This window comes from Musca vetustissima, unplaced genomic scaffold (assembly GCF_032173495.1).
Source record: "Musca vetustissima isolate MV318-11 ecotype Yass unplaced genomic scaffold, APGP_CSIRO_Mvet_v1 utg9388, whole genome shotgun sequence".
Taxonomy (NCBI): domain Eukaryota; kingdom Metazoa; phylum Arthropoda; class Insecta; order Diptera; family Muscidae; genus Musca; species Musca vetustissima.
Window position 1 is genome coordinate 6,875 of NW_026873495.1, and position 72,089 is coordinate 78,963.

A 72,089-nucleotide genomic window follows, 5' to 3' on the forward strand; every position below is an offset into this window, starting at 1 on the left:
TTCTGCGTACTTGTGTCACACATTGCGTCACATATCGCATACACCAGGATTTGAATACGAACGAATATGTCAAATTGAGACAGACAATCTGTCTCAATTCATTAGTGGCGAGTAAACAATTACTTGCATTTGTTGTTGTTTCTTGTTTTTGTAAACTAAAGAGCATATCAAAGTCATTGCATTCCTTTAGATATCTCCACATTTGGTTTATGGCCGACCTGCAGCTTGCATGGCTATCGCATTCAGCCACCTTTTGTTTTTAGTGGCCAGCTGTAATTGATAGTGGAGCTGCTGCTACTGCACTAGATAACCAACAAAAAGTGGAGTGTTATTTTTATTTCTAATTTTATTTAATAATTATATGTTGTGAAAATGAGTATGTCGTTTTTTGACTTTTTTGGATTGCCAGCTCATTTATTTTTAATTTTTGAGTAATGACTTTGTTGAATTCGGTAGGAGTTAACCAACGAAGTGGATAATGGGTTTCAATTGCCTGCAAAAGTGTGTAGCAGAAGATGTAGACTTGACTTACCCTTTCATTAAAAATTACTATTTTAAGAAGTTGCTTTAATGCAATTACAATTATTTCTAATTATAACTTGCATGTGCTTGTCAGATATTTAAAAATCTGAAATTAGTCGAGCAAAGGCCTTGGAATAATTATTTAGTAATGGGGAAAATTATATAAGAGAAGGGAGTTTTTATAAAACCTGGGGAGCGGAAGGGAGTCTCCATAGTTGAAGGGAGCCTCTATGTGAGAGCTGAAGGAACCCTCTTTAGGCGAGCTAAATGTCGTCCTTATAGACGATCTGACGAGCTGAAGGGCTGAACGGCGTCTCTACATATGAACTGAAGGGCGCTTCTATAGACTATCTGAAGGGCGTCTCTACAGACGATTTGAAGTCTCGAAGCAGGAAGTATCAATAGATCAGCCTGAAGTCAGAAAGTCTCTATAGACGAACTGATGGTAGAATATTAAAATATATTCTATAAATGGCTCTATAAGTGTGGATTTTCAGACTCGATTTTTTCAGTCTTTGAATTCAACTCCTGTAGGAGGTCTTGAATACTTTTATTTATAAAATAAAAATGGTTTCTGAGGGCCGTCAAGAGATGATGTCATTTATGACTAAAAATAATATATATATATGCGAGCTGAAGGCAGTCTCTATAAACGAGCTGAAGATAGAGAAACTTTATGAACGAATTGAAGGGAATTTTTATAGATCAGTAAAAGAACTATCTATTGTCGAACCGTATGGAATGTCGATAGACGAGCGGAAAGGAATCTCGAGCTGAAGGCAGTATCTATTGAAGAGCTGAATGGAATATCTATAAACGAGTTAAAGGGAATATTTATAGACGAGCTGAAGGGAGTATTTATATACGTACTAAAGGCAGCCTGTATATACGACCTGAAGAAAGTTTTCATACGCCAGCTAAAGGGAATCTCGAAATTCCGGGAGCCTCCATAGATAAGTTGAAGGGAGTCACTATAAATCCCAGCCTAATGACAGGGCGTCCCTATAGACCAGCCTGAAGATCGGGAGTTCTACAGACAGCTGAATGGAGTATCTACGGACTATCGAAAGGGAGCTCACCTGAAGGCATAGAGAATTTATAGACGAGCGGAAGCAGGAATTCTTGATAGAAGAGCTGATGAATGAAGTTTAAAAAAACGATTTTTAGATTTTCCTAGCGTCGATTTCTGATTCAGGGCCCTCAGGATGTTGAAGACCTTTATTTATCAAACATATTTTTTGATTAATTTTACTAGCATGAACAATTCTGATGAAGAAATTTGGATTAAATTGGAAATTGAGTTATAAAAATAATTTTAAGATGGCTTTAGAAGACGAATTGAATTTGTTCTATATATAGGTGAGTCTCAGCAGGTATTCCATGTAGACTCTTAGATGGTATTCAATCAATAGAAGACTTTCAATATGCCTCACAAGGGTTATATATAAAATATCCTAGAAAGACTTTTGGGCTTCAATAGATGTTGCACCTATATTCGTCCTATGCATAGAAGACCATCAGGGGATTTTTTCAAAGAAAAACTTCAGAATTTATTATTCAATGCATTCTGCCCTAACCCATGGTATAATTATTACAAGGTAGGGCACAGCTACCAACTGATTACAATTTTTTCTCAAGGTGGCTTGTTCAATCAAATCAAAATACATATTTTGTGTATGTGTGTGTATTGTTTTGAATACAATGTCAAATAAATTCAAAATAAATTGAAATATATTCAAGTTTAGTTGAAATAAAAATAAAGTTTTTAGCGCGTTCGTCTGGAAGTAATAACTTTGTTATGGATGAAATAAACATTTGATGGTATTCCCTACAGGATTTTGTTAAGAAATCATAACCTTTCATTCATTTTTCGTGTTTTTAGTTTTGTGTTGAAAAAATGTCAAATAAACACAAACACTTGTTGCGTATATTTATTTTATTTTTGGCAGAAGAGGCCACACCTGCATAGTTGCTTTTTTGTTATTCACCTCAAGCTGCCCTACCTTGTATTATTGTACCATGCCCTAACCCAACAACAAATATTTATAATTTCAAAATTCTCTCCCTTTTTTGTCATTTCAGATTCTTATTGTGGAAATTATACAATCTCGCCATCAAGAGAAAATCTCAAATGGTAATAACACTGGCCGACGTTATGTGTTTATGGGCTATGAAATACCCGAATGGTTGGTGCAATGCTATAAGAAAATTGGCATTTTCGGATTTGGTGCTGGTGTTTGTCAAATGACCACAGATATTGCCAAATACTCGATTGGACGTTTGAGGCCACATTTCTTTGCGGTAAGTAATTTTGATTAAAATTCTAAATAATTCTGGGATATTTTTGGAGAATGTGCTTCAAAAATAGCAAAAAAAATAGTAAAGTTTTTTTGATGTTTTTTTTAATTTTTTCCCTACAACAAAGTTTCTAAAAACTTAGAACAGCCACTTATTTTGTGGCTGTTTGAACAAACACATGTCTGGCAGATTTCGTTGTTGGTTTTCAGAATAATGGCTATATTTTGTGGTGTTGAAGTTTATGGGTCTGTCAAAAACGAAAAGAACAGAAGAATTTAATTTCATCTTTATGGTAAGAGGGAGAGAATTCCGAAAAAAGAACGAACATCTAAGCTAATATTTCGATGGACGACAAGCAATTGTCACTCGAAGTTTATGGGCATGTATGCCACTTATTCTAATGGCTTGGAAATTTCGAATGTTACACATTGGCTAAAAAATCCAAAACTAAAAGCAATACATTGTGTAATAATAAAAATTCATAGCAACGAATTTTATTATCCAAAATTTCCAAAGTCATTTAGCAATGGAGTTTTTTTTTTGTTCTTTTACATCTCTGCGATACAATGTGCCACACTTGTTTGGTGCTGCAAGTAATTTAATTTCAGTTTTGTTGTTGTTTTTGTTTCATCTTTGTTTATTCTGAAGTTGAGTACCATACCGCACACTCAGCCAATATAAGGGGGAGGAATTCCCATTGTGTCTATTTATCCAGACGCCAGCTGTTTTTTATATATTTTATTTTTGTTTTCATTTCAATTTTTTGGTTATTCCAATTATTTTTTCCCCGACAAGCACTTCTCCGTCATTAAATTGAGGAGAAGGGTTCAAAACATTTGTTGTGTCAAGAACGTGAGTACTGAATGAATGGTATTCCCCCTCTTTTTAAATGAAAATCAGCCATTCGATTTTGTTTTTATTATTTTATGAGTTCCTTTACCCCTAATTAGAACTGGATTTTGGTTTTTTGCTTCGGCGACAATGACAAAAAAATCCAAATAAGACTTTTGCATATGTTTTGAGTTTTCAAGATGCTTCATTTGTCGGCACCAACATTTAATGGGTTATTAAAATTACAAAGTATTAAAAATATGAAGAAGTGGTATGTGAATATTTTCAAGGTCAGGAATAATACACCGCGCAACAAAAATTTTAAGAATGGAGAGATTTATTTTTTGTAATGAATACAGACGAACAAAAAGGCGTCTTTACAGATGATCTAAAGGGAGGACGAGCTGAAGGGAGTCTCTATAGACGAGAGACGAGGGAGTCTCTATAGACGAGAGACGAGGGAGTCTCTATAGACGAGCTGAAGGGAGTCTCTATAGACGAGCTGAAGGGAGTCTCTATAGACGAGCTGAAGGGAGTCTCTATAGACGAGTTGAAGGGAGTCTCTATAGACGAGTTGAAGGGAGTCTCTATAGACGAGCTGAAGGGGTCTCTATAGACGAGCTGAAGGGAATCTCTATAGACGAGCTGAAGGGAGTCTCTATAGACGAGCTGAGGGGAGTCTCTATAGACGAGCTGAAGGGAGTCTCTATAGACGAGCTGAAGGGAGTCTCTATAGACGAGCTGAAGGGAGTCTCTATAGACGAGCTGAAGGGAGTCTCTATAGACGAGCTGAAGGGAGTCTCTATAGACGAGCTGAAGGGAGTCTCTATAGACGAGCTGAAGGGAGTCTCTATAGACGAGCTGAAGGGAGTCTCTATAGACGAGCTGAAGGGAGTCTCTATGGACGAGCTGAAGGGAGTCTCTATGGACGAGCTGAAGGGAGTCTCTATAGACGAGCTGAAGGGAGTCTCTATAGACGAGCTGAAAGGCGTTTTTATAGATGAGCTGAAGGGCATCTTTACAGGCTATTTGATGGGCTTCGTTATAGACGAGCTCTGAAGAGCGTATTTATAGATTAGCATCTTTATAGACGTAGTGAAGGCGGGGTTTCTCTATAGAGGAGCTGAGGGTGCCTTTATAGACTGAAGAACGTATTTTTAACTCGACCTGTCTTTAGGCTAGTTGTCTGTATACATTGAGCTGAAGTCATGGAGGTTTTAAAACTTTGTTTTATTATTAGCAGCTGAAGACAGTGAAGAAAATCTCTAGAAGATATTTCCTCTATATAGAAGATCATTATGTAACTGTCTATTGTATAGATGACTATTAAATTTGTCCTTTTGTATGGAGACCCTTCTTCTTCTTCATTTGGGGATAAAATCACATATTAAAAATGATGTAAAACGACAACAACAAAAAGTGTTGGATAAAGAACCACCCATGTAGCTCGCACACACACATGAGATTGTAATTCCAACTAATCCTCCCAAAAGAAACAAAGCGAATCGAATTTCATGGTAACACAAAATGAAAATCAAAACAACGAAAGTATTTATGGACCTAATCACCGAATGCATCCAAAATACAATTCAACTAGACATCCATTTGAAAGGAATTCCATTCCCCCACCCTAGCAATGGCTATAGGCCACCGGCTCAAATTGCAACACTCGCACACACATTGAGATCGGTGCGAACAAACCGAAATAAATCTTAATAATGATTTTGTTAAAATCACAACCAATTTACGGCCACTACCAAACAAACAAAAAAAACGAAACCGAAAAAAATCACACCAATTTCTGAGGAATTGTGGCAATAGAAATGGATTTCGGCAAAGCGGCTTACCAAAAGATTAAAACTGACCGACCGCACAATTGCAACCGAACAGTGTGAAAATGTTAACGAAATTCTGCAACATAGTTTCGACTTGTAGCCATGTTCGGACACACGTAAAGACCAAAAGGATCAGATCACAGAGACACAGAGGAAATGTGGCCATTTACATGTGTGTTACACATGTCTTTAACATTATTTAAATGTGTGTTGTTGTTCTTGTTTTACGTCGTTTAATTTCGTAACTTCGTTTCGAATTTAAACATTTTTGCATAAATGTTAACAATGTTATGTACGATGATCGGTGATGAGAGAAGGTGGTATGGTAATTGTTGGTAGTTAATTAAAATATGCCTGCAGAGAGGTAAGTGGATCCTATAGAGCAGCTTTAGGGACGTATGGACATTCTATGCTGGAAAAATATATATTATATTTAGATGCTACATTGGGTATGGGGTTTATTGGCAGACAAAAGCTTGATAGTTGAAGAACTTCTTTATGGGTGAGCAGAAATAAGACTTTATACAGAACCTGAAGAAAGTTTTTACAGGCGACCTGAAGGGAGTTTTCATGAACCATTGGGAGATCTTCTTCATAAGTGAACTGTAGATGGCATTATAGACGATCTCAAAAAATCCTTTATAGGGGAGCTGAAGTGTGCCTATATATAAGTTTTTAGGGCTGATTGCAGAAAATGTGTGTAGGCGACCTGAATAGGCTCATTATAGACAATCGGAAACCGGCCTTTATGAGCCAACTGAAAGAAGTCATTATAGACGAACCAAAGGGAATCTCTATAGATGAGCTGGAGTGAGTCTTTATAGACGAACTGAAGGCAGTCATTATAGGCGATTTGAAGGGGTCTTAGTTTTAGAGATTTTTTACATTTCGAGTCATTAGGACGATCTGGAGGGTCGAGGTCGAGCTCTTGGGCGTCTTCATGACGGGGATTTCTAAAGAGCTGAAGGACACTGCAGAAAAAAATATTTTCCATTATATACTAACTCATTATATACAAATAAAGATAGTATTTATGGGCGAGCTGGAGGGGGCCTTTGCAAGCGAGCTGGAGGGCGTCTTTATAAGCGAACTGAAGGGAGACTTTATAAACGATCCAATGGAAGACTTTAGAACGAGTTAAAGGGAGCCTTTATCGATGAGTGGAAGAACAGCTCTCATATTTATAGAGCTAAGACGGCAAGTGTTTATTGATGAGCCAAAGACAAGGCAGTCATAAAGACGACCTGAAGTTCAGGTAAAAATTTTAGTAGAACTTAACCCTAGAGAGTATTATTAGAGCTAAAGCCCATAGAGTATTCATAGTAGACCTGAAGGTCTGTACTTATTTTCATGTGATTTGAATGTCACGCAGTTTTTACATTAGACCTGAATGCCAGGAAGTGTTTATTGAGGAATTATTACCAAGGGAAGTTTTGATCTCGACTTAAAGGCCTAGGAAATTTTATAGACAATGTACAGAAAGTATTTTTAGGTCGGTTGAATGCCAGTGAGACTTAAGAATCAAACTTGGAGGCTTTATTGGTGAACTGAAGGCCCGAATGCCTTTTTAGTCGACCTGAAGTGCAGGAATGTTTTTTATTCGATGTGGTTAGTCGACCTGAAGTCCAGGAATGTTTTTTATTCGAAGTAAACTATGTTGTCCTCAAGTTCAGAGAATATTTATAGGCGAACCAAAAGCCGAGGTATTTTATAGAGATTTTTGTAGACAAACTGAAATCTAGAGAGTATATCATATGGGTTGTCTGCAATGCTTTATATCGGATGGATTTTATAGACTAGTTTAGTAAATAAGGTCTGAGGCCAAGAAGCCTTTATAGTCAGGATATTTTCATAGAGAAGTTTAACGAGTTGTTATACCCTCAGACAATTTGGATTTCGGACAATTTGTAGTCGATTTACAAAAGTGTTGCCCTTTGTCTGTCTAGACTCTCGAAGGGAATAACCGATTTAATCCAAATATTGCACATCGTAATATTCCTTGCAAATTTAGTATAAGTTCTAGAATGGGGTATATCAGTCGACTCCTTCTGGTACCTCACCCACAAAACGATCAAAATTGTACTAAAAAACTAATTTTAGAATATCATGCGAAAGGACTATCCGATTTGAACCAAACATTGTACAACATATTATCTTTACCAAGCCTAGATCAAGTTCGAAGGTGAGACCCATTTTTCCTCTCTTTATGTTACATTCCACATTAATGGTCAACATTTTCAATATTTAAAAATCTAATATCAGGCAAATGGAATGCCCGATGAACCAAACTTTTCACAACCTATTATCTTACCATAGATCATCTTCGATTAATATTTAGCGATAGAAATGTCCAATTTTGACCATACTTTTTACAACCTATTACCAAACCTATCCGTCGGCCCCCTCCCACAAAGGGGCAAATTTAATTTGGGGCGAATTGAATAACATTAAATTCGAAACCTCTGCTAAGCGAATAATAAAACCCATGTGTAATTCCGAAGATCTTCGCAAACCATAGACTGAAAGTATACATCTGTCGGCCACACTGACTAACACTTCCTTACATGTTCATGGGAACAGGAAGATCTTCACCGATTGGCTTTATCCTAGTTCATACGATAGCTATACTCTCACAGAGAAAGGTGTAAAAGTTTTGAATCGATTGGGTTAGTAGTTTTTGAGTATTTTGCCCGTCATTCCCAAAACCACTGTTTGGACAAAACACGTTTAAAGTTTGAGAAGCCCTTCAGCCATCGCTTGATGTTGACACAAGTTGTATAGGGACATTCTTGAATTTATGTAGGTTCGAATTAGATAAAGACAAAAAATTAAATTTTTTGAAACCGAGAATGGGGGCCCCTTAAGAAGACATAACGGACAGGAAGTCTTTCTAGGCGATTTGATGTTCAGTGAGCTTTGTCTGAATGTAAGGAAATCTTTATGATGACTTTATGAGGAGGTTTAAGAGTCAATTTGAATTATGTTCTCAAGATCTGAAGCCAGGGAGTTATTATAGTTGACTCGAAGGTCAGGGCAGGTTTATAGACAAGGCTGGAGTTCTAAATTTTAACCAGTGAGCGGAGCAGTATAGTCGGACGGGCTGACCATACGATACCTTACACAACAACGACGGAGTTCTAACTTTCTAAGGAAGTTTATTCCGAGCCTGGGAAACATTTCGTGACATTTGCACCCTCTTGTCCGATTAGAGGTCAATAGCACATCTTCCATACACTGACGTATTTTCCGAATATTACTAATATTCAGTACAACCCTTCTTATTACTTGTCCAGATTGACTTCAGCGGGGGTTGTATGGTGATGATCGGCTTATAACTGTGGCCTATAAATCGATTCGAAAAATTGCACAAAATTAAGTTTTCGGTCCACTTCATCCCAAAAATATTATCTGATCATCACCAAAATTATAAGCGCTGTCCTTGACCATAACTGGAACCCCATTGAAAATTTCAAATCGATAAGCGTTATACTTCCGAACTCTAGTGTGGTAATGGGTTACTAAATAATATCTGAATACGTAAGCACCTGTAAATATTTAAGTGTAACTCCCACATACGACAATATAATTGGTTTCAATTTAAAGGTCAGCCACTCCTCTTAGACATACTATCAACTTCTCGGGTCTATGTCCCTTAGGAGTAAATATATACGCCATAAATCCAACTTTTGTAATTTTTCGGACAAAAGTCTGGGTCCATTTGATCCGCTATATATTGACCGATCTTTATTAAAACAGGCATGCCATAATTGCGGGCTCTGGAGCGGCCAGAAAAAACCGAAAAAAATTAGTATTTGGTCCATTTCATCCCCTAAATATTAACCGATCTTTACCAGAAACAATAGGCGTCTTCATTAGCCAGAACCCATCCTACATGCAAAATTTCGTGAACTGTGGCCTGTATCGTGTTCACAAATTATAATGGACAGACGGACGGACGGACGGACACACATATCTAGATCAACTCAGCTAGTCGAGATATGACGATCGGTATACTTAAAGGTTTGTCTAGGACCAATATTCCGCGGCGTTACAAACTCTTGGGGCTGCACAAAGCTATAATACCCTGACAACATAGTTGTGTAGGGTATAATAAATTCTCCCAAGACTAAAAAATGTTTTGGTGTTTCAAACTAAAGTCCAGATATTAATTTTAGCCCAGTTGCCAACTTAAGACTTGGTCATAGACGACTTGAAAGCTAGGGAGTCTTAAAAGGCAAGTAAAAAATAAGCGAGCGATATTTGATGGTCTAACGGTTCCAAGCGATTGCAAAATTTATTTATATTTCCCAAACATCTATAGTCCATCGACATAGTCAATGAAGTTCCAGAAGGTGTATTTATCCAATACAAAGAGTGATTATTTTTAGTGGACCAGAGCTAATCCCTCGTGGCATTAAGTGTCTCTACATTTTCTTACAATATAAATTTCTCGAATTCCAACTTGACTCCTCTTATAGACTAATTAAAATAAGCTAGAGAGTCCTTATAGTTGATCCTAAGGTCAGGGAAGGTTTACAGATGAACTGTAGTCATTGCATGCGAACTAAAATCTGGGGGAATTAAATTAATCCTCAGTAGGCTACCACCGAGAAATAATGTTTTGGCGTTCCGAACTAAAGTCCAGATATTCATTTTAGCCCAGCTTGTCAACTTAAGGCCAGGCTATAAACGTCATGAAGGCTATGGAGTCTTAAGCGGCAAGCAAGGAATGATCGGGCGATATTTGATGGTCTAAAGGTGAAGAAGTCGTTAAAGTGACGCTGCATCCCAAAATTAATTTATATTTTCCAAGCTTCTATACTTTATCAATATTGTAGACGCAGTCCCCGACAAATAAACGGGAATGAGTTTTAGTGGACCAGACCTACACCTTATGAGGATAAGCCTCTGTATTTATTTTGACAAATTTCCTGAATTCCCGCTTGATACCTCTTAAAGTCTAATGAAAATATGTACATTTTAATTATCAGTTAAAGGAAACAGTAGCATTGCACAATTCCACTAAAGATCAAAAGAAGGAACAGCAACGAAACAAACCCCCATTTGGTTTAATGGAAAGAAAATGATCTCTGTTTTATAGAGGGGGAGGAGTGAAACCATGAATACAGGTATTTGCCTTTGTCCATTCAAAGTGTCCGCTCGTCCGTCCAACAATTCGGTGTGTGTGCAGAAATCACACCTGCTGATTGTTCAACATTTACCCAAATGAAATGTGAAACCTCTAACTGCGAATAGCAAACACCACCTCCGAAAAAAAAAACAAAAAACCCCAAAAGATTTATTTCAAACATTTTCGTTGCGATTATTTTACATAATTTAGCATTAAATTACTGGACATTGCGGCATAGCTGCAGCAGCAGAGTTGGAATTTATTGTCACATTTATTTCTTTTCTCAATTTAGGATTTTTTATAATTCAATTTGAATAAATCAAATACAAAAGGACAAGAAACGAAAAAAAAAAAACGCAAAACAAAACCGACAACATTTGTTCAAAATGTCATCGAGATTGAGAGTCGTTCTGATGCGGACAGGTCTCGTTGGCCCATTCAAGTGAAATATTTACAATAATCACGCAAATATTTTAATTTATAATTTAATACATTTAATCGCAGATATTTTTATTTAAATGGACTCACTCACTGCATTACGCTAATCGCCACATTCGTCTGGACAATTATTTGCACACAATTTACTGTCAATCACTTGGCCCAAATAACCCGACAACTGAACATGCCTGAACATTTAAAATAAAATTCAATAAATCTATCAGATTACAGCATATTTTGTGTGTAATGCACGAAAATCATTTAAAAATTGGTGAATATATTATGCAAAATGCAAAAAAAAAAAAAAAATGAAAATATTTAACATTTACCATGGCAAGTGGGTTTGGATTTAATTTCAAACATAAAGCAAGAGGTGTGGAAATATTGAAAACACATAGCGGAATAAGTTGAGATTTTAGTATGGTTCGTTAAGGTATTCGATAGAAATGTATTAATTGATAATGCATTAAAGGCTTCAGCAAGTTTACAAACCATTCCTGATATGGACTTGTCTAAAAACACACTATGAACATCCATTCGGCCATACATCACAAGTCCTCTAATGGTTAATGAAGAGTCAATAACTTCTTCACGCTCAATAAGTAGACTCTCGTCTGAAAACAGCCGTTTCCTTAGGGAGTCTATAAAAATATAAAGTCCACCGTTGTTTAGCCCATCCATAAAAATTCTTTGTCTTCAGCTCGTTCATAAAAGCTCCCTGCCCTATTCTCGTTTATTCAGACGCCCTTCTTTAGCACGTCTATAGAGATTCCTCGTCTCAGCTAGTCCATAAAGATCCCCTTAAGCTTGTCTGTAGAGACGCCTTTCAGTTCCTTTGTAGAGTCGACCTTCAGCACGCCTGTAGGCACGCCCTTCTACTCATCTGTAGAGACGCCTTTCAGCTCGTATGTAAAGGCGTCCTTCAGATCTTTTGTTGATACGAACTTCAGCTCCTTTGTAGAGACGCCCCTCAGCTTGTATGTAGAAACGCCCTTTGCTTGTCAATGAAGACCCACTTCCGCTCGTCAAAAAGGGCTCACTTCAGCTCGTCCACAAAGACTCCAAGCCTTCAGTTAGTCTATAAAGACTCCCTTCAATTCATCTATAAATACTTCCTTCAGTTCGTCTATAAAGACTGTCTTCAGTTCGTCTATAGAGGCTCATTTCAGTTTTTATATAAAGACTCCCTTTAGCTGGTCTATAGAAACTCCCCTCAGCTTGTATATAGATACTCCCTTCAGCTCAGTTCTATAGAGACGCCCTTCTGCAAGTCTGTAGGGACGCCCTTCAACTCGTTTGTAAAGACGTGATTCTGCTCCTTTGTAGATACGAACTTCAGCTCCTTTTTAGAGACGCCCTTCAGCTTGTATGTCCTCTGCTTGTCAAAAAAGACCTACTTCCGCTCGTCCAAAAAGGGCTCACTTGCTCGTTCATAAAGACTCCAAGCCTTCAGTTCGTCTATTAATACTGCTCGTCTATAAAAACGAGCTTCAGCTCGCCTGTAAAGACGCCCTACAGCTCGTCTGTAGAGACGCCCTTCAGCTCGTCTGTAGAGACGCCCTTCAGTTCCTCTGTAGAGACACTCTACAGCTCGTCTGTTGAAACGCCCTTCAGCTTAACTTCGTAAGACCCCTGCTCATTTATAAAGGTTCCTTCCCCCTCGACTATAAAGACTAATTTCTTCCTTTTGTCAATAAAGACCACCTTCTTCGGCTGGTTTATAAAGGTGGGCTCAAGTTCTGTTTTCCTCTTTGTTAGAGCTACAAAATACTCCCTGCCTTCATATCTTCTATAGAAACTCGCTCCAGGTCTCGACTATAGAGACTCCTTGTCTAAAAAACTCCCTTTAGCTCTTATAGAGACTCTTTTTCAGTTCGTCTGAAAATACTCACTGCCTTCATCTCCTCTGTACGAGCAGAGGTCGTCTATAAAGCTTATAGAAAACTTACGTCTTCAGAACTTGTCTGTATAAATTTTCGTCCATTCATCGCTAAGTGCTGTCCTAAGTTATTTACTTCGTCTTCCTTCTAATCATATGCCTTAGAAAATTCTTATTTGATTTTTTCTTACTAAATATTTCCCTTGTATTTTGTTCCCCTCTTGCAGGTCTGCCAACCAATAATGCCCGATGGAACAACATGTGCCGATCCCATAAATCAGGGTAGATATATAACAGACTTCCGTTGTGCCGGAGTTGGTTCCACCGAACGCATGTTAAAAGAAGTTTCACTTTCCTTTCCCAGTGGACATTCGAGTTTTACATTCTATGGCATGGTTTATTTGGCGGTAAGTTCAGCAACATGCAATCTTAATTCTGATTCAAAATATTGAAATATTTGCAAATTTTGTATTTTCAGATCTATTTACAATGTCGCATGACATGGCGTGGCTCGAAATTGATTCGCCACTTCTTACAATTTGTGGGTATTATGTTGGCCTGGTACACGGCTTTGAGTCGTGTTTCCGATTACAAACATCACTGGTCTGATGTTTTGGGTGGTTCATTGGTTGGAGCTATTACAGCCATTGTGGTGGTAAGTTGTGATTTTATTTTCAATTTTTTTGTTTATTTTCTTAGCTTTAAATGAATTTTAAGTTTAAATGCATGCCGATTTTTTCTTAGTAACCTTCTTGCACCATTCGTTTTTATATTTATGACCTCTTTCTGATCTAAGTTAACCTGGTCTTTTATAGCCATGACTTGTGTTGACTTTAGTTTGAGGTTCGATGTTTTGTTTTTAAGTCCACTGTACTAAAAATATGCTTCTTAGTTACAACATTTTCGTTTGCCAATTCTGTTTTTGATCTCATCATATTATTCATCCCTTAATTTTTTAGACTTTCTTGGTGCCGGAAAATTGGTTTAATTGGAACACCGTTTGGCCCACTGTTCACCCTAAAAAGAAATGAGGGAATAAATATTTATATATTCTTTTCCCAAAAAAGACACTTAATTAAATAAAGTTTTTTTAAAAATCATTGCAAATTTTAAGTGTTTATTTTAGGGCATAAGACAAGAAATTTCAGTTAAAAATTTTGGGGTTTCTTCTATTTTACCCGAATTCCGCCGAAAAATTGACATATATAAATATAATCACTTTTTTGTATAAATATACACCTTGAGGATTATAGCAAGACCCTTCCGACAAATCTTGGGGTTCTATAAGTAGGAATAAATCTTAAAATAAAACTATATTATGAAATATACATTTTGAATTACGTCTAAATCGCGTAATTTTCAAATTTGATGCGCATGCGGTTTCCAGAAAGTATCTTCCAATCCATATATATTTTGCGAAATTTCATTTGACGGCTAAGATGTACCACACGTTGCATTGAAGTACCCAAAAACTAGTAAAACGCGAATAAACAAAAACTCCATATGCCATTAAAGCGCATCCGATTTTTGTGTGCAAAAATACATCGATTTATACCGATTTCAATACGGGCCATTTAGAGCCAAGGAGATTAATTGGGTACATCTCTCTTTCGGCTGAAGTTTCTTAAGTTCTGTTTTCGAAAAAGATCAAAATCCGTATCAGGTCATTTATTGAAGCGGAAATGATCTACAGAAAATGCAATTAAATCCGAGATATTTTGAACAACATTTTTTGTCAAATTTCGTGTTTTTGGAAGGCCAGTTCCCGCCGTTCTAGTAGATGGATTTTCACGAAGATGATTTTATATCATATCATAAAAAAAACCTTACTGATCGCGGGTACCCATATCATTCAGTTGACAGATCTAAAAATGTTGCCAGAAAAATAGGTTTTTTAGAAATTTGATCGCACAAAATTTCCAACTTCGGATGAGTATTACTCTGAACCTGTGCATACTACATACACAAAATATATATCAAATTACTCAGATTCGCGACTACAATAATCTTATTATCGATTTTTAGAAATTCCTGTTTGCGTATTAAAGCTAGAGGTAAAATTTAAAAAAAACACTCGAAATCGAGCTTCAAAATGTCAGCATCATTTAAAGGTAGATGCAGTTAAAATTTCGAAAAATTATACTTAAGGGGCGTAGACCCCATTTTATTGCCTTCTAGTTTTAATTTGACACAAAGACAGTGAAAAGAGTGTCGTAATCACAAATCGATAGAGAACATAAAAATACTGGTTCGCCTCAATCTGTTTTTACACATTTTTTTACATTAACTTAATTAAATAAATAAAATTTGGAGGTCAATATCATGAACAGTTTGCAACGACAGATCAACGAACTATTCACTTTTTATACCCTACACAACTATGTTGTCAGGGTATTATAGCTTTGTGCAGCCCCAAAAGTTTGTAACGCCGCGAAATATTGGTCCTGGACCCACCTTTAAGTATACCGATCGTCATATCTCGACTAGCTAATTTGATCTAGACATGTGTGTCCGTCCGTCCGTCTGTCCATTATAATTTGTAAACACGATACAGGCCACAGTTATGGACCAATCTTCTTGAAATTTTGCATGTAGGACAGTCTTATTATAAAACTGGCCAACGATATAGACCCATATATTGTTTTTGGTAAAGATCAGTCCCTGTTAATATTTATGGGATGAAATGGACCAAATACTAAATTTTTGTCGATTTTTCTGGTCGCTCCAGAGGCCGCAATTATGGTCCGAATATCGCGAAATTTTACATGGAGAAGGAGATTGAGCCAAATAATAAGCATGCCTGTTCTCATAAAGATCGGTTAATATTTAGCGGTTCATATATACTTTTGTCTGAAAAAAATGGGGCACCAAAGCTTATATATTTATTTGCACGAAATTTGGCATTAGTACTGAATTAGATCAAGTATATCCAAGAGGAGTGGTTGACCTTGAAATAGATACCAATATATATTGTCGTATGGTACCAAAGTCACGGATGTTGGATTTACACTTACAATTTGGCTTACGTACTGATATATGAATTGGGTCCAGAATGATAACCCACTACCACAGATAGAGGGCAAAAATATAGCGATCGCTTTGCACACAATTTTCCATGAGAAGTTACTATAACCTTTCCTATGTCAATTTTGGTCAAGGACATAACGCCTATATATTTTTGGTGATGATCAGATAATAAGCTAGGCCGATGGCAAAACGTACTAAAATTAATTTTTTGTGTTTTTCCTAGAAATCGGTTCAGATTTAGATATAGCATAACTTCCATATATAATTTCGAACTATTCATGTTGAACACAATAATCAATGGGTGACGGATTGATATTACATTTTAAATAGCGTGCGAAAAGTTTGCTTAAAATCTATTTACAAAGTATGTAATAGATTGCAGAATGGCATGTGTATGGATTGAAGTTAGTCGGTTCGTTCAATTTCATGTCAATGTTCCTTCGAAAATACGACATCTTTTAAAAATGCATATGTAGAATATCCCCAAAGTGGTGAAGGGTATCACATAGTCGGGCCAGTCCGACTGTGCTGCTTTCCTTACTGGTTTTCATATACTTAAGTAATTCCCGAGTTATAAAGGGTGAACCTCCGCTTCATCTATGTTAAAAAATTGGCAATATTGCCATATATATTAGTTTATTTTTATGAAGTTGTATGTAACACGTAGCTTCTTTTGAGGATATACTAATAATCTCTTTCTGAATCGATTTATGCATATGGGCATTTCCGCCAAATGCTAAACTAAAGTCTGGTATATTTGAAGTCGCGTGAGTGACGATTTTTTATGGCTTTTATCTCGAAATAGATGAGAATCGTTTCAGTTTTACATATCGCTCTCATATATACTTTCGTTCGATTTTATTCAAATGGTACACTATGTGGGATTTGTTCGATAATTTTGTCCAGTGTTTAGTGGGCTAGCTAAAGGCAAAGCGTCTTAATGGATGGGCTGAAGACATGTGGTATTTATGGACAAGCTGAAAGCAGAGAGTCCTTATGTACGAGCTGAGAAATGAAGGGAGCTCTATAGGGAGTCGCAGAGGAGGTCTTTATATACTTATGTCCAATTGAAATCAAATTTTATATATATTTTTATACTAGAATAAAAGGTGTTGACTTCTGTTCAAATTCAGGTATAATTGCCATATATTTGTTTTCCACTAGATTTCAAAGACCACACCCGTATCCGAATTGCACAACATTTTGTGTATACTTCCGAATTATGTCTATTATGAGTTAGTCCAGATTGCTTTTCAAGTGACCATCACGAGCACGCTCACATGACCATTTCTTTTATAGTCTTTGAGGTATTGAATTGACTTTGGGCTGTTTGGCGTATTCATGAGACCCCAATGGGAGAAAGCACGAGACGTTAAGTCACGAGATACCGTACAAAAACGAATGTTTGTGTATCTCACCTTGTTAAACGCAAAAGTTGTCCAGATGAATAGTCTTCTAAAAACAAGTAAACAAGTGACAGTCGGTATTGCCGACAGATACATACCCTTAGCCTTTGAATAGCGGATGTTTTCAAATTTACACACAGGTTTCATTATTAGCTTTATATAAGCAATATATTATTATCAAAGAAGTTTTCGATTTGATATTGATTAAAACGGTTATTCAATTCGATTCAAATTAAATTCACAAGTTTATGAAATATTCACCCTTTATGGGGAAGGTACCAGAAGGAGAGGGCCGAGGAATTCCACCATCGGACTTGATCCAGGCTTGGTAAAGATAATAGGTTGTGCAAATTTTTTTTTTTTTTCAAATCGGACATTCCATTCTCCTGGATTTGTAAATATTAAAAATGTTGACCAAATTTTGACCTTTGAGGGTGGTACCAGAAGGAATGGACCAATGGGTCCCATTTTTCATACTTGATCTCTGTTTGGTAAAAATAATAGGTTTTTCAAAGTTTGGTTCAAATCGGATATTCCCTTTACATGCCCCTTATGTGGGGAGGTACCCGAAGGAGTGCACCAATATTTCCCATCATCGAATTTGGATTATGTGTGGAAGAAATATTCCGATATGCAAAGTTTGGATAAAATCGGTTACTGCTTTTGAGAGTTATCGATTTCAAATTGTCTGAAATGGATTTTGTGAATATTTAAGTGTATCTCCAACATCCGAGTACATACGACAATATAATTGGTATCAATTTAAAGGTCAACCACTCCTCCTGTCTAGCACCAATATTTCGCGGCGTTACAAACTTTTGGGGCTGCAAAAAGCTATAATACCCTGACAACATAGTTGTGTAGGGTATAAAAACGGTTTATAGTAGAGAGGTCTGGACATCGACACATAAAATTACAGCAGCAATATCGTCAGAGTATTCTTGGGCGACAAGTTTTATTCTTCACATCACCCCACTGTGGTGGAAATCACTGCACCAGATCTATTTTCGGTATTTTAAGGACTTTTGTGTCCTTTGTCAACCAAATTGGTTATACTTTGATACTTTTATACTAAAAGGCTTTCAAATCCCGCTGCCAAAAATTATTAATATTGGTTTTAGTTTTTAGGGTAGCCCCCCATTTAAGGGGACCCCCCCCCATTCTCGGGGTCAACATTTTTGTTGATATAATTCGAATCTACACTGATTAAAGAATGTCTCTTCAAAATTTCAAGTGAAAATCTCAAGAACTCTTGAAGATATAGCCGATTTATTGTGTCAGCATCAAGTGACGGCTAAAGGGCTTCTCAAACTTTAAACGCGTTTTTCTCCAAACATTTTTTTGCGAATGGCGGGCACGATATAGCTCTAGTATGAACTAGGATAAAGCCAATCGGTGAAGATCTTCCTTATTTTTTAACTTGGTTTTTGGTCAAAAATCGGCGATTTTCCAAAAATATTTTTTTCAAAGGTCCGCCATTTTGTTAATTTTAAAGCGAAGTCAATAATCCTAGTTCGTACGAGAGCCAGACATGTATTCTTTCTAACACCGTTGGAATTTTCGGATTCCGATGTTCCAGTGAGGAGTTATCATGCCCGCCATCAAAAATAAGGACTTTTCTTTAATTACAAAAAACAACAAAAAAAAAACAATAACCATTTATGTTGAATTTTTTTGTAAATTATTTTTCTTCTCTTTTAAATCTTCATGTATATATCTGCAAAGTTACAAACCTTAACAGGAGGATTTTGGAACATTTTAAATGCGCTTATCAGCCAGAGTTGCAGGTATTGGCAGCCAAAAATAGGGTTTTTAAGCGACTCATATTAAATAGTCAAAAGAGCTGGAGCTAACATTTTATAATATTTTTAGCTATATTCCCAAAAAAAAAACTATTAATTTTTAGCGATGTATTACAATATGAATACAAACTATATGACCAAGTATTGTATTTGTAACAAAGGTCGTTCCCGTGCCTTCAATAAATAATGTATTTCGTATAATCATATTAACAATTTATATTCTAATTATACTAATTACAATGTTCCATCATAACAGAACTCAGGGGGAAGTTCAGCATAAATGGGCCAGAGTTTATTTGTTTGTTACGATAATCGGAAAAATGACATAACCTTTGGTATCTAGTAGATTTTTTATTTCAAAATCTTAAACATGTCAGCGTTCCATACAAAAATATACTATCGATTCAAAATGTAACATCTGTACTTAATTGCGAATTAGGTCTCTTTTTGTTCATTGGCTTTGCGGCTGTTCGTGGAACTGATAATAATTTATACCCTTTCCGTTTTGGAGTTATATGAAGGGTTTTGGCATGACATTTTTAAATAACTACATGGAATGCACCATATTCATTCATTCCTAGTAACGGAGATAATTTTTGGGTAATAAACTCTTTAGCCTAATATAGGTATCTTTGTACCTTTTCCTATAAAATCTCATCGAAAATCCAAAATCATCAATATAGACAGTGGCGTCCAACATGACCTTATCAAATATTAACAAATTATGTCACATTTTCATTTTTCCTTATGCTCCACATGCACATATTTCCCATTTTTTACTCTCATTCACTTTCGATCACCGACGGCGCCGCACAATTTCCATTGACTTGTAAATCAAATTAATTGAATTGGAAAAAAGTGATTGTCATCGTCCATTGGCAACAATGTTGCCAAGGAAATTCACTTCAATTCAATCAAATTGCATTACACAGATTTCTCCACTACTTTGCAAAGAAATAAAAAGAAAACAATCCGTAAAAGATATAGATAAACAAACAAAAGAAACAAACACCAAAACAGCAGCTTGAATATCAAATCTAATAGCCAGCGATCAACGATAAATAGATAAATATCGGCAAATCTCTGGTAGCACATGGAGTCCGAGGAAAAAAAATTAAAATCAAATGGGTTTTTTTTCTTTACGTTTGCAAATGAATATGAATGATTGCTTATTGTCGCCACCATCGACAGGCAATCGACAACGATTGGGTGAATACAACATAACTGAGTAAATTTTATAGCACAGTTTGAAAGGAGAAAATATTTAGAAGCTTTGCAATTGGTAGAAGATCTAAAACCGACATTCTATGTCTACAAAACGTTTAATATGTATTCTGCATAATAGAAAAACTTATTCTACAGTCTTACGACGGGACTATTTATAAAATAAGACTTTCTATTGGTGTATCCTGAATAGAATACCCAGGAAAAATAATTCGTATATTATATGAATAGTATTCAGAAAGTGTTGACAATGTCGGATTTCTGCATATTATGAATCCAGTTCATAAAACATAAAATGCTGGGTTCTTGTAATATAGAGTGAACAATCAACTTTGCAGTGTGTTTGGTGGTGGTGACCAGTTTTCTATGAAGCAGAGATTCATTTCTTTGTCATTTTCGTTAAGTCTAGCCTCGTTTACTTTTATTCTTCTTAAATGTTAAACATTCGTATTGTTGTTTGTAACAAAACTTATTTGATTTGGCATTTATAGCATTTCCAGATTAAATGAAAACTTTTACAAATTAAATGAAACCTTTTGCTGCATCTGCACCAATTTCAACAAAACGCAATAACGTCATTCAAGTTCCAATTTGATACGTTGTGCATAATTTCGTGTTTATCGGACAAAAATTAAGAGTTTGTTGCACCATTTATGAAAAATCGAACGAATACATATAAATATAAGGGAGCTCTATCGAAATCTGAACCGATTTTCCCGAAACAAACCACACATCATTCTATGCCAAATTTCGTACAAGTCGATGGATATATATATATATATATATAATCGATTTTCGCGAAACTAAACACACATTGTTGTAGAGATAATTCAGTTCGCTATGCCAAATTTCGTGTAAATCGAAGGATATAAAGGGACTTTGTTGCACTATTTACCTAAAATCGGAAAATATATATGAAAATATATATGGATCAATTCAGTACGTTATGCCAAATTTCGTGTAAATCGAAGGATATAAAGGGGCTTTGATGTACTATTTACCTTAAATCGGATGAAAATATATATGGGATCTATATCTAAATCTGATCCGATTTCCACGAAATGTAACAAACATCGTACTAGACTAAATTCAGTACGCTATGCCAAATTTCGTGCAAATCGAAGGATATGAAGGGACTTTGGTGCACTATTTACCTAAAATCGAAGGAAAATATATATGGGAACTATATATCTAAATCTGATATATTGGTACGTTGGTGCACCATTTACCATAAATCGGACGAAAATATAATACCTGCAGCTCCTTCACAGGAAAAAGACACCTTCAGGTCTACCACAGGAAGAGGAATGACTGCAGCTCTCGTACAGGAAGAAGAATACCTTCAGGTCTTCCTTTAGGGAGAAGAATACCAGCAACTCTCCCACAGGAAGAAAAAGACCAGCAGCTCTTCCATACGGAGAGGAATATCTGCAGCTCTTCCACAGGAAGAAGAATTCCTCCAGATCTTTCTAGGGATGCAGAATATCTGCAGCTCTATCAAAGGACGAAGAATACCAACAGGAAGAGGGATTCCTGCAGCTCATTCAAAGGAAGAATAAAACCTGCAACTCTTCCATAGAAAGGGGAATATCTGTGGCTCTTTCACAGGAAGAAGAATACCTGCAGCTCTTTCACAGCAAGAGGAATTCCTGCAGCTCTTCCACAAGAAGAAGACTCCTGCAGCTCTTCCGCAGAAAGAGGAATGCCTGCAGCTCTCGTGTAGGAAGAATAATAACTACAGCTCTTTCATGGGAAGAAGAATACAAAGGAACCCATTTTCAGGAAACTTAACACACATCATTTTAGACCTAATTCATTACGCTGTCCCAAATTTTGTGCAAATCTAGGAATATTTTGGGACTTTGGTGCACCATTTACATTAAATCGGACGAAAATATATTTGGGAGCTATATCCAAATTGGACCCGATTTTTTCCCAATTTCAATAGGGTTCGTCTCTGGGCCAAATAGATGAGCTGTGCCAAATTTCATCCAATTCGGATAATAAATGCGACCTGTACTTTGCTCACAGCTCATTTATTTAGCCTAATGGAGGAAATCGGTTAAGATTAAGATATAGATCCCATATATTAGGTTGGGGAAAAAGAAATCAATTTTGTATACATATAAACTATAGGACTTTATTTAACATGCTTCGGAACGTCCGATTTGCACCGTTTTGTTGTATGATTTGTTGCCATTTTAGAGATAACTGGCTGGTCGCACAGGGATATCGTATGTGATCCATTTCTCATCTCCATTCCCCATCCGTTTAAGAAATGTGTCTATCTCTTTCCGTTTGGCCAAGACTTCGCAGATGGAAATTCGATCCAACCTATTTTTGCTGTTAATTGGTGTGGCACCCAAACATCGAGCTTATTTTTGAATCCAGCTTTTTATGGTCGATTTTTAGCTACTGGACGATGTTACGACTGCTAACATGCCGGTCAACTTCGATCAAAAATAATGGAGAGAAAATTTTTTAACTGACCTTCGGTAAAAAATAATTTTCTTGTTTAGAAAAGTGACGTTCTTCAGTTATTATGTTGTACATTTGGAAATACCACAAGATATTATTCCACAAGGCTTGGCAACCCTAGGGCTAATATTATCAAACTAGGTTATATTATTATCCAAGACAAGACTCCTTGTACTTCTTCCCTTTTCAATGGCAATGCCTTTTACTACAGTTTTCTAATTAGAATGTGTATTACTTGATATGACTTATTTTCTAAAGCATACTTCTAGGCGCTAAGAATAATGTTCGTATTTCTTACAAATACTGCTAGAAATTTATGTTAAACTATATAAATGTTGAAAATTTTGTTTTAATTAATGTTTTAATTTCAGACCAATTTCATTTCGGATTTATTCGCAAACAAGGCGACAACAAAAAGCTATATCTTGCCAACCTGTACACGTGATGTGACACCACAAACCACACTGAGTTCGAATGGAAATTAATGGGAAAAATGTAATTTGAAACACGCACCTGTTAAACGACGCTTATAAGAAACAAAAGTCAACTGTAGAGGGAGTAAAATAGAATTTTTAATGGACACCTTGTCCTATCGCAACATTCTACAACCATAAACGAAAAGGACGTTGGAAAATCATAGTATTTATTATTGAAAATAGATTGTCATAAATTAATTAAGTTATAAAAATAATATTTTTTTTAACACAAATGATTCTATATATATAAAAATGTATTTTTTTGTTTGTTTGTAATTTAAGTCACAAGACAACACTCGCAAACTGCACTTCTTAACAAGGCAAATATTTAAATTTGAAAACAAAAATCTATAACTGAATTTCTATTCCACTTTTTTTTAAATAAGACAATTATTCAAAGAATTTATTTACAATTAACAAAAAAATTAAGCAATATTTAATATAAATAAAATAAAGCCAAGCTTTCAATATTGACAAAAACAAAACACAAATGTAAATATCCTTAGCAGGTCTATAATTATAGTTAGTATTTTCTTTTTGGTTTTATCTACAATTTTTTTTTCTAGTAATAAGACAATAAAAACATACGATAAATTAATTAATGGTATATTAATATTGTAATAACATCAAAATAATTCTAAATAGCTGTTCCAGCACCCTAATAAATAATTAGCACCTCAAGTGTCTTCCTTTTTTATTGTTGTTTGAGACAACAGGAAACAGGAATTTTTGAATCACATTTAAATTAATATTCACAGCCACACACACACACTGATATAAATAGTATTGTTAAAAGGTCAACGGTTGGAAATGAATTTGTTAAAACTAAATAATATATTTATGTAAACATTTTTGGAAAATATGAAATCAGTAATCACAAATATGAAATATGATAAAATATGAAATCAGTAATCACAACAGAAATTCCTAAATAAATATTAAAAAAATAAAGATATAATAAAAAAACACTTGAAACTAATTGTTGTTTTAGTTAGATTCGGATTACGTAAATATCGCATAAAAATTAATCATAAATTAACTGAAAATTTATGTTTTCCTATAAAAAAATCTTCAGAACAGAAATATCGCTTAAAAATGAATCGATAATAAATTGAAAATTTATGTTTTTCTGTAGAAAAAATCCTCTATAGAAAAAACCTTAAGAACATATTTTTTTCTTTAGAAAAATACCCCAGAACTGGAGATTGATCTTTTTCCTATAGAAAAAAATCCTTATAACTGATAATTGATGTTTTTATATAGAAACAAAAAACTCCTCAAAACTTACGATTGATTTTGTTCAGTAGTAAAAATCTGCAGAACTGAGGAATGGTTTTGTTCTATAATAAAAATGAGAAAAGAAATCCTCACAACTGAGGATTGATATTTTTCAACAGAAAAAAAATCCTTAGTCCTGACTATTGATTTGTTTCTATAGAAACAAATTTTCAGAAGAATGGATTATTTTTTTTTCTATAGAAAAAAATCCTCTTAAGAACTAATTTTTTATATAGAAAAAAATCCTCAGAACATAGAATTCATTTTTTTCTTCAGTCTTAAGTCTTGAAGATTCATATTTTTCTTGAAAAAATTCCTCACAGATTACGGTTGGTTTTTCTATAGAAAAAATCCTAAGAACTGAGGATTGATTTTTGCTATTGAAAATAATTTTTCGGAACTGAGGATTGATTTTTTTCCATAAAAATTACCCAGATCTGAGGATTGATGTTTTTCTTCTTTTTAGAGAAAAAATCCTCAGTTCTGAGGATAAACCTCCTTAGTTCCGAAGATTTTATGTATAGACAAAGAATTCCCTAGATCTGAGGTTTGATTTTGCTCTATAAAAAATACTAAGATATGATAATTGTTATTTTTTCTATAGAACAAATTCCTCAGAACTAAGTATAGATTTTTTCCTATAGAAAAAATACTAAGATCTCAGGATTGATTTTTTTCTATAGAAAAAATTACTCAGAACTAAGAACTGACTTTTTCCATAGGAAAATTATTCAAATCTGAACATTGAGTTTTTTACTATAGAAAACAATTACTCAGATCTGAGGATTGATTCTTTATATAGAAAAAAATCAGTTCTGAGGATTATTTTTTTTAGAAAACACTTCCTTTGTTCTGAAGATATGTTGTATAGACAAAGAATTCCTTAGATCTGAGGATTTATGTTGTTCTACAGAAAAAAAATATTCACATCTGAGGATTGTTTTTTCTATAGAACAAATTCCTCAGAAGTAAGAATAGATTTTTTTTCTATAGAAAAAATACATTGATCTCAGGATTGATTTTCTTTTATGGAACAAATTCCTCAGAATTAAGAATAGATTTTTTCCCATAGGAAAAATTACTCAGATTTGAGGATTTATTCTTTTTATAGAAAACAATCCTAAGTTCTGAGGCTAAATTTTTATAGAGAAAAATTCCTTAGTTCTGATTTTTTTTTACAGACAAAGAAATTAGATATGATGATTGATATTTTTCTATAGAAAAAATCCTCAGAACTGAGGATTGCCCACTCCCTACAAACTGCCAAAAAGAACTATCTCTAAAAAAAAAAAAAAAAAATCCTCAAAACTGAGGATTTATATGATGGATGGATTTTTTCTATAGAAAAAAATTCTCAGATCAGAAAACTATATGTTTTTCTATGAAAAAATTCAATAGTACTGAGGATTTATTTTCCAATAGAAAAAAAATAATTCAGAAATGGGGATATATTTTTTTCAATTTCAGTTGAAAAAAAAAATCCTCAGATGTAAGGATTGAGTTTTCCTCATAGAAAAAATCCTTAGCATTTCCTTAGATCTGAAGATTGCCTGAGGATTGATTTTTATACCCTTCACCACACTGTGGTATTATGACTTTGTGCATATGTTTGTAACAGGCAAAAGTAATCGAGATAGACCCATGGTTGCTTTTGAGAATATGCATAGAATCACTTTCTGAGTCGATTTATGCATGTCCGTCTGTCCGTCCGTCCGTCCATGTATTTTTGTTAACAAAGTACAGGTCGCATTTATGATCCGATTTGGATGAAATTTGGCACAGGTCACTTAATTGGCCCAAGGACGAACCCTATAGAAATTGGAGAAAATCGGTCCACGTTTAGGCATAGCTCCCATATAAGGGTACCCCCTAATTTTCGGTATTTTGAGGTTATTTAGCACGTTTTTTAACTGAATTCGCTGAATTTTGGTATTTTGAGTTCTTATTGCGTAGCAAATCTCCCTACTAAAAATTATAAATATAGGTCCATTTTTTCGGATAGTCCCCATATAAGGGTAGCCCAAGTTTTCGGTATTTTGGGGGTTTTGATCGCATTTTTGGACCGAATTCGCTGTAATTTGGTACTTTGTGTTCTTATTGGGTAGCAAATTTCCCTACTAAAAATTATAAATATAGGTCAATTTTTTCGGATAGTCCCCATATAAGGGTACCCACAATTTTCGGTATTTTGGGGTTCTTGAGCTTGTTTTATAACTGAATTCTCTGAAATTTTTTACATTGGGTTCTTATTGGGTACCAAATTACTCCAAAAATTTATAAATATAAGTCCAGTTTTTCTGGTAGTCCCCATATAACGGTACCCCCAAATTTTTGGTATTTTGGGGATTCTGATCGTATTTTTCGACCGAATTGACTGTAAGTACGTCGAGTTCTTATTAGGTAGCAAATCTCTCCACTATAAATTATAAATATAGGTCAATTTATTCGGGTAACCCCCATATAAGAGTTACCCCCAATTTTCGGTATTTTGGGGTTCTTGAGCGCGTTTTTCATACCAAATTCTTTGTAATTTGGTTGTTTATACCCTTCACCACACTGTGGTACAGGGTATTATGTCTTTGTGCATATGTTTGTAACAGGCAAAAGGAATCAAGATAGACCCATGGTTCCTTTTGAGAATATGCATATAATCACTTTTTAAGTCGATTTATGCATGTCCGTCCGTCCATCCGTCTGTCTGTCCATGTTAAATTGTTAACAAAGTACAGGTCGCATTTATTATCCGAATTGGATGAAATTTGGCATACCTCACTTATTTGGCCCAAGGACGAACCCTATTGAAATTGGGAAAAATCGGTTCAGATTTAGATATAGCTCCCATATATATTTTCGTCCGATTTAAGGTAAATGGTGCACCAAAGTCTCTATATATCTTTCGATTTGCACGAAATTTGGCACAGCGTACTTAATTAGGCCTAGAATGGTGTATGCTAAGTTTCATAAAAATCGGTTCCGATTTATATATAGCTCCCATATAAATTTTCGTCCGATTTAAGGTAAATGGTGCACCAATGTCCCTAAATATCTTTCGATTTGCACGATTAATTAGACTAGAATGATGTGTGCTAAGTTTCGTGAAAATCGGTTCAGATTTAGATATAACTCCCATATATATTTTCGTCCGATTTAAGGAAAATTGTGTACCAAAGTCTCTGTATACCTTTCGATTTCCACGAAATTTGGTACAGCGTACTGAATAAAGTCTAGAATGATGTGTGTTAAGTTTCGTGAAAATCAAAAATGCGACGTCTGTTAAGATTCATCTGTTGAATTTACCCAAAGTGGTGAAGGGTATCATATAGTCGTCCCGTCCGACTTTACCACTTTCCTTACTGGTTTTCTATAGAAAATAAATGCCTCAGAACTGAGGAATGATTTTTTTTTTCTTTCTTTTCAAAACTGAGGTTTGAAAATGCTCAGAAAATTCTTCAAACTAAGCATTGACTTTTCTATGAAAAATCCCTTAGAAGTTAGGATTAATTTTTCTTTATAGGAAATATTCATCAGAATTGAGGATTGATTTTTTTTTCAGTGAAAACACAGATATACTATTTATTGATTTTATTTTCTATAGACAAAAATCCTCAGAACAGAGAATTGATATATTGATATATTGATTTTTTCTATAAAAAAACTTAAAATTCTCCTAATGACTGAAGCAATTGAGTTTTTACAGAACACACATATTATCAAAATCTGTACTTCTTATCGTGATTCCATTCGACATACATATTAATTTGTGATATTAGATTTTTTGATTCATAACTACAATAGGCTTATCTCTCTTCTAAACACCGATTATATTGTTTTACTATCAAACATGATCGACACTAAAAATTCATCGTATATGTTTACAAACAAACCTCAAGATTATTTCTTTAAACATTTGTTGTTTGATATTTTCGGATTTTATCAGTTAAATTGGAAATTTCTCCAAAATGTTTGTGGCCATTCGAAAATCAACATAGTTTAGTTTAGATTTCGGTGGTGTATAGATCGAGAGTGATTTGAAAACACATCCAAAAATTTGTTCATAAATAATCGTTAATTAAAAACGTTTCCGATAACCAATATGTTTGATATTCTTGCGGAATGTTCTCAAAACCAACTCCAGGCAATGTTGGATGTGCTCAGACCTCTTTTGCCTTCCAGCATACAACAGTATAGTTGCATCTACAGTTATCTATATCATTATGACAAAATTTGTGATAATCGTGACTCGTTAATATCCGATGCTTGGAATATACGTTTCTATACACATCGAAGTGGTGACCCGATTAATTGTACTTTGATTTCTATAACTGGCCATAAGGTGAGAAAAATCAAAAATAAGGATGAAAAAACTCTAACTATAAAATAAATGGTTGGATTTTTTAAAGAATATTTTTTCAAGGACTAGGTTAGTGGCACTAATTGTCCTTTTTTCAACTTAATGCAATTACAGGTACCTGCGCTCACATACACCGAGGATTATTTGTAGATATAATTGCACAGTCAGGTAACGGTACAAATTCAAAAATATGTTTTTGGTTGTACAGGCAAATATTTCTAATTTAAAAAATACAAGGTCATATCTTTCGTTTCATCGTTTAGATTCATTAGGTCTCTAATTTTGTCTATCGATTCGAAAATAACATCAGTTTAGTTTAGAATTCGGTTAAGTGTAGTTCGCAAACGATATCGAAGAACATAATTGAAAATATTTAAAAAAATATATTTTTTCAACATTGGATTCATAAATAATCGTTTTAATTAACTTTTCCGGTAACCATTATGTCTGATATCCTAGTGGAATGTTCTCAAAACCAACTCCGGGCAATGTTGGATGTGCTCAGGCCCCTTTTGCCTTCTAGCATACAACAATATAGTTGCATCTCCAGTTTTCTTTATCATTTTGACAAAATCTGTGATAACCGTGAATCGCTAATATCCGAGGGTTGGAATCTACGGTTCTATACACATCGTAGTGGTAACCAGGATAATTGTACTTTAATTTCTTTGACGGGCCATAAGGTAAGAATAATATGATTTTAAGATTGCCAATGTCGGTAGAAGGAATTTTTAAGAGATTTTTTAAAGAACATTTTTGAGGATTACCAGAACCACAATTTTCATTTTGTAATGAATATTTTTTAGGGACACTCAAAGTCAAAAGTGTTTATTTTTAAAGAATATTTTCTCAATGACTGTTAGATCCCCATGCTTAGAGTTTTTAAAAGAAAAGTCCTTATTTTTGATGGCGGGCATGATAACTCCTCACTGGAACATCGGAATCCGAAAAAAACTTTTCAAGGACGAACAGAGCCACAAAAACATATTTTGACAAGATTATTATTATTTTTTTTTTGAAGTGCAAATTTTTAAGAATTGTTTATCAGTGGTTTATAAGGCCCACCAGAGCGGAGATTTTTTATACAATATATCTTCAAAGTCTAAGTTCTACCAGAGCGGGGACTTCAAGGTACCACTCCTTCTGGTACCTCCCCCACAAATGAAATAAAATGTTTCAATAATTGTTAATTCAATTTCAGGCGAATGTTCGATTTGAACTAAACCTTACACAACCTACTCGTATTATCTTTACCAAGCCAAGATGAAGTCCGATCATGGCCCACTCTTTCTAGCACCTCCCCCTTAAAGTGGTTAAAATTGTGCAAAAAAAAAAAAATAATAATAATAATAATAATCGAACTATCCGCGAAAGTAATGTCCGATTTGAACCAAAATTTCCAGTTTCTATTACCTTTACAAAGCCTACATTAAGTTCTCTCCTAGAAACGGTCAGTATTTTACAAACTTGTAAATTGTATTAAACTGAAGCAACGAAGACCTCCTCAAACTGTAGACTGATGGTATATAGTCGGCAACACCGACTGACACTTTTTTATACCCTCCACCATAGTATGGAGGGTATATTAGTTTTGTTTTTCCGTTTGTAACGCATCGAAATCATTTCCGACCCCATAAAGTATATATATTCTTGATCAGCGTAAAATTCTATGACGATTTAGCCATGTCCGTCTGTCTGTTGTAATCACTCTAGCGTCTAAACGAATTGAGATAGAGCCTCAAAATTTAGCATAGAGTCGTATTTTGTCTCCAGGCAGGTCAAGTTCGAAGATGGGCTATATCGGTCCACGTTAAGGCATAGCTCCCATATAAGGGTACCCCCCAATTTTCGGTATTTTGAGGTTCTTGAGCGCGTTTTTTAACCGAATTCGCTGAAATTTGTTACTTTGAGTTCTGATTGGGTTCCAAATATCCCTACTAAAAATTATAAATATAGGTCAATTTTTTCTGGTACCCCCCATATAACGGTACCCCTCAATCCTCGCTATTTTGGGGTTCTTGAGCGTGTTTTTCAACCGAATTTGCTGAAATTTGCTACATTGGGTTCTTATTGGGTACTAAATGTCTCCACAAAAAATTATATATATAGGTCCACTTTTTCTGGTAGCCCCCATATAACGGTACCTCCTAATTTTCAATATTTTGGGGATTTTGATTGTATTTTTCCGCCGAATTAGCTGTAATTTAGTATTTTGAGTTCTTAATAGGTCCCAAATCTCTCCACAAAAAAATTATGAATATAGGTCAATTTTTCCGGATAGCCCCCATATAAGGGTACCCCCAATTTTCGGTATTTTGGGATTCTTGAGCGCGTTTTTCAACCGATTTTGCTGCAAATTGGTATTTTGTAGTCGTATATGGTACCAAATCTCCCTTCCAAAAATTATTAATATTCGCCCCCATTTTGGGGTAGTCCCCATTCCGCGTTTTGAGTTTGGTTCTAAGTCTCTGATGTAATCATTTCACCTGTGGAGGATATCGAGATAAACAAGTAGAACGCAAGGTTCGATAATGAACTATATCCCGCATTTAGACCTAGCCCCTGTATGGAGGTTCCAGAAGAAGTGGACCGATATTCCCCATTTTCGAATTTGAACTAAGATTGGAAGAAATAATAAGATGGACAAAGTTTGGATGAAATCTAAATTTTTTGAAACGGATTTGGTCCAAAGAAACATGGGGTCTAAAACCAATATTTCGATTAGCCACATTTTCACCGTGTTAAAGTGTATACACCCTACCGATAGCGATAAATCTGAGAGTATAATTATCCATTAAAAATTTCTGAATTTTTTATTTTTGTTTACATAATCCCTTTTTAGAAATGTCGGTATAGGTCCACTTTTTGGTACGTTCCCTATATTTTCATTTCTGTACCTGTCAGTATATCTTTGGTGGAGGGTATCCAAAGTTCGGCCCGGCCGAACTTAACGCTTTTTTACTTGTTACTTGTTAATTCGTACTTTATAGTGGGGTGTTTCAGCCAATGCAAAGATAACGATGCTTTTGTCAAAGTTTTGTCAGAACCACAAATGTTTATTTTTTAACTATAGCCTGTCTATTTCATCCCTTACAGGATTACATTGTAACCTGTTTCACCCTTCAAGAGTCGCAAGAAGAGCTCAAAGAGTGCCTGCTAAAAACCAATCGAATCGAATGGAATCTCAAACGGATGTATGTCGTATGTGATGAGAAACTGTTTCAAACTGTCAATGAGATTGCCTGCCAAAAAGTGCCACACAATTGGATATATTTACCCTATGACAAATTAATATATGCGAGTAAGGATACTATTCAAGCTTTACAGTTAAATGAGTAAGTACCTAATGATAAGAAAATGAAATATAAATTAACTCTTGTTGCCTCTTGCAGGGATTCTATCGATGATGATTTACATCTTGCCGAATTAGATGCGGAAAAACATGCAAATATTGTTAACGAATATTGGCAGTATAAGCACGATCAGTCATTGGCGTATATCCATCAGTGTATTGCCTTTAATGGTGGCATTGGACTATTTCGTGGTAATGAAGATCAACCGATTGCTTGGATGACAGCAAATGAATGTTTGGCACCGGGGTAATTAGCTTGAATTTTAATTTATTTTTGGAAGTTGGCACTGTTCAAATGAAAATTTATATAGGACTAGAATAAAATACCAGTTGGTCTTGTTCGAATTGCAGGCGGTCTTTTTATAGAAAAATCGAAAATCGTATTTAAGAAGTCCATGCCGGGGACCAGAAGACCTTCTCATAGAAGAACTGAAGTCTTTATCGTAGAGGTATAGATGGTCTTATTAGAGAAGACCGGAGAAACCAGAGTGGTTGTAAATTTGCATCCCGAGTACTTTATTGAAACTTCTTCCCAGAAAATTTTATCCAGCCTACCTGTAATTTGGAATTTTTGGCAGATCACATGCATTGAAATAGTGATCTGATCGATTTGTGGAATTTTAAAAGCTTAATTATTACTAATACCAAAATACTAATAACTAATTTATGTAACATGCTCTCTTTCAGGTTCCGTTATACACTGCCCTCGGACAGACGAAAAGGCTACAGTGAGTTGGTAATGAAGGCATATCTTAAACGCCTTGTGAAAATTCATCAAAGTGATCTCTATTTTATGGTCTCCGAACATAATGAAGCATCACTAAGTTTACATAAAAAATTGGGCTTTGAAGTTGTCAGCCGTATCAATTGGCTAGAGAAACCATGAGGAATATATCTTAATTTTAATATAGAGATAAATAAAAATAATAACAATTAATTAAAAAGTAAACAAATTACAAGTAATTTTTATTATTGAAAATTATAATTTTTATTTTTTGCATTTTAAAAATATGTTTATTAAAAAAAACAAAAATTCGATCGGGCTGAACATCTACAATCAACCGGCAAACTTACTTAAGAGCTACAGTGAGTCACAGTCAAAAGTATCCGCATGGTTTTTTTAAATAACAAGTGAAAAAGCGTTAAGTTCGGCCGGGCCGAATTTTGGATACTCTCCACCATAGATATACTGACAGGTACTAGAAATTAAAATAAAGGGAACATACCAAAAAGTGGACCTATACCGACATGTCTAAAAACGGATTATGTAAACCATAATACAAATTTCAAAAATTTTTAATTGATAATTCAAATTCGAAGTTGGGGAATATCGGTCCACTCCTTCAGAAACCTCCACACAGGGGCTAGGTCTAAATGCGGTTATAGTTCATTATCGAACCTTACGTTCCAATTTTTTATCTCGCTATCCTCCGCAGGTGCAATAATTACAATAGAGTCTTAGAACCGAACTCAAAACGTGGAACAAATCAGATAACTATTTTAATATAAAAAGGGGGTTATATGGGGACTACCCCAAAAAGGGGGCGAATATTAATAATTTTTGGTAGAGAGATTTGTTACCATATACGACTACAAAACACCAAATTGCAGCAAATTCGGGGGGATATGGGGTATATCCGAAAAAATGGATCTATATTCATAATGTTTTGTGGAGAGATTTGGTACCTATTAAGAACTCAAAATACTAAATTACAGCTAATTCGGCGGAAAAATACAATCAAAACCCCCAAAATACTGAAAATTGGGAGGTACCGGTATATGGGGGCTACCAGAAATAGTGGACCTATATTTATAATTTTTTGTGGAGACATTTAGGACCCAATAAGAACCCAATGTAGCAAATTTCAGCGAATTCGGCCGAAAAACGCGCACAAGAACCCCAAAATACCGAAAATTGGGGGGTACCCTTATATGGAGGCTACACGCAAAAATGGACCTATATACATAATTTTTGGTAGAGAGATTTGGTACATATTAAGAACTCAAAATACTTAATTACAGCCAATTCGGTAGAAAAATACGACCAAAACCCCCAAAATACTGAAAATTAGGAGGTACCGTTATATGGGGGCTACCAGAAAATATTGACCTATACTTATATTTTTTTGTGGAGACATGTAGTATCCAATAAGAACTCAATGTACCAAATTTCAGCGAATTCGGCTGAAAAACGCGCTCAAGAACCCCAAAATACAGAATTTTGGCGGGCACCCTTATATGGGAGCTATGCCTAAATGTGGACCGATATATCCCATTTTGACCTGCCTGCAGACAAAAGACAACCCTATGCAAAATTTCAGCACCCTATCTCAATTCCATCAGAAGATAGCGTGATTACAACAGACGGACAGACTGACGGACATGGCTAGATCGTCTTAGAATTTTACCCTGATCAAGAATATATATACTTTATAGGGTCGGAAATGAATATTTCGATGAGTTACAAACGGAATGACAAAATTAATATACCCTCCATACTATGGTGGAGGGTATAAAAATGCGATGAGTGCTTGTTAATCAACGAATTAAATTTTATTCCTTTTTAATGCCAACATGGTCATTTTAACTTAAAATTAATGAAATGGTAGTCGGGGCCGACTGGATAGAAGAGCGTATCTTTGGAAACCTATTGCAATGGAATCAGCAGAAATAAACTTCACAGACATTAAACTGAACTTACGTCAGTATGCCATGTAAAATTTTGTCTTATTTGGACAAATATTGGGAGTTTAATGCATCATTTACATAAAATATGTGTCGATAATCAGGTCTTGACATATGAAATTCAAATAATATATATCTACTAGCTGCGTATTAAATATAAGCTCTAAAACATTTGGGCAACATTGGGTCACAAAATCTCTATCATAACAGTACTGATATTTATTTACTGCCCCGACTTTCGATGCAATGAATAATGAGCGGGATATTTATATAGAAGATATACCGACAATTGTTATCAATGATGATCTTGTAACACGCAACGCACCAAAAATACTAAATTTCCTCAAATCTTCGTGATCAAGGTGGAACTCTTTTAAAGCGAATATATAGATGTAATTATAACCAGTAACGAAAGTATTAAAGTCGGACAGGGCCGACTATATGATACCCTTCACAACTTTGGGTATATTCAACAGATGAATCCTAGCAGGCGTCTCATTTTTAAAGGACCAGTAAAATAAAAGTGGATCCACAAACATGTCATTCTGCAACCGATACTAAATTTTTCATTTGGTCAGAAATAGAAGCTATATCTAAATCTGAACCGATTTCAGGAAACTTAACACACATCATTTTAGACCTAATTCATTACGCTGTGCCAAATTTCGTGCAAATCGAACGATTTTAAGGGACTTTGGTGCACCATTTACCTTAAATCGGACGAAAATATATATGGGAGCTATATATAAATCTGAACTGATTTTCTCCAATTTCAATAAGGTTCATCCTTGGGCCATATAAGTGAGTTGTGTCAAATTTCATCCAAATCAAATCATAAATGCGACCTGTTCATGGTTTATAATTTAACATCAACAGGCGGACTGACGGACAGATCGACTCAGAAAGTGATTCTATGCATATTCTCAAAAGGAACCAAAAGGTATGTCTCGTTTCCTTATGACAGCCACAGGTATGTTTTGGTTTCTGAACTTCTAAAATCGGTAAACTTGAGAATTACAGTGAGTCACAGTCATAAGTATCCACTTTGTTTTTATACCCTACACTACTATGTTGTCAGGTTATTATAGCTTTGTGCAACACCAACAGTTTGCAATGGTCCAAGACCCACCATTCTATCTTGCATGAAAGATGGGTTCTGGCCAATGAAGACCCCTATTGTTTTTGGTAAAGATCGGTTAATATTTAGGGGGTAAAAAGGACCAAAAGCTTTATTTTTGTCTGATAATTTCGACCTCTGGAGCGAAAGAAATTCCAGAGTTCGAAATTATGACCAAAACATTAAATGGAGAAGGGGATCGGACCAAAGAATAAGCATACTTGTTTTGATAAAGATCTGCCAATATTTAGCGAATCTAATGGACCCTGGCTTTTGTGTAAAAAATTACAAAATTTGTATGCTACATCGAGAAAAGTTCGTAGAGGAGTGGTTGATTTTTAAATTGATACCAATTATATTGTCGTATGTACTCGGATGTGCGAGTTAAACTTAAATATTTGCAGTTGCTTGCGTATTCATATATTATTTAGTAACCCATTACAACACTAGAAGGCGGAAATATTGCGCTGATCGCTTTGAAATGTTCCACGAGGTTCTAGTTATGGTCAAGGACAACGCCTATAATTTTCGGTGATGATCAGATAATAATTTTGGGATGATATGGATCGAAAACTTAATTTATTTGAGCTTTTTTCGAGTCGATCTATAGACCATCACAAATAATTTGAAGGGCTGTACTGAATATTAGTGATATTCGCAAAATATGTCAGTGTAAGGAGGAGATGCTGTTGACACCTAATCGGCAAGAGGGTGTAAATATTACGAAACATTGCCCAGGCTCGGAATAAACAACCGCAGAAAGTTAAAATTCCGTGGTAGTTGTGTAGAGTATGACATGGTCGGCCCGTCCAACTATACTGTTCCGCTCACTGGTTTATATTGTTTCAAAATTAATCTCAGAAACCTATTGATATTATTTAACATAACGAACCTTAGACATAACGAACTTCTTCTATAAGGAACTCATTTACTTGGTCCCTACAGGTTCGTTATAAACATACTTGACTGTATTATAAGCAGACTAATCTACACGTTTTATTGTCGATAAATGTCATCTTTCCAGAGATATAATTTCTCAACATTGGGAGAACACACTCACACACACACACACTCAAATAAACATTTGTTTACATAAATTTGATTAACAGTCTTACTATCAACAGCTGATTAGACCAATTGGGGGTAAACAGAACGATAGAAAAACTTTCTAGATAATATTTTATTTCAGAAAATAGTTGATAACATAACTGTTAGTCTCGTTGTAGCCATCGAATGGGTAAGATATCGGCATTTGAAAAAAATCTATTTTGCAGTCAACATGTCTGACGGTGATATTTTGGTTGAATGTACCAAATCCCAATTGGTGTCGATGTTAGGCGTACTCAAACCCCTTTTGCCGCGTCGCGTTCAACAATACAATTTCATTCACAGTTATCTCTATCATTATGACAATATCCAGAGGAATCGTCATGAATTAAAATCGGATCGTTGGAATGTTCGATTCTATACACATCGGAATGGTGAACCGAATAATTGTACTCTAATTACAATCAATGGGTATCGGGTAAGTTTAGTAAAATAAATCTATGGAATATTAGATCCACAAACCTGGATTTTTAAAATAATATTAGAGCAAATAATTTGGTTTTTATAGAGATTAATCATTCAAGGATTATCAGAGCTAAGGCGTGGGTTTTATTAAAACCTTTTCTCAGGTGCTGTCAGAGTCATTATCGTTCGTATTCTAAAAATATTGTTTGAAGGATTATTGGAGCCATAAACTTGTATTAAATACGATGTTTTTTTTTCAAAGATTATCAAGGCCACAAGAATTTTAAAAGGCATATTTTATCAAAGACCATCAGAGCACCAAGCGTTGATTTTTTTGAAATAATATTTTTTATGAACTAGCTGGCATCCAATCGTGGATTTTATGTGGAATGTTTTTTTGAAGAACTATCAGAGTCATGAGTGTGCAATTTTATAAAGAATAGTTTCCAAGGACATCAGTGATATGAGATGGACAAAGATATAAGATGAACAGGATTGTTTTATTCAAATTTTATTATGTATCATTTTAATTACCAGATCTCTTCTATCTTATCAATGATTTGTAAAAAAATTAAATTAGTTAAATATTATTTCAAGAACTATAAGAGCCATAACTGGCTCTTTTTTATAATACCCTTTTTATACCCTACACAACTATGTTGTCAGGGTATTATAGTTTTGAGCAGCCCCAAAAGTTTGTAACGCCGCGAAATATTGGTCCTAGACCCACCTTTATGTATACCGATCGCCATATCTCGACTAGCTGAGTCGATCTAGATATGTGTGTCCGTCCGTCCGTCTGTCCATTATAATTTGTAAACACGATACAGGCCACAGTTATGGACCAATCTTCATGAAATTTTGCATGTAGGTTGGTTTCTGGCCAATGAAGACCCCTATTGTTTGGGAAAGATCTTTTAATATTTAGGAGATGAGATGGACCAAATACTAAATTTTTGTCGGTTTTTCTGGTCGCTACAGAGGCCGCAATAATTGCCCGAACATAGTGAAATTTTCCATGAAGAAGGGGATCGGGCCAAAGAATAAGCATGCCTGTATTGATAAAGATCGGTCAATATTTAGCGGGTCAAATGGACCCTGACTTTTGTGTGAAAAATTACAAAATTTGTATTCTATAGCGTATATATTCACCCCTGAAGGACATAGACCCGAGAAGTTTATATTATATCCAAGAGGAGTGGTTGACCTTTAAATTAATACCAATTATATTGTTGTATGTGCTCGGATGTGGGAGCTACGCCTAAATATTTACAGGTATCTCCGTATTCGTATATTAGTTAGTAACCCATTATCACTCTCGAGAGCGGTACTATGGCGTTGACCGCTTTGAAATGTTCCATGAAGTTCCAGTTATGGTCAAGAACAACGCCTATAATTTTCGGTGATGATCAGATAATAATTTTGGAATGAAGTGGACCGAAAACTTAATTTATTGTGTTATTTTCGAGTCGATCTATAGACCACAAATGAAAGCCGAACATCACAACACAACCCACGGTGAAGGGAATCGGGACAATAGCTATACTGAATACTAGAAATATTCGGAAAATATGTCAGTGTGAGGAAGAGGTGCTGTTTACCTCTAATCTTGCAAGAGGGTGCAAATATCATGAAATATTGCCCAGGCTCGGAATAAACATCCGCAGAATATTTGAATTCCGTGTAGTTGTGTAGGGTATCTTTATTCGGCCCCTTCACCACACTGTGCTCACTGGTTTTATAAAGGGTATTATATCTTTGTAATAGTCAAAAGGAAACGAGATAGACACATGGTCCCTTTTGAGAATATGCATAGAATCACTTTCTGAGTTGATTTATGAATGTCCGTCTGTCAGTCACTCCATGTACTCTTCTGACACTTTTGAAATTGGAGAAAATCGTTTCAGATTTAAATATAGCTCCCATATATATTTTCGTCCGATTTTATTTATTTGGTCCACCAAACTCCCAATACGTATCCGATTGAGACAAAATTTTAGACAGCGTACTGAATTAAGTCCAGTTTGATGTCTTAGATAAAGCTCCTATATATAGTTTAGTCCGATTTTACATAAATGGTGGACCAAACTTCCAAGGATTGTCCAAATGAGACAAAAATTTTCCACAGCATACAGAATTAAGGTCAGTTTGATGTCAGTGAATTTTTGTTGTAATCGGTTCAGATTTAGATATAGATTTCATACACCAGAAAATCCAGTCTGCCCGATTGACATGCAATTTTCATTTCTTTTTCATACCCTTCACCACCCTGTGGTACAGGGTATTATGTCTTTGCGCATATGTTTGTAACAGGCAAAAGGAATCGAGATAGACCCATGGTTCCTTTTGAGAATATGCATAGAATCACTTTCTGAGTCGATTTACGCATGTCCGTCTGTTCGTCCGTCCATGTATTTTTGTTATGAAATTTGGCACAGTTTACTTATTTGGCCCAAGGACGAACCCTATTGAAATTGGAGAAAATCGGTTCAGATTTAGATATAGCTCCCATATCTAGTTTCATCCGATTTTTTGTGAATGATGCACCAAAATCCCAATATTTGTCCAATTGAGACAAAATTTTGCACACAGTACTGAATTAGGTGCAGACTGTATCTGCGAAGTTTTGTTAAAATCGGTTCAGATTAAGACATAGCTCCCATATATAGTTTCGTCCGATTTTTTGTGAATATTTGTGTGATTGACACAAAAGAGTTCTGAATTGGGTCCAGACTAATGTATGCGAAGTATATATTAGCATATATTTTATGTATCCAAAGTGGTGATGGGTATCATATAGTCGGCCCCGTCATACTTTTGAACTTTCCTTACTGGTTTTTTTATTGGTTTAAACATCTATGTAGACCACAAATTTAATGTTGCCCGTTTCCATTTCAATGGTCTTCCAAAGATGCTAGTTCACTTCTATCTTCAGGATATTATACACATTGTCATATCTTATATTTAACCAAAATAGGGAAGGGTATCGGCCCGACCGACTTTTGATCTTTCCTTACTGTTTAAGAATATATTTAAATATTTTGCTTTTCTGGGTTCCACAGGACTACTTTTTACTTTGTTTTACTCTGCAAGAATCAGGACATGAACTAAAGGAATGCTTAGAGTCAACCAATCGCATTAACTGGAAAAATAATAATCTCTTGCTGATGTGCGATGAAAATCTCTATGAAATAGTGAAAAATGTGGCTTGTCAAAAAGTTCCAGCCGATGAGTGGATCTTTCCCACCTATGAACATGCCATGTTGATAACCAAGGATAAAATTGCCAAATTAGAAATAAATAAGTAAGCATTAGTTTCCAAAAATAATATCATCAAACCATTTCACATGATTAGAAATTCAAAATATATTTACATTTATTTTTTAGCAAATTACCACCTGACCTATATGTGGCCCCATTGGATCATAATAAACACACAGAAACAGTGAATTCTCATTGGTTTATGAAGCATCCGAATTCATTGGAATTAATACGTAAATGTATTGAACTGAATGGTGGACTTGGTCTATTTCGCCAGGGTGTGGAACAACCCATTGCATGGATATCAACCAATGAATTTTTAAATCCAGGGTAAGTTTAAATAAAAAAAATTTTATAGAATAAATTTTAAAATATTTTTTTTTAGATTTCTCTATACCCTCGAGTCTGAAAGAGGTCATGGCTATGGTCAGATGATGTTGAAATTAGAATTAAAACGTCTCCTAAATATTCATGGTTTGGATTTAATCACAATTGTTGGCGATGAAAACCTACAATCCAAGGCATTACACCACAAACTGGGATTTGAAAGCGTTTGTAAAATCCGATGGATTGCCAAAGTGCAACATAATCACTAGTTTTTATACATAAATATGTTTATAAGTTATCATTAAAGTATATTTAGGTGTACAATAAATAAAAAACAATATTTCACTAACAGTGGTGAGCTTTCTCAATGTTTGCCATTCTGTGACCCCTCAATTCTCGGTTTCAAAAAAGTACATTTTGTTTGTATACCCTACACAACTATGTTGTCAGGGTATTATAGCTTTGTGCATCCCCAAAAGTTTGTAACGCCGCGAAATATTGATCCTAGACCCACCTTTAAGTATACCGATCATCATATCTCGACTAGCTGAGTAGATCTAGACATGTGTGTCCGTCCGTCCGTCTGTCCATTAAAATTTGTAAACACGATAAAGGCCACAGTTATGGACCAATCTTCACGAAATTTTGCATGTAGGATGGGTTCTGGCCAATGAAGACCCCTATTGTTTTTGGAAAAGATCGGTTAATATTTGAGGGACCAAAAACTTTATTTTTGTCGGTTTTTCTGGTCGCTCCATAGGCAGTAATTATGATCCAAACACCGCGATTTTTTGCATGGAGAAGGCGATCGGGCCAAGGAATAAGCATGCCTGTTTTGATAAAGATCGGTCAATATTTAGCGGGTCAAATGGACCATGATTTTTATGTAAAAAATTACAACATTTGTATTCTATAGCTTATATGTTTACCCATGAAGACTAAAGACCCAAGAAGATGATAGCATATCAAAGAGGAGTGGTCGACCTTTAAATTGATGCCAATTATATGGTCGTATGTACTCAGATGTGGGAGTTACACTTAAATATTTACAGTTGCTCACGTACTGAGATATTATTTAGTAACCCAATACCACACTGGAGGGCGGAAATATAGAGTTGATCGCTTTGAAATGTTCCATGAGGTTCCGGTAGTTGTCAAGGACAACGACTATAATTTTCGGTGATGATCAGATAATAATTTTGGGATGAAGTGGACCGAGAACTTATTTTTTCGAGTCGATCTATAGTCCACAATTACAAACCGAACATCACAACACAACCCACGGTCAAGAGAATCTGGACAAGTAATTAGAAGGACTGTACTGAATATTAGTAATATTCGAAAAATATGTCAGTGTAAGGAAGAGGTGCTGTTGACCTCTAATCGGGCAAGAGGGTGAAATATCACGAAATATTGTCAGGCTCACGAAATATTGCCACGAAATATTGCTTTGTGCAGCCCCAAGAGTTTGTAACACAGCGAAATATTGGTCCTTCAAGTATACCGATCGTCATATCTCGACTAGTCGATCTAGACATGTGTGACCGTCCGTCTGTCCATTCCATTTTGTAAACACGATACTGGCCACAGTTATGGACCATTCTTCACGATTGGATGGGTTCTATCCAATGAAGACCTCTATTGTTTTTGGTAAAATCGATTAATATTTAGGGGATGAAATGGACCAAATACTTAATTTTTGTCGGATTTTTGGTCGCTTCAGAGGCCGCAATTATGGCCCCAACAAATTGTACATGGAGAAGGGGATCCGGCCAAAGAATAAGCATGCCTGTTTTAATATAGATCGGTCATTATTAAGCGGGTCAAATGCGGAAAATTACAAAATTTTTATTCTACTTCATGTATATACCAATTATATTGTCGTATGTACTCGGATGTAGCTATTACACTTAAATATTTACAAGTGCTTACGTATTCAGATATTAATTAGTAACCCTTTATCACACTGGAGGGCAGAAATATAACGCTGAATTTTCCATGAGGTTCCAACTTATTTTTGTACCATTCACCACACTGTGGTACAAGGTATTATGTCTTTGTGCATTTGTAAGATGCAAAATGAATCGAGATGGACCCATAGTTACTTTTGAGAATATTCATAGAATCACTTTCTGAGTCGATTTATGCTTGTCCGTCCATGTATTTTTGTGAACAAAGTACAGATCGCATTTATGATCCGATTTGGATAAAATTTGGCACAGGTTACTTATTTGTTTCAAGGACGAACCCTTTTGAAATTGGATGCCACGGTTGCTCAAATACGTCCATTTATATTCGGCTACCATATATTTTTTGCTCGATTTCATACAAATGATTGACATTAAATTTTTCATAAATTTCAGAATAGTATGTGCATGTGTTGTTTTAATTTAGTTCAAATATCGTCCAATTCCATTTCAATGGAGCTAAGTCAGTTCTATCTACATGATATTGTACATATGAGCATCTCTTTTATGTGCCCAAAGTGGTGTAGGGTATCATGTAGTCGGCACCGACCTACTTTTGAACTTTCCTTACTGGCTTTTTTTGTGTGTGTGTTTTTTTTCTCAGTCGTTCTATAGGCCCCACTAATAAGCCGAACATCACAACACAAGCCATGGTGAAGGGAATCTGGACAAGTAATTAGAAGGGCTGTACTGAATATTAGCAATATTCGGAAAATATGTCAGTGTAAGAAAGAGCTGCTGTTGACCTCTAATCGGGCAAGAGGGTGCAAATATCACGAAATATTACACAGGTTCGGAATATACATCTGCAGAAAGATAGAGTTCCGTGGTAGTTGTGTAAGGTGTCGTAGGGTCGGCCACGTCCGACTATACTGCTCCGCTCACCGGTTAAGAAATATATTTTAATATTTTATTTTTCTGTGTGTGATCACAGAACTACTTCTTACTTTGTTTTACCCTGCAAGAAAGTGGGGAGGAACTAAAGGAATGCTTGGAGAAACCCAGCCTCATTCACTGCAAAAATAATAATCTCATACTAAAGTGCGATGGAAATCTCTATGAAATGATGAAAGATGTAGCTTGTCGAAAAGTTCCAGACGATAAATGGATGTTTCCCACATTTGAACATGTCATGTTATTAACCAAGGAGAAAATTTCGAGACTAGAAATAATTGTGTAAGAATTATTTTCCAAAAGTAATATTTTCAAACGAACTGTATGAATATCGAAACATTTTTTTTTTAAGAAAATTAGCAACTGAATTATCATTGGTTTATGAAACATCCAAATTCTTTGGAATTAATACGTAAATGTATTGAACTGAATGGTGGACTTGGGCTATTCCGACAGGGTGCGGAACAACCAATCGCATGGATATCAACCAATGAGTTTTTAACTCCAACGTATGGTGAAGTGTTTCTAAATAATGTACTTTTTTCAATACGTGTTTTATAGATTTCTCTACACCATCGAGTCTGAAAGGGGACGGTTATGGTAAACTGATGTTGAAATTAGAAGCAAAACGTCTCCTAAATATTCATGATTTGGATATCATTACAATTATAGCCGAAAACCAGTCCAAGGCTATACATCAGAAGCAGGGATTTGAGAGCGTTTGTACACAACTTCCACGAATATCCAACTTTGTGGATTATAATTTTATAATTCTGAGCGTGGTTACTAAAAAATCTGTACGTAAGCACCCGTAAATATTTAAGTGTAACTCCCACATCTGAGTGCATACGACCATATAATTGGTATCAATTTAAAGGTCAACCACTCCTCTTGAACATACTACCAACTTCTCGGGTCTAGGTCCTTCAGGGCCAAATATATACGCCATAGAATTCAAATGTTGTAATTTTTCACACAAAAGTCAGGGTCTATTTGACCCGCTAAATATTGACCAATCCTTATCAAAACAGGCATGCTTATTCTTTGGCCCGATCACCCTCTCCATGTAAAATTTCGCGATGTTCGGGCCATAATTGCGGCCTCTGGAGCGACCAGAAAAACGGACAAAAATAAAGTTTATGGTCCATTTCACCCCCTAAATATAAACCGACCTTTACCAAAAACAATAGGGGTCTTCATTGGCCCCAACCCGTCCTACATGCAAAATTTCGTGGAGATTGGTCCATAACTGTGGCCTGTATCGTGTTTACAAATTATAATGGACAGACGGACACACATGTCTAGATCGACTCAGCTAGTCGAGATATGCTTAAAGGTGGGTCTAGGACCAATATTTCGCGGCGTTACAAACTCTTGGGGCTGCACAAAGCTATAATACCCTGACAACATAGTTGTGTAGGGTATAAAAATCTACCATCCAATGCTATACATCAAAAGCTTGGATTTGAGAGCGTTTGTAAAATTCGATGGATATCCAAACTAAATCAGGATTATAATTTTAGTTCTTTTAATTTACGTTGAAAATAAAACTGTACATTTCTCCTCAAATTCCATGGCTTTAATTAAAATTCCCAGGAAATAGTGTTTTTAAGGATTTTCAAAGCATGACTTTTGTCATGTTAATATAAGACACGAAAAGTGCTGGCTCCGACAAGTGGCCGATAATCTAAAGCCAAGCTTGCTGAAATCGCAGAGAATAAAAATGTATCCAGAAACAATTAAAAGATTTTGACATAAGCATGGTCTTTATGTTAGAATTGCAATGAAAAAGCCATTCGTAAGCCCGAAAAAAGGAAAATCCGATTGGCTAGGTCATGTTGTGAGAATGGATGAGGATGCCCCAGCTCAAAAGGCATATAAAAGCGATCCAACTGATGGTTCACGCAGAGGAGAAAGGTCACGAATTCGATAGTAATATCAAGTGGAAGACATTTCGGAACATGGTCTTAAAATTGGAAAAGTTGCACTCAAGACCGACGAGCCTGGAAATGTTTGATAAGCTCGGCTTATGGAACAAACGTTCTGTCACAAGCCACCTAAATAAGTGTGGTCCTCATGGTAGAGTTACACTGAAAATAAATTCCATAACCCGAAAAATTCGATAGGATTTCGTTAAGGAACACGAAAAAAAATTATATTTTGGAAAAAGGGTAAATTCTAAGACGATCTTGCCATGCCCGTCTTCCGTCCGTCCGTCTGTTGTAATCACGCTATCTTCTGAAGGAATTGAGATAGGGTGCTGAAATTTTGCATAGGGTTGTCTTTTGTCTGCAGGCAGGTCAAGTTCGAAGATGGGATATATCGGTCCATGTTTAGGCATACCCCGAATTTTCGGTATTTTGGGGTTCTTGAGCGCGTTTTTCAACTGAGATTTGGTACATTGAAATGTCTCCACAAAAAATTATAAATATATGTACTTTTTCCGGTAGCCCCCATATAATGGTACACCCTAATTTTCAGTATTTTGGGGGTTTTGATCCTTTTTTTCCACCGAATTGGCTGTAATTTAGTATTTTGAGTTCTTAATAGGTACCATATCTCTTTACAAAAAATATGAATATAGGTCAATTTTTCCCGATAGCCCCCATATATACGGTTAAACCCAATTTTCGGTATTTTGGAGTTCTTGAGAGCGTTTTTCATCCTGGTTTGGTTCTAACGTAAGGTTTGGTAATGAACTATATAAGAACTATAATCCGCATTTGGGCGTAGCCCCTGTGTGGTGAAGGAGTGGGCCGATATTCCCCATCTTCGAAATTGAACGAAGTTTAGAAAAAAGAATTAGATGGCCAAAGTTTGGATGAAATCAAAATTTTCTGAAACGGATTTGGTCCAAAGAAACATGGTGTCTAGAACCAATATTTCGATTAGGCACATTTTCACCGTGTCAACGTGTATACAACCTCAGGGTATTGAAAATTTCTGAAATTTGGATTGTGGTTTACAGAATGGGTTTGTAGAAATTTCGGTATAGATCCACGTTTTGGTATTTTCCCTTTATTTTTATTTCAAGTTCCTGTCAGTATATCTATGGTAGAGAATATCCAAAGTTCGACCCGGCCGAACTTAACCCTTTTTAACATGTTTACATTCCTCTTGAGTAGAAATTTGGAGATCTCTGGGGGAATTAAACATTTTTTGTTACAAAACTAAAGTTATTTTATGAAAAAATAATTTAAGAATTCCAGCTCTATATGTCCACTAACATCTAAATTGTACCCAATTTGGTACCATTCTGTACTTTTCGTACCCACATTCGAAAAATATCACAATACTACACTCCGATAGCAATCTTAGTGGAAACTTTCTGGATGCCAGTTCTACCCGTTCACCAATGTCCAAATTGTACCAAATATAGTACTTTTCGTACCCATAAGCACTAGTTTCCAAAACTACTTCAGTCATGCACTCCAATATTAATATTAAAAAATAAATTATTCTCTATATTCTTTTTTACAAGAATCAAAAATAATTATGTTGGCGAATTCGTACAATTCGAATACGAAACGATTTATACACGATTGTATACACAAATTACACAATTTTGCCCTCTTTTCTTGAAAAGCTCATAACTTTACCAAAAAAATTGACTTTTTTCGATTTTTCTGTTAATATGCGTCGTCCATAATCAGGTCTTGACATAAGAAATCTAAAGGATATATATCTACTAGCTGCATATTAAATATAACGTCAAAACATGTTGTTGCCTGTGGGCAACATTGGGCCACAAAAGTTTATGGACTCCAGTTCTACCCGTTCACCAGTGTTGCCAATTTAGCACTTTTAAATCTCGCATAGAACCAAAAAAATTGATCTAGCACCTAGCACATTTTTTAGCATTTTTATTTTCACCTACTATAGCATCGCCTGCTAGTAGGTTGTTTATTAGGTAAAATGAAAAACCAAATTAAGATCGAAGTAAAATTCTGAACCTAAATCGGAAAGAAGAAATGAGTTCTTTATTCATCGGGAATCCCGAATACCAAATTGTAGCCATTTCCATCAGACGATTACGCCCTGTATTATAGCTGCCATGAAACGAGACATGAATTTGGCTGCGGATTTATGGTTAACAGGAGAATAAAAGACCTCGTCTCCAGATTCACTCCAGTAGATGAGCGAATTGCTATAATCCGTATAAAAGCGAAGTTCTTTTACATCAGCCTAATTTGCGCCCATGCTCCGACCGAAGATAAAGATGAACAGTCTAAAGACATATTTTACGAGCGCCTAGAAACAGCATATGACCGTTGCCCTGGCCATGACATTAAAATTGTGCTAGGAGATTTTAATGCAAAAATCGGAAAGGAAAATATCTTTGGCCCCACCGTCGGAAAATTCAGCCTTCATGAAGAAATATCCGACAACGGCATGAGGTTGATTGACTTCGCGGCAGCAAAAAACATGGTAGTTAGCAGCACCAGATTCAAGCATCTCGATATACACAAGGCCACCTGGATCTCTCCTGATCAAGTAACGAGAAATCAAATTGATCATGTTGTGATAGACGGAAGGCATTCATCCAGTGTTTTAGACGTCCGATCGATCCGAGGAGCGAATATCGATTCGGACCATTACCTTGTGGAAGCCAAGGTACGCACCCGTCTTAATGTAGCAGCAAAGGTGCGATCTAATACAACTTGGAAACTCGACGTCGAAAAGCTGCAAACACAACAGGTAGCCGAGGCCTACTCCGCTCAACTTACCCATCTGCTTGAAGAAAGCACTTCTTGTCCCGATAATAGTATAGAAGCACAATGGCAAAGAATTGCCCACTCCCTACAAACTGCAGCAAAAAGAACAATTGGGTACCAAAAACTACCACCAAGAAACCCATGGTACGATCGGGAGTGTCGTAATGCTACTGATGTGAAAAACGCAGCGTATAGGGCAACCCTGCAGACAGTAGCAACACGTAACGTGATGGAGAATTATCGGGAGAAAAGGAGAGAGGAGAAACGTGTTTTCAGAAAAACGTGAGCGTGAGCAAATCGAGATGTACAGGAGTCAGAATGAAGTCCGGAAATTTTACCAACGAGTAAAACACCAAACCGAAGGCTTTGGTGCAGGCACAACCTCCTGTAGAGATGAAGAAGGAAACCTGGTGACAGATACAGACAGCGTGTTGAGGATCTGGAAGGAGCATTTCGAAAAGCTACTAGTATCAAATAGTGGCGATGAGGTGATAAAAGCAATTAATCGGCTCAAGAACAACAAAGCAGCAGGAGCCGATGGGTTACCAGCCGAACTATTCAAGCCTGGTGGCCAGATGCTGGTCAGGAGTTGATTAGCACAATTTGGCTAGATGAATGCATGCCCAATGATTGGAACCTCAGCATCCTGTGTCCCGTGCACAAAAAAGGAGACAAGACTATATGTGCCAACTATAGAGGAATGAGTCTCCTTCCCATCGCATATAAAGTGGGTCTGGCAGTAAACGGCGAGAAGACAAAGCTGATGGTATCAACGCGCAAGACGTCCAGTAGACTTGGACCAACTGTGGAACTTGAGAACTACAGCTTCGAGGTAGTTAAAGACTTTATATACCTTGGAATAAAACGAAAGACTTTATATACCATAAATAAAACGAATGACATCAGTTTTGAAATTCGGAGAAGGATTGTGATGGCCAACAGATGCTACTATGGTCTAAGTAAGCAGTTTAGAAGCAAGGCCACCTCCCGCCAGACCAAACTCACACTATACAAGACGCTGATACTACCCGTGCTATTATATGGATCAGAGGCATGGGTACTTGCGCAAGCAGATGAGGCAGCTCTTGGGGTGTTTGAGAGAAAAATTCTCCGAAAGATCTACGGACCGATCTGCGTCGACGGTGAATATCGGCGTCGAATGAACCACGAGCTTTACAATTTATACGCGGACATCGACATAGTCAGTCGTATTGAGCTGCAGCGACTACGGTGGCTAGGCCATGTTGTGCGCATGAATGAAAATGCCCCAGCTCAAAAGGCATATAAAAATAAGCCTACTGATGGTTCCCGTAGAAGGGGAAGGCCACGAATTAGATGGAAAGACCAAGTAGAAAACAACAACTTGAAACGTGGTCTTCCAAATTATTGGACTTGTGCACAAGACCGACGCGCTTGGAAATCTTTTTTAAGCTCGGCTTATGGAACAACCGTTCTGTAACAAGCCAGCTAAGTAAATAAGTATGTCAAAAGATGGACCTACACTTCGTCGGGAAAAGGTTATAATCCTTAAAGGACACAAATAGGATATAATCTTCAAATGGGGGATATGTCCAAACATAGACCTATGTAGAAAATTGTCCGCATAAATATAACCTTCCAAATAAATATGGTAGAGCAGTAAAAACAGAAATGCAAGCTTTACACTCAGTCTCTTATACAAAGTTATTTTATACAAGACTATCATAAAACCCATATGGGCATACGGAACACAACTCTGGAGAACAGAAAGTGATTCTAATATAAATGAACTACAAAGAAGACAATCTATTATACTTCGCTCAATGTCAGGTCCTCCGTGGTATATAAAAATTCAAATATACACAAAGACCTTAACGTCCAATTGATTGCTGCCTATCTTACAAAGCAAACGCCTAAAGGCATACCAATATAATGTGACCAATAAGCGGGGAATAAGATTTGATTTGAGAATAAGATACTTATTGTTATTTTCATTATATGAAAGATTCAATAAATAATACTTAAAAAAGGTAAATATTAATATTTTTTAGGAAACAAGAACTTAAAATACAAATTTAAATCATTCGGTTGGAAAAGCTGTCCAAAATACCGAGTATTGATGGTAGTGTCATATGGGGGCTACCCTAAAAATGGGGCAATGATATTTGATATTCAATGAGAACAAAATTATAGCCAATTCGGTTGGAAAATGCATCGAAATTTTCCATAATTTGGTAAAAAAAATTGGGTAATACCGTTATATGGTGGACTGATATATCGCATATCTAATACCAAACATCTTAGAAGTACTAGGAATGTCTGTGCAAATCAGAACTCTATCTTAAATATTGCGATTTCAATCGTGATATCAACAGACGGACATGCGTAAATTAACATAGAATATATATGAACTTTCTGGGGTCTCAGCTAAATATTTCAAGGTGTTTCAAACGGAATGACAAATTTAATAAAAACTCCACCCAATGCTGGAAGGCTGGGCCGAAATTAACATCGTTTTTACTTGTTTTTTAATACAAAGTATTAAATACCATTTTATAAGACTATAGTTATTAAAATTGTATTAATTGCCAAATAGCCACAAACAACATTCCATTACTATTTAAGTTGGACGCAAAATCATTTCAACAATTTTTAAGGAATAATAAAACCCCTTGAATGGATCCCAATTAACGCCTTGGGCAAAAACAGTGGTTTTGCCGCCTTTAATATAACGTCCATTGAGGTTACTGCAAATAGGCAAAAAAATCGATTATATAATACTTTTTATGTAAAAGATTTGGCATTCTCACCTTTTATGGCATTGCTTATACCACCATGCACCCGTATATTCAACAGCACAATTTTTATCCGAAGCATCATTATCTTGATCTTTCGTAGAGAACTTCTGCCCTAGCGAATAACCCAAAGCATCACCTGCCGAACCACTATATTTACCCAGTTCTTTCAAAATATATTTTTCAGCTTCGGTGCCAATTATAAACTGATCATATCTTGCATAACGGTAATCTTCCTCCCAATCTTTCATAACAATGAGTAACTCATAAGGACGGGAATTGGTAAGTTTATTTAGCTTATCCAATCCAATGAAAAATTCTCCTGAACTATTACCGAATCCCTCTTTATAATCAGCCCAGGGACGAAAGAAATCCTCTGAACCATCAAATCGCCGTTGGATGACAATATCACTTGGTTTCTTTATACTTGATTGGAGCTCCTTAAAGCCCATCTCCAATTTATGGATTTTCTCGAAGACACCATTTAATTGGACATTTTTATTCAAACAATTGGTTAAATTCGTTTGGGTCTCCAACAACTGTTTGTGGGTATTTGCAACATTTGCTTCCAATTCATTTAGTTTTCCATGAATATCATAAATTATAAGACTGCCATTTTGTTTCGATTCCGAAACACATGAAACCTAAAAGCAAAATTCGATTTACATATAAATAATAAAACTACTTTTAAATTTGTATTTGTACCTCTCCCATGTTTATGCCTTTACAGACATTTAGAACTATCCAAAACAAAACGAAACCCTTGGTTGTAATTCCCATTGTATTCCAAAATTTTAGCTTGTGTTCCGATGATAATGCCAGCACTCACTTCTATATACTGCTGGCCCTTTGTATTTCCGCTGAACTTTTTATATTATCATCTTCTTTTAATTTTGTTTATATATTTTTTTGTTGGTCAATAAAAAAACTAAATTTTTGTTATATTTCATTTTAATTAATCTTATCAATGAGTTATACAATAAATTAATTTGCTTTAATATTTGTGCATTCTAAAAATAAAAGTCATTACCTACCGAGAATGTGTTTCTTTATTGCCGACACTGGTTAAATGGGTCTAGAGAATGTGTTCTAATAGTAGGTTGGGGAAATAGAAATCCATTATTTTTATATGAACTATAAGACTTTATTTAACATGTTTCGGACTGTCCGATTTGGGCCAAATATGCACCGTCCTGCTCTCTATTTGCAAAAAACTATCCTCCCTAGATACCTACTTTTTTATCATCAAAGAAATTTTATTATGAATATGATAGTTGCTTGCTGCCAAGTCCGGAATGTATGGCGGATGCATTAAAACTTCCCAACCAAGCTCCCGAAGTTTCTGGTGAGTCAGTGTAAATGTGTGTGGCCTAGCGCTGTGCTGGTGGAACACGACACATCTCCTTTTTGCGAATTCTGGTAGTTTCTGGTCAATTGTAAATGGTTTAAAAAAGTTTTATGGTCGATTTTTAGCTCCTGGGCTATGATGCCGGTCAACTTCGATCATTTCTCCGATTTTATAGACATTTTCGACGACCAGCCTACCTACCTGTGCGAGGAGCATATTTAACATCAAAAATTTCTGAATGGAATTATGAAACCAAAATTGCAAATAATTGGCTGTTACAGTATCGAAACAATAAGCGCCATTCACAATTTTAACCCGCTTGGCTTGCATTTTCGCCTTGCATACTTAATATTAATATTAATATATACTTAATATTAATCATAGACTCAATTCAGGAAGCTATGCTAAATGTCATGCAAAATGAAAGAAATATAGGGGCTTTACATAGATACGGACGAATCACCAAATTCGTTCGTCCTTGGGCCAAATAACAGTCAATTCTTTTGAAAAACGTGTCCATTTTTCCGAAAATACTGACATTTTGAGGTGCTGCTATATGGGAGCTATCGTAGAAAGTGGACCAATACGGAAATTTTTTTAGAAGGAAAATGTGTTGCCCAATGAGAACCCAAAATACAAAATTACAACCAATTCGGTCGAAAAACGTGCCCATACATTCCAAAATGCTTAAATCGAAAAAATTGGACCAATATTGAAAATATCAAATTGCAAATTCTGAATGTTTGGCTATACCATAAGGTATATCCATATCATTTTCAATACCGAACATCCTAGGAGTCATAACAGTGTATGTGCAAAATGGTGGTGTCAACAGACAGACATGCATAAATTGGCATAGTATTATATTCTGATTAAAAATATTTATAGATCGGATAATCTATAAATATAACGTGGCACCAAGTTCCTATGTATCTTTCGATTTGCACAAAATTTGGCTTAGGGTACTGAATTAGGTCCAGAATAATGTGTGCTAAGTTTCGTGAAAATCGAGTCAGATTTTAGGTAAATTGTGCCCTAAACTCCTTTTATTTTTCGATTGAGGCGAAATTTTGCATACAATGTTGAATTGAGTGTAAAATATTGTGTTTTCGTCCGATTTTGTGTAAATGGTGCACCAAAGAGCCCACGTTAGTTCGATTTATACTAAATTTTGCACGTGGCGTGTAATGGATTTTGTAAATTTTGTTCAGATGTTTATGTAACCCTTATATATTTTCGTCTGAGTTCATGCAAATTTTTCACCGATCGAGATTAAAGAGCACTGTACTGCAGCATATCAAATAGTGTATTCCATGTTTGCTCAAATCGTTCCAGATTTGCATAAAGCTCCCTTTTGCTACAAATGGTACACCAATGCGCACATGCTATTTTTCATAGATTTTAGACAACCATAGAATACAAATTTTTTTTACACAAAAGTCAGGGTCCATTTGACCCGCTAAATAATGACCGATGTTTCTCCAAACAGGCATGCTTATTCTTTGGCCCGATCCGCTTCTCCATGCAAAATTTCACGATGCTCGGACCCTTGTTGCGGCCTCTGAAGCGACCAGAAAAACCGACAAAAATTTAGTATTTGGTCCATTTCATCCCCCAAATATTAAACGATCTTTCCCAAAAACAATAGGGGTCTTCATTGGCCAGAACCCATCCTACATGCAAAATTTCGTGAAGATTGGTACATAACTGTGGCCTGTATCGTGTTTACAAATTATAATGGACAGACGGACGGACGGACACACATGTCTAGATCGACTCAGCTAGTCGAGTTATGACGATCGGTATACTTAAAGGTGGGTCTAGGACCAATATTTCGCGGCGTTACAAACTTTTGGGGCTGCACAAAGCTATAATACCCGGACAACATAGTTGTGTATGGTATAAAAATTAAGTTTTCAGTCCACTTCATTCCAAAATTATTAACTAATCATCACCGAAAATTATAGGCGTTGTTCTTGACCATAACTGGAACCTCATGGAACATTTCAAAGCGATCAGCGCCATAGTTCCGCTCTCCAGAGTGATAATGGGTTACTAAATAATATACGAATACGCAGATACCTGTAAATATTTAGGTGTAACTCCCACATCCGAGCACATACAACAATATAATTGTCTTAATTTAAAGGTCAACCACTCCTCTTGGATATAATATCAATTTCTCGGGTATATGTCCTTCAGAGGTAAATATATACGCCATAGAATACAAATTTTGTCATTTTTCACACAAAAGTCAGGGTCCATTAGACCCGCTAAATATTGACCGATCTTTCTCCAAACAGGCATGCTTATTCTTTGGCCCGATCCGCTTCTCCATGCAAAATTTCACGATGTTCGGACCATTGTTGCGGCCTCAGGAGCGACCAGAAAAACCGACAAAAATTTAGTATTTGGTCCATTTCATCCCCTAAATATTAACCGATCTTTCCCAAAAACAATAGGGGTCTTCATTGGCCAGAACCCATCCTACATGCAAAATTTCGTGAAGATCGGTACATAATTGTGGCCTGTATCGTGTTTACAAATTATAATGGACAGACGGACGGACGGACACACATGTCTAGATCGACTCAGCTAGACGAGTTATGACGATCGGTATACTTAAAGGTGGGTCTAGGACCAATATTTCGCGGCGTTACAAACTTTTGGGGCTGCACAAAGCTATAATGCCCTGACAACATAGTTGTGTAGGGTATAAAAATATCTATGTAGATCACGTATTTAATTTCGTACGAGTCTCCTCCATTCCTTTAAAAAATTCACTCTTACTTACTAACAACAATATTCATGCTCCATCCGTCAGATACATTTGCAATCAAATTGTCTATAGGGTGCCTGGTTTTGTACCTACATGGTAGATTCTACAATTAAGTTTGTTTAGTTTGTTATTGATGAATCTTGTTATGATAATATACTTTGTTGATTTTATAATAAGTATACAATAAATAGACGACCTGGTATAATTGACGTATATATACGTTTTATTGTGAATAATAAATGTAATTTGTTTACATAAATTTCATTACAAGTCTTACTATCTCCAGCTGATTAAACTCCCCAAGTGGCATACGTACACTTAGAAATAGTTTTTGAAATAGAAGTTAGTTTCGTTGTAACCATCGAATGAGAATGATATTGATTCCAAGGTTAACTTCTGTTTTTGATATTTAAAGAAAAAAGTTCGCCTTTGTCAATATGTCTGATATTTTAGTGATATTTTAATTGAATGTACCAAATCCCAGTTAGTGTCGATGTTAGGCGTACTCAAACCCCATTTGCCGCGTAGCGTTCAGCAATACAATTTCATTCACAGGTATCTCTACCATTATGAGAATATCAATACGAATCGTCAAGAATTAAAATCGGATCGTTGGATGTTCGATTTTATACACATCGTAATGATGAACCGAATAATTGTACTCTAATTACAATTAATGGTTATTGGATATGTTTGATGGGATAAATTTATGGACAATCAGAGCCACAAACCTTGATTTTCAAAACAATATTAGGGCAAATAACGTGGTTTTTATAAATACAACTTTTTCAAGGAATATTAGTGCCAGAGCGTATGTTTTATAAAAGAAGAGTCACTAGCGTCCGTTCAATGAAAATGTTGTTTCAAGTATTGTCGGATACATAAAAGTGGATTTTATAGAAAATACGTAATAAGATTTTTTATAAAATTCACGCTTGTGGTTCCGAGCATATCAGAGCTATTTTCGGGGATTTTTTTAAGAATAGTTTTTCAATGACTATCGACGCCGCAATCGTTAATCTTAGGCAGTGAAATATTGGTCCTTTAAGTATACCGACCGTCATATCTCGACTAGTCGATCTAGACATGTGTGTCCGTCCGTTTGTCCATTACAATTTGTAAACACGATACAGGCCACAGTTATGGACCATTATTCACGATTGGATGGGTTCTGTGCAAAGAAGACCCCTATTTTTATACCCTACACAACTATGTTGTCAGGGTATTATAGCTTTGTGCAGCCCCAAAAGTTGGTAACGCCGCGAAATATTGGTCCTAGACCCACCTTTAAGTATACCTATAGTCATATCTCGACTAGCTGAGTCGATATAGACATGTGTGTCCGTCCGTCCATTATAATTTGTAAACACGATACAGGCCACAGTTATGAACCAATCTTCACGAAACTTTGCATGGAGGATAGGTTCGGCCCAATGAAGACCCCTATTATTATTGGTAAAGATCGGTTAATATTTAAGGGATGAAATGGACGAAATACTTAATTTTTATCGGTTTTTCTGGTCGCCCCAGAGGCCGCAGTTATGGTCCGAACATCGTAAAATTTTACATGGAGAAGGGGATCGTGCCAGAGAATAAGCATCCCTTTTTTGATAAAGATCGGTCAATATATAGCGGGTCAAATGGACCCTGACTTTTGTGTGAAAAATTACAAAATTTTTATTCTGGGGCGTATATACTTGCTCCTGAAGGACATATCCCCGAGAAGTTGATAGTATATCCACAGAAAGTTAGAGTTCCGTGGTATATGTGTAGGGTATCGTATTGTCGGCCCGTCCGACTATACTGCTCCGCTCACCCGTTAAAAATGTATTTAAATGTTTTATTTTCCTGTATGTTTCACAGGACTACTTCTTACTTTGTTTTACCCAGCAAGAAAATGAGGAGGAACTAAAGGAATGCTAGGAGAAAACCAGCCGCATTCACTGGAAAAATAATAATTTCCTACTGAAGTGCGATGAAAATCTTTATGAAGTGATGAAAAATGTGGCTTGTCAAAAGGTTCCGATCGATAAGTGGATGTTTCCCACCTTTGAACATGCCATGTTGTTAACCAAGCAGAAAATTGCCAGACTAGAAATAAATGAGTAAGAATTATTTTCCAAAACTAATATTTTCAAACGAACTGTATGAATATCGAAATATTTTTTTTTTAAGAAAATTAGCAACTGGTCTTTATGTGGCCCCATTGGATCATAATAAAAATGCGGAAACTGTGAATTTTCATTGGTTTATGAAACATCCAAATTCTTTGGAATTAATACGTAAATCTATGAACTGAATGGTGGACTTGGTCTATTCCGATAGGGCGTGGAACAACACATCGCATGGATATCAACTTATGAGTTTTAACTCCAGCGTATGTTAAAAATGTTCGAAATAACGTATTTTTTAATACATATTTTTATAGATTTCTCTACACCATCGAGTCTGATAAAAATCTACCGTCCGATAAAAATCTACCGATGGTCTTTCAAATTGGAAGAGCTGATCACAAGACCGACGCGCCTAGCTAGCTCCCCTTATGGAACAAATGTTTCGCCACCAGCCAGTTAATTAAGTAAGCATGGTCTTCATGTTAGAGTTGCACTGAAAAAGCCATTCATAAAACCCAAGACCTGGAAAATCCGATTGGAGTTCGTTCAGGAAAACGATTTGCATTTTGGAAATCTGCTTTTCCAGCTGATGAAAATATATTTAACTTTTTTTGGTCGGATATGTATGGCGCAGGCCGAATAAAGCCTATGCACACTCTGTAATGGTATGGGGCTGTATGAGCGCTGCCGGAGTAGGAAATCTCGTTTTAATTGAAGGAATTTTGGATAAGATTTATAATTTAAACAATCTAAATGAAAATATGAAATGTATTCCTGAAAAACTGGGGTTGGGAATAACATTTCAATTTCATCGAGATAATGACTCCAAACACAAGTTCCAGATCGTTCAAGAATGTGTGATTTATAATTGGGGAAAAAAGCCATAACATCTCAAGCATACCAAGTCTAAAAAATGCTTTACAAGTAGAATGGGGAAAATTCAGACATCTTACACGAAAAACTTGGTAAAATCTATGCAGGCAAGGTTGAAGCTGGAAAAGATAAACAAGGGATATCATACTAACTATTAACCATCCAAAAAAATCCGTTTGTTAAAATTTATTTTTCATTGTGAGCTTGCAATTGCTCAAGGAAAAACTCTAAAAAAATTGAGAAAAATCGGTTCAAATTTAGATGTAGCTCCCATATATTTTATCGTCCGATTTAATGTAAATTGTGTACCAAAGTTCCTTTATATATTTCGTTTTGCACAAAATTTTGCACAGCGTACTGAATTGAGTCTAGAATGATGTGTGATAAGTTTCGTGAAAATTGTTTCAAATTTAGATATACCTCCCGTATATCTTTTCGCCCGTTTTAATGTAAGTTTTGCTTATATATCTTTCGATTTGCATGAAATTTGGCACAGCGTACTAAATTGAGTCTACAATGATGTGTGCTTAGTTTCGTGAAAATCGGTTCGTATTTCGATATAGCTCCTATATATATTTTCGTGCAATATTATGCTAATAGAGCACCATAGTCCTTGCATTTCTTTCGATTTGCACGAAATTTGGCATAGCGTACTGAATTCAGTCTAGAATGATGTGCGTTAAGTTTTGTAAAATCGGTTCAGATTTAGGTATAGCTCCTATATATATTTTCTTCCGATTTTATGTAAATTGTGCACCAAATTCCTAATATTTTTCCGATTGACATGAAATTTTGGACAATTTGAGACTAAAATGACGTTTTTGCTCTTTGTTGAAATTGGCGCAGATGCAGACATAGCTTCCATATATATTTCGAACGAGTGTTTGATTGAAAATTAATTTTCAACAGTGCTTTTAATCGATTTACATAAACTTGTCCCACTGTACGACTTTACCTCTGCCCGAATGAAGATAAGTGAAAAGTTGTTACATTTCATGTCAATACTACTTCGAATAGGCGACGTCTGTTAGGATACAAGTCGGCCCAGTCCGAATTCACTACTTTCCTTACATTTCTTCCTTACATTTACTACTTTCCTTACTTATTTTATTGCTTTAATTTCAAGTTAAGATGTCATTGATTAACATGCACCTATGACATTTTTATTATAAACCAGTGAGCGGAGCAGTATAGTCGGACGGGGCCGACCATATGATACCCTACACAACTACCACGGAACTTAAATTTTCTGCGGATGTTTATTCCGACCCTGGGTAATATTTCGTGATAATTGCACCCTCTTGCCTGATTAGAGGTAAACAGCACATCTTCCTCACACTGACATATTTTCCGAATATTACGAGTATTCAGTACAGCTATTGTCCAGATTCCCTTCACCGTGGGTTGTGTTGTGATGTTCGGCTTTCATTTGTGGTCTATAGATCGACTCCAAAATAACACAAAAAATTAAGTTTTCGGTCCACTTCATTCCAAAATTATTATCTAATCATCACCGAAAATTATAGGCGTTGTCCTTGACCATACCTGGAACCTTATGGAACATTTCAAAGCGATCAGCGCTATAGTTCCGCTCTCTAGAGTGATAATGGGTTACTAAATAATATTCGAATACGGAGATACCTGTAAATATTTAGGTGTAACTCCCACATCGGACCACATACAACAATATAATTGGTCTTAATTTAAAGGTCACCACTCCTCTTGGATATAATATCAACTTCTCGGGTCTATGTCCTCCACTGGTAAATATATATGCTATAGAATACAATTTTTGTAATTGTTCACACAAAAGTCAGGGTCAATTTGACCAGCTAAATATTAACCGATCTTTATATTACTCTTTGGCCCAATCCCCTTCTCCATGCAAAATTTCACGATGTTCGGACCATTATTGCGGCCTCTGGAGCGACCATAAAAACCGAAAAAATTTAGTATTTGGTCAATTTCATCCCCTATATATTAACCGATCTTTCCCAATAGGGGTCTTCATTGGCCAGGACCCATCCTACATGCAAAATTTCGTAAAGATTGGTCCATAACTGTGGCCTGTATCGTGTTTACAAATTATAATGGACAGACGGACACTTGTCTAGATCGACTCAGCTAGTCGAGATATAACGATCGGTATACTTAAAGGTCGGTCTAGGACCAATATTTCGCGGCGTTACAAACTTTTGGGGCTGCACAAAGCTATAATACCCTGACAACATAGTTGTGTAGGGTATAAAAACCAAATGGACACTTTTGACTGTGACTCATCGTGTATGTTCATATTTATTAATAAAATCAAAATAACGTAAAACATAAATCATTTGTATTATCGTTTTAAGTGGGCCGTAAGATCATTTCGACAAATTTCAAAGAATAATAATGACCTCTAAAGTATTCCCAGTCCACGCCTTTTGCATATTCTGTTGTTGTGCCATTCAAATAGCTACCATTTAAATTACTGAAATGAAAAACAAACAAAAAATTTACCAAATATCAATTCACAAATTCTTCCAATAACAAAATGTACCTTCTATGACAATCCTTAAACCACCAAGCTCCCGTAAATTCAACAGCACAATTTTTACTCCACACGTCATTATCTTGATCTTTTGTGCTGAACTTCTGACCCAGCGAATATGACAAAGAATCACCAGCTGAGCCAGTATATTTACCCAATTCCTTGAGGATATATTTCTCTGTTTCTGTACCAATTATAAATTGATCATATCTCGCATAACGTCGATCATTCTCCCAATCTTCCATGACAATGAGCAGCTCATATGGGCGGGTATTGGTAAGTTTATTCAATTTATCCAAGCCAATGAAAAATTCTGCAGAACTGTTACCAAATCCTTCTTTATAATCAGCCCAGGGACGAAAGAAATTCTCCGAACCATCAATTCGCCTTTGTATGACAATGTCACCAGGTTTTTTAATATTTTCTCTTAATTCTTTTAAACTCGTCTCCAGTTTATGTATTTTCTCTAAAATTCCATTGATTTGGGGATTTTCATTTAAACATTGTGTAAGATTTTGTTGCGTTTCTTCTAAACTTTGTTGCTTGCTTAGCAAGCTTTGTCCCAGTTCATTTAATTTTCCATGTATATCGGAAATTATTAAATTTTCTTTTTGTAGGGAGTTTGCCAAGGCGGATATCTTCAATTAAATTTAAAATATCATATTAAAATGATTTTGGTTCATACCATTTGTTTACCTCCTCCATTCGAATTCCATTAAAGAATTCCAGAAAGAAAATATAGCAGTGTCTTCGCAAATATCCAGTTGCTTAATTTTGTACTTCACCATGCGAAAAAATCCCCTAACCCAAATATGCTACCCACAAAAAGTCCTCTTCCAATTGCTTAAAAGCAAAATGCCATTATTTCTTAAAAGATAACATTACAACAACAACAATAAAATAGTGTTATTGTGCGATAATGAAAACCGCATCACAGTAGAACCAATATTGTTGCCACACCATGCTACTTATACTCATCGAAATAAAAAAAATGTAGGAAGTCTAGAATGTGAGAGGTATGATAATGGATGGTTGCGGTTTATAGAATGCTATTGAAAAATCATCTTCCGACTATGTATATAAGACTATGGCAAGAAGGAATTGAGATGAAGAATTTGGCTTAGAATCGTCACACACGTCTATATATATATATAGCTGGCTCGAGAAAGAACATTTGTTCCATAAGCCGACAGGACCAGGCGCGTCGGTCCTGTCAACAGCTCTTCTAAACCATGTTCCAAAATATTCTCTTCCACTTGATTGTTTTTATCGAATTCGTGGCCTTACCCTTCTACGTGAGCCATCAGTTGGTTCGGTTTTATATGCCTTTTGAGCTGCGATATTCACCGTCGACGTAGATCAGCCCATATATCTTTCGGAGAATTTTTCTCACATATCCATACACCAGCACGGGAAGTATCAGCGTATTGTAAAATGTAAGTTTGATCTGGCGAGAAAGGGTGCTTTGTTTCTAAATTGCTTACCTAGACCATAGTAGCATCTGTTAGCCAACACAATTCTTCTTTGAATATCAAAACTGATTTCATTAGTTTTATTTATGGCGCTATCGAGGTATATACAATTTTGACTACCTCGAAGCTGTAGTTCTCAAATTCCACAGTTGGTCCGATTTTTTTGACTCTGGCACGTTGATACCATCAGCTTGGTCATCTCGCCATTTACTGCCAGACCCACTATGACAGACTTCATCTGAATTTGTTCAATGGTAGGTCGCAATGTTCGACCCATTATGTCGATGTCATTGGCGTATGCGAGTAATATGTGTTGTTTGGTGTACCGAGTGACATTTCATCCAGCAGGATGTTAAAAAGATCACACCACAAACTATCACTTTGTATGAATCCTCGTTCAGTATTGAAAGGCTTCGATAGGTCCTTTCCGATTAATTTTGCAGGAATGTCGAACGTGGACATGGCTTTAAACACCTCAGAGAGAATAAAGCTGTCGAATGCGGTTTTATAGTCGACGAATATGTGGAATGTGTTGGTGGGTTTTTCGAGGGTCTTATCCATAATTTGGCGCAGAGTGAAAATCTGGTCAATGATGATTTGCCAGGTTTGAAGCCACATTGGTATGGTCCAATTGACCATTGACTTCAGTCGTTCACACAGTATGCTGGGTAGCACATTATATGCGGTGAGAAGAAGACTTATTCCTCTGTAGTTGGCACATATCGCCTTGCTTCCTTTTTTGAGCACGGAACACAGAATGCTGTGGATCCAATCATTGGGCATGTATTTCTCTACCCAAATTGTACTAATTATCTTACGCATGCTCCTGACCAGTATCTGACCACCGGTCTTGAACACATCGGCACCTGTTGCTTTATTCTTCTTGATTGCTATTCTGACCTCATCTTTGCTAGGTGGTATACACCGTCATCTCTTATTGGTTCATGGTTATTTTCTTCACCGCCACTATTTGATACCAGAAGGATGTGGTTGGGCATAAAGAAATCCATAATTTTTTGGCAGATGGCTGTGCTGATTGATTTCTCGTAAAGTATCGATCAAACAATTTCAGATTTATGCTCGTTGGAAGGTTGACATTTAGCAGTAAAAAATATTTTGTTGTTTTTTGTTTGGTGCATTCGTCGAAAATGTCGATAAAATCGGAGAAATGATCGAAGTTGAGCGACATGTTACCTATCGTAACATCGCCAGGAGCTAAAAATCTACCATGTTTTAAACCATTTACTCAAGCTGGATTCAAAAATCGGATATTCCGAGGCATATTAAATAAAGTCCGATAGTTCATATAAAATAAATGGATTTATTTTTCCCCAATATTCAGATTTTTATAACAATGTGTAAGTAGGTTTAAAAACCACTACAAGGCATAAATATATTTAAAACTAAAATCTATTTAAAAACCAGTGAACGGAGCAGTATAGTTGTGTACCCTACACAACTATAACGGAACTATAACTTTCTGCGGCTTTTTATTCCAAGTCTGGGTAATATTTAGTGATAGTTGCATCCTCTTGCCCGGTTTCAGGTCAACATCACCTATAAATATTTAAGTGTAACTCTCACATCTGTGTATATACGACCATATGGTATGAGTTTAAAGGTCAACCACTCCTCTTGGATATACTACCAACTTCTCGGGTCTATGTTCTTCAGGGGTAAATATATGCGCTGAAGAATACACATTTTGGAGCGACCAGAAAACCCGACAGAAATTTAGTATTTGGTCCACTCCATCCCCTAAATATTAACCGATCTTTGCCAAAAAGGTCTTCATTGGCCAGAACCCAATGAAGGTCTAGGACCAATATTTCGCGGCGTTACAAACTCTTGGGGCTGCACAAAGCTATAATACCCTGACAACATAGTTGTGTAGGGTATAAATATATATATATATATATACTTCGGCTAGCGTTCAGTCGAAAATATATTACCAGGGACTTTATAAATAAGTACTTTTTTCCTCATATGTGAATATTGAAAAGTCTCGAATCTATGTCCTTCAAATCTTCAACCAATGATAACGCTAGATTTAAGAAGCAAAATTGCAATTTCTCCATTTGACCACTGTTATTCAGTTGAGACACTTGATAGTACTGATAATGAATTTCAATTGCATTTCGTTCTCGACTGATACGAAAATAAGTATCACTTTATCTAATATATCGCCTGATAGCCCTTTTTGTAAAAACCTTTTTGTCAGACATGATAAAATATAGGGTAACAAAGTGACGACACATAGCAGTGGGAAATGTATTGCATTTGTTCTGCAAATGCCTTGTTAACCACGAAGTCAGGCACCAACGAAATTCTCGCTGGTAACGTAATTACTTCGATTTGTTACAAGAGACATTTGGGTATGAAAGGTTTTTTGTAAAGAATCAATAAATAGCTTCTGGGGAGAATATCCTAATATATATTTTTTTATAAAAACAACAAACTGGGATTCATCGTGCCTATTTTGCCAAAACAAAAACAACAAACATTTGAAATATATTTTACTTGTAATATAACTTATGCAGGTCAGTATTGGGATTCGTTTTTATACCCTCCACATAAGATGGGGTGTATTTTTTATTTGTCATTCCGTTTGCAACACCTCGAAGTATTAACCGGAATTTTGATATTTTCGTTGGTTTTCCATAGTAAGTGGAGTTTTCCGAGTGTGGCAACTAACCCGACGCCTCAGCCCATTTTTTGTAGTTCTATAGTGGAGGACAGTGTCCACAATTGAGATGAAAGAGGCACCTAGATAAGCCTGGACTTTGCCATTTTAATTCCAATCAGAGCCGTTATTTCGTAACTGTCACCACCTAGGTCGCCTGGTGAGAATCTGCGTGGTGCAAAGTTTCAGGCATCAAATAGAGGCGGTGAAGAAGATAACACAGAGAGATGACGGTGTAGGTTATATACCACCTGGCCAATATGAGGTCAGAATAACAACTAACTGTTAAGTACAATTTGGCTAGAGGAATACAGACCCACAACAAACACATCAGCAGTTAAAGTCGGAAAGGACCTTTCGGAGTCCTGCAATACCGAACGAGGATTCAGAGAAGGCGACAGTTTGTCATGTGACCGTTTTAACATCCTGCTGGAAAAGGTCATTCGAGAATAGAAGAACAGAACAGAAATCGAACTCTGTACACCAAACAGCTTAAATTACTCGTCTACGCCGATGACATCGACATAATGGGTCGAACATTGCGGGCGGTAACAGCCACGCTTGAACAAATTGAGGAGTCTGCAAAAGTGGGTCTGGCAGTAAATGGAATCAACGCAAAAGACGTTCAGTAGACTCGGACAAATTGTGAAACTTGAGAACTACAGCTTCGAGGTAGTCAAATATTTTATATACATTGGTTCCGCCATAAATAAAACTAATGGCATCAGTTTTGAAATTCGGAGAAGGATAGTGTTTTCCAACAAATACCACTATGGTCTAAGTTTGCAATTTAGAAATATGGCCACATCCCGCCAGACCAAACTCACACTCTACAAGACGCTGATAGTACCCGTGCTGTTGTATGGATCAGATAATTCTCCGAAAGTTCTACGGGACGATCTGCGTAGATAGTGAATATCGGCGTCGAATGAACGACGATCTATACAATCTATATACGGACATCGACATAGTCAGTCGTATTGAGCTGCAGCGATTTCGGTTCCTAGGCCATGCTGCGCGAATGGATGAGGCCACGAATTCGATAGAAATATCAATTGGGAAAAAATGTGAACAAGATCGACGCTCCTGGAAACCTTTTTCTTAGTTCGGCTTTTGGAACAAATTTTCTGCACATCAATATACAAAAATCATTTTAAGTAGGTCTCAAAATCATTTCAATAAATTTCAATGAGTAATAATCTCCTCTGAATGGTACCCAGACAACACCTTGGCCGTACTGTGAATTTGTACCGTTTAAATATTTTCCGTTGAGATTTCTAATGAAAAACAATAAAATAACAAAATATTAATTACCATTTGTTATACACAACAAAAAACCAGTGAGCGGAGCAGTATAGTCGGACGGGGCCGACCATACGATACCCTACACAACTACCACGGAACTCAAATTGTTTATTTATTCCGAGCCTGGGCAATATTTCGTGATATTTGCACCCTCTTGCCCGACTAGAGGTAAACAGCACCTCTTCCTCACACTGACATATTTTCCGAATATTTCGGGTATTCAGTACAGCTATTGTCCAGATTCCCTTCACCGTGGGTTGTGTTGTGATGTTCGGCTTTCATTTGTGGTCTATAGATCGACTCGAAAATAACACAAAAAATTAAGTCTTCGGTCCACTTCATTCCAAAATTATTATCTGATCATCAACGAAAATTATAGGCGTTGTCCTTGACCATACCTTGATCATCATGGAACATTTCAAAGCGATCAGCGCTATATTTCCGCCCTCCAGTATGGTAATGGGTTACTAAATAATTTACGAATACGGAGATACCTGTAAATATTTGGGTGTAATTCCCACATCCGAGCACATACAACAATATAATTGGTACTAATTTAAAGGTCAACCACTCCTCTTGGATATAATATCAACTTTTCAGGTCTATGTCCTTCAGGGACAAATATATACGCTCTAGAATACAAATTTTGTAATTTTTCACACAAAAGTCAGGGTCAATTTGACCCCCTAGATATTGACCGATCTTTATCAAAACAGGCATGTTTATTCTTTGGCCCGATCCCCTTCTTCATGCAAAATTTCAAGATGTTCGAGCCATTATTACGGCCTCTGGAGCGACCAGAAAAACCGACAAAAATTTAGTATTTGGTCCATTTCATCCCCTAAATATTAACCGATCGTTCCCAAAAACAATAGGGGTCTTCATTGGCCAGAACCCATCCTACATGCAAAATTTCGTAAAGATTGGTCCATAACTGTGTACTATATAGTGTTTACAAATTATAATGGACAGACGAAATTATAATGGACAGCAAGTCGAGATATGACGATCTGTATACTTAAAGGTGGGTCTAGGACCAATATTTCGCGGCGTTACAAACTTTTGGGGCTGCACAAAGCTATAATACCCTGACAACATAGTTGTGTAGGGTATAACAAACATGTGCATACCCTCTATGACCACTCTTATACCACCATGCTCCGGTAAATTCAACAGCACAATTCTTTGAACAGTGGTCATTACCTTGATCTTTCGTAGTGAATTTTTGACCCAATGAATAGCTTAGGGCATCTCCTGCGGAACCACTATATCTACCCAATTCCTTGAGGATATATTTCTCAGTTTCTGTGCCAATTATAAATTGATCATAGCGTGCAAAACGGCAATCATCATCCCAATCTTCGATGCGAATGAGCAATTCATAGGGACGACTATTGGTAAGATTATTCAGCTTATCGAGACCAATGAAAAATTCTCCAGAACTATTACCAAATCCCTGTTTATACTCAGCCCAAGGGCGAAAGAAATCCTCAGAACCATCCATCCTCCTTTGAACGACAATGTCGTCTGTGGGCTTTTGATCCTGTTTTCGTATTTCTTTTACTTTCGCCTCCAATTTCTGTATTTTCTCTAGAATTCCATTTATTTGGGGATTGCCATTTAAACATAATGTCAAATTCAGTTGAGATTCTTCTAACATCTGATAATTGTTTATGAACCTCAGCTGCAGTTCATTTAGTTTCTCATGTAGATCGAAAATTATATAATTTTCACTTTTATGGGATGCTTTAATTGTTGTTATCTATAAAAAAAGTTCACTCAGTTTTATGGCCTCTGTGAATACACTTAACTTACACATATTTACCTCTTCCATTTGAATTTCGATGAGCAAATTGGAAAATATCAAAAGAACCCCAAGTAATATTGCCATTTCTATATTCGTTCCAGCAGTTTGGTCACCGTCGATAAATTATGTGGAAGAAAATATTTTTTATTTTCCATTTGTTATGGCTTATATATCACTGTTTTATAACAATCTGTATATTTTACTACAGAAACGTAAAATGACAGAAAAAATTACTCTCAAAAAGTTAATCCTACTTCAAGTGTTTAAACCCTTTTTTAAACCATCAATTATTGTAAGATAACAATATAATCAATAAGTTTAGCGAATGAATGAGACAAAATAGTGGGACAAAATAGTAACCGCCTAATATTACAAAACATACCTTTATTTACTAAAATTATTATTCATTCCTAGAGTTTGGCAATCTGCAGACCGAATGGATCTTTCTCGTTTCTTTTCTCGAAAGGAAAAATGAACTAAAATACTAGACCTATTTCCGATCGTTACTTTTCAAAAGTAGTTCAAATGAACTAGTTCGTTCCGGAACGACCCAAATCTAATCATTCCCCTCGAACGCGTTACATCGATTACAGCGTAGTTTTTGTAGAATGAGTTCTCCTAAGCTTTAACGAAAATTGTGACTGGACTAGATTAGGATGGAACCAGTAAGGAAAGTGGTAAAGTCGGACGGGGCCGACTATATGATACCCTTCATCACTTTGGGTAAATTCAACAGATGAATCATAACAGACGTCGCATTTTTGATTTTTACGAAACTTAACACACACACCGTTCTAGACTTTATTCAGTACGCTGTACCAAATTTCGTGGAAATCGAAAGGTATACAGAGACTTTGGTACACCATTTTCCTTAAATCGGACGAAAATATATATGGGAGTTATATCTAAATCTGAACCGATTTTCACGAAACTTAGCACACATCATTCTAGGCTTAATTCAGTACGCTGTGCCAAATTTCGTGCAAATCGAAAGATATTTAGGGACATTGGTGCACCATTTACCTTAAATCGGACGAAAATATATATGGGAGCTATATATAAATCTGAACCGATTTTTATGAAACTTAAAACACATCATTCTAGGCTTAATTAAGTACGCTGTGTCAAATTTCGTGCAAATCAAAAGATATATAGGGTCTTTGGTGCACCATTTACCTTAAATCGGACGAAAATATATATGGGAGCTATATCTAAATCTGAACCGATTTTTCCCAATTTCAATAGGGTTCGTCCTTGGGTCAAATAAGTGACGTATGCCAAATTTTATCCAATTCGGATAATAAATGCGACCTGTACTTTGTTTACAATTTAACATGGACAGACAGACGGACGGACGGACGGACATGCATAAATCGACTTAAAAAGTGATTATATGCATATTCTCAGAAGGAACCATGGGTCTATCTTGATTCCTCTTGCCTGTTACAAACATATGCACAAAGACATAATACCCTGTACCACAGTGTGGTGAAGGGTATAAAAAACCAAATTACAAAGAATTTGGTTGAAAAACGCGCTCAAGAACCCCAAAATACCGAAAATTGGGGGGTACCCTTATATGGGGGTTACCCGAATAAATTGACCTATATTTATAATTTATAGTGGAGAGATTTGCTGCCTAATAAGAACTCGACGTACTAAATTACAGTCAATTCGGTCGAAAAATACGATCAGAACCCCCAAAATGCCAATAATTTGGGGGTACCGTTATATGGGGACTACCAGAAAAACTGGACTTATATTTATAATTTTTAGTGGAGTAATTTGGTACCCAATAAGAACCCAATGTACAAAATTTCAGAGAATTCAGTTATAAAACGAGCTCAAGAACCCCAAAATACCGAAAATTGTGGGTACCCTTATATGGGGACTATCCGAAAAAATTGACCTATATTTATAATTTTTAGTAGGGAAATTTGCTACCCAATAAGAACTCAAAGTACCAAATTTCAGCGAATTCGGTCCAAAAATGCGATCAAAACCCTCAAAATACCGAAAATTGGGGGGTACCCTTATATGGGGACTATCCGAAAAAAATTGACCTATATTTATAATTTTTAGTAGGGAGATTTGCTACCCAATAAGAACTCAAAGTACCAAATTTCAGCGAATTCAGTTAAAAAACGTGCTAAATAACCTCAAAATGCCGAAAATTGGGGGGTACCCTTATATGTGAGCTATGTCTAAACGTGGACCGATTTACTCCAATTTCAATAGGGTTCGTCCATGGGCCAATTAAGTGACCTGTGCCAAATTTCATCCAAATCGGATCATAAATGCGACCTGTACTTTGTTAACAAAAATACATGGACGGACGGACAGACGGACATGCATAAATCGACTCAGAAAGTGATTCTATGCACATTCTCAAAAGCAACCATGGGTCTATCTCGATTATTTTTGCTTGTTACAAACATATGCACAAAGACATAATACCCTGTACCACAGTGTGGTGAAGGGTATAAAAACAATACGAAGTCTAGTTGAGTCGTTTATTTCCAAAGTGCTCTAATTTTCTAGAAAAGTTTGCTTTTGTACTAATTCCACATTTCATGATTTGAGCTCTTTAGGTTCCTTAACAATTCAATAGAAATCAATTTTCCAAATTTCAGGATCCACTTCACCCAGATTAAAATTTAGTACTAGTTAGTACACACTTACACGAATTTTAAAAACTTCCTACATATCCCAACCCTACTCTCCAAAAGTAATCTTAATTCCACTTTTCAGGATTCCAGCTCGATCCGATAACCTAAATACAAATCATATCAAATTTAGTACAATTTAGAACATATAAGTACACATGTACAATTTCAGTATTACATCCCTATCGGTTCACCCATATCCAAATTGCACAACATTTAGTACCATTAGTACAAATTTCCAAAACATCCAGAAAATCCCAATCCTACAACCAGTTAAACACTTATTTCCCGATTCCACCAACATTCAAACTGTACTGAATTTAATACACATAAGTTCGAATTTCCAAAACTAGCTGCATCATACAATCAACATAAACCTTTTTTCTTAAAGGAATTACAGCCCTATCGATTCACCCAAATCTTAATTGTACAAAATTATGTATCATTAATACGAATTTCAAAAACTTCCTACATATCTCAATTCTACCCCGAAAGCAATTCTAACTCCAAACTTCAGGATACCAAATCTATCGCTTCACCTAAATCCCAATTGTATCATTACCATTACCGTGGGTATTATCCCTTAAGTACAGATTTCCAAAACTATATCCATTCCACAATCCTACACACCAACAGTAATCTTATTTCCAAATTTAAGTGCTGTAGCTCTATCGATTGACACTAATCTAATTTGTACCAAATTTAGTACACATTAGTTGTAATTTTTCACACAAAAGTCCGGTTCCATTTGACACGCTAAATATTGACAGATCTTTTTCAAAACAGTCATGCTTTTTATTTGGGCCGATCCCCTTCTCCATGTAAAATTTCGATGTTCGGGCCATAATTTCTGTTTCTGGAGCGACCAGAAAAAACGACAAAAATTAAGTATTTGGTCCATTTCATCCCCTATATATTAACCGATCTTAAAC

General features: G+C 35.9%; 3 protein-coding genes across 3 annotated transcripts; 2 read left to right on the forward strand and 1 right to left on the reverse strand.

The window, feature by feature from the left end:
• Positions 1-2,604: 2,604 nt before the first annotated feature.
• LOC133325698 (putative phosphatidate phosphatase) lies at positions 2,605-23,356 on the forward strand (the record flags this gene model as incomplete). The annotated part of the gene is made up of 4 exons (XM_061534425.1): positions 2,605-2,823; positions 13,162-13,341; positions 13,413-13,589; positions 23,243-23,356. Coding segments are annotated over 4 exons (690 nt in total), but the record flags the coding sequence as incomplete, so codon positions are not given.
• Positions 23,357-29,419: 6,063 nt separating this feature from the next.
• Positions 29,420-33,214, forward strand: LOC133325708 (uncharacterized). The gene is made up of 4 exons (XM_061534433.1): positions 29,420-29,659; positions 32,073-32,311; positions 32,369-32,575; positions 33,016-33,214. Exons 1-4 carry the CDS (start codon positions 29,420-29,422, stop codon positions 33,212-33,214), a joined length of 885 nt encoding a protein of 294 aa, XP_061390417.1.
• An 18,191-nt stretch (positions 33,215-51,405) lies between these two features.
• On the reverse strand, positions 51,406-68,344 carry LOC133325718 (fibrinogen gamma chain-like). The gene is made up of 3 exons (XM_061534444.1): positions 67,805-68,344; positions 61,234-61,862; positions 51,406-51,532 (listed from the first exon to the last, which is right to left on the reverse strand). Exons 1-3 carry the CDS (start codon positions 68,342-68,344, stop codon positions 51,406-51,408), a joined length of 1,296 nt encoding a protein of 431 aa, XP_061390428.1.
• Between the last annotated feature and the right edge of the window lie 3,745 nt (positions 68,345-72,089).

Bases quoted from the DNA above. Each gene is read 5' to 3' on its own strand.
- LOC133325708 (XM_061534433.1), top strand. From the start codon at position 29,420: ATGTCTGATATCCTAGTGGAATGTTCTCAAAACCAACTCCGGGCAATG. The intron at 29,660-32,072 runs GTAAGAATAATA...CATCCCTTACAG, and splicing joins TTTCTTTGACGGGCCATAAG to GATTACATTGTAACCTGTTT. The intron at 32,312-32,368 runs GTAAGTACCTAA...TGCCTCTTGCAG, and splicing joins CAAGCTTTACAGTTAAATGA to GGATTCTATCGATGATGATT.
- LOC133325718 (XM_061534444.1), bottom strand. From the start codon at position 68,344: ATGTTAGAAGAATCTCAACTGAATTTGACATTATGTTTAAATGGCAAT. The intron at 61,863-67,804 runs GTTTGTTATACC...ATTTAATTGAAG, and splicing joins GTCATAGAGGGTATGCACAT to ATATCCGCCTTGGCAAACTC. The intron at 51,533-61,233 runs GTACATTTTGTT...GCCTATTTGCAG, and splicing joins TTTAAGGATTGTCATAGAAG to TAACCTCAATGGACGTTATA.